The sequence below is a fragment of the Numenius arquata genome, chromosome 16 (genome assembly GCF_964106895.1).
Source record: "Numenius arquata chromosome 16, bNumArq3.hap1.1, whole genome shotgun sequence".
In the NCBI taxonomy this organism is placed as follows: domain Eukaryota; kingdom Metazoa; phylum Chordata; class Aves; order Charadriiformes; family Scolopacidae; genus Numenius; species Numenius arquata.
In genome coordinates, this window is record NC_133591.1 from 17,487,151 (window position 1) to 17,557,819 (window position 70,669).

Below are 70,669 nucleotides of genomic sequence, written 5' to 3' on the forward strand. Positions count from 1 at the left end.
TCCATCCATCCATCCATCCATCCCTCCGGGTGTCCTTCCATCCCTCCAGGTGTCCGTCCATCATCCTTGGTGTCCTTCTCTCCGTACTGGTGTCCATCTATTTGATAAAACCAGGTGTCCATGTGTCCCTCCAGATGTCCATCTGTCCCTCCAGGTGGCGATCCATCCATCTCTCCAGGCGTCTATGGCTCTCACCACATGTCCGTCTCTCCCTCCACATCTCCATCCATCCCACCAGGTGTCCATCCATCATTCCAGGTATCCATCTGGCCCAGCTGGTGTCCATCTGTCCCACGAGATGTCCATCTGTCCAACGAGTTTTCCATCTTTCCCTCTAGGTTTCCATGTGTCCCACCAGTTTTCCGTCCGTCAAACCAGGTGTCCGTAAGTCCCTCCGTCCATCTCTCCAGGTGTCGATGCGTGTCACCACGTATCCATCTCAGCCTCCAGATGTCCATCTCTCCTAGCTGGTTTCCACCTTTCTCTAGAGCCAGGTGTCCATCTGTCCCACCAGATGTGTCCAACAAGGTGTCCCTCTGTCCCTCCAGGTGTCCATCCATCACTCCAGGTGTCGATCTGTCCCAAGCGGTTTCCATCTATTTGATACAACCAGGTGTCCGTTTGTCCCACGAGATGTCCATCTGTCCAAGGCGGTGTCCATCTGTCCTTCCAGCTCGTCTATCCATCACTCCAGGTGTCCCTTTTTCCAACGAGGTGTCCATTTGTCACTCCAGGTGTCCATTTGTCACTCCAGATGTCCATGTGTCCCTCCAGTTGTCCATCCGTCAAAGCAGGTGTCCGTCTGTTCTCTCCACGTGTCCATCCATCCATCCATCCATCCATCCATCCATCCATCCCTCCGGGTGTCCTTCCATCCCTCCAGGTGTCCGTCCATCATCCTTGGTGTCCTTCTCTCCGTACTGGTGTCCATCTATTTGATAAAACCAGGTGTCCATGTGTCCCTCCAGATCTCCATCTGTCCCTCCAGGTGGCGATCCATCCATCTCTCCAGGCGTCTATGGCTCTCACCACATGTCCGTCTCTCCCTCCACATCTCCATCCATCCCACCAGGTGTCCATCCATCATTCCAGGTATCCATCTGGCCCAGCTGGTGTCCATCTGTCCCACGAGATGTCCATCTGTCCAACGAGTTTTCCATCTTTCCCTCTAGGTTTCCATGTGTCACACCAGTTTTCCGTCCGTCAAACCAGGTGTCCGTAAGTCCCTCCGTCCATCTCTCCAGGTGTCGATGCGTGTCACCACGTATCCATCTCAGCCTCCAGATGTCCATCTCTCCTAGCTGGTTTCCACCTTTCTCTAGAGCCAGGTGTCCATCTGTCCCACCAGATGTGTCCAACAAGGTGTCCCTCTGTCCCTCCAGGTGTCCATCCATCACTCCAGGTGTCGATCTGTCCCAAGCGGTTTCCATCTATTTGATACAACCAGGTGCCCGTTTGTCCCACGAGATGTCCATCTGTCCAAGGCGGTGTCCATCTGTCCTTCCAGCTCGTCTATCCATCACTCCAGGTGTCCCTTTTTCCAACGAGGTGTCCATTTGTCACTCCAGATGTCCATGTGTCCCTCCAGTTGTCCATCCGTCAAAGCAGGTGTCCGTCTGTTCTCTCCACGTGTCCATCCATCCATCCATCCATCCATCCATCCATCCATCCCTCCGGGTGTCCTTCCATCCCTCCAGGTGTCCGTCCATCATCCTTGGTGTCCTTCTCTCCGTACTGGTGTCCATCTATTTGATAAAGCCAGGTGTCCATGTGTCCCTCCAGATGTCCATCTGTCCCTCCAAGTGGCGATCCATCCATCTCTCCAGGCGTCTATGGCTCTCACCACATGTCCGTCTCTCCCTCCACATCTCCATCCATCCCACCAGGTGTCCATCCATCATTCCAGGTATCCATCTGGCCCAGCTGGTGTCCATCTGTCCCACGAGATGTCCATCTGTCCAACGAGTTTTCCATCTTTCCCTCTAGGTTTCCATGTGTCCCACCAGTTTTCCGTCCGTCAAACCAGGTGTCCGTAAGTCCCTCCGTCCATCTCTCCAGGTGTCGATGCATGTCACCACGTATCCATCTCAGCCTCCAGATGTCCATCTCTCCTAGCTGGTTTCCACCTTTCTCTAGAGCCAGGTGTCCATCTGTCCCACCAGATGTGTCCAACAAGGTGTCCCTCTGTCCCTCCAGGTGTCCATCCATCACTCCAGGTGTCGATCTGTCCCAAGCGGTTTCCATCTATTTGATACAACCAGGTGTCCGTTTGTCCCACGAGATGTCCATCTGTCCAAGGCGGTGTCCATCTGTCCTTCCAGCTCGTCTATCCATCACTCCAGGTGTCCCTTTTTCCAACGAGGTGTCCATTTGTCACTCCAGATGTCCATGTGTCCCTCCAGTTGTCCATCCGTCAAAGCAGGTGTCCGTCTGTTCTCTCCATGTGTCCATCCATCCATCCATCCATCCCTCCGGGTGTCCTTCCATCCCTCCAGGTGTCCGTCCATCATCCTTGGTGTCCTTCTCTCCGTACTGGTGTCCATCTATTTGATAAAACCAGGTGTCCATGTGTCCCTCCAGATCTCCATCTGTCCCTCCAGGTGGCGATCCATCCATCTCTCCAGGCGTCTATGGCTCTCACCACATGTCCGTCTCTCCCTCCACATCTCCATCCATCCCACCAGGTGTCCATCCATCATTCCAGGTATCCATCTGGCCCAGCTGGTGTCCATCTGTCCCACGAGATATCCATCTGTCCAACGAGTTTTCCATCTTTCCCTCTAGGTTTCCATGTGTCCCACCAGTTTTCCGTCCGTCAAACCAGGTGTCCGTAAGTCCCTCCGTCCATCTCTCCAGGTGTCGATGCGTGTCACCACGTATCCATCTCAGCCTCCAGATGTCCATCTCTCCTAGCTGGTTTCCACCTTTCTCTAGAGCCAGGTGTCCATCTGTCCCACCAGATGTGTCCAACAAGGTGTCCCTCTGTCCCTCCAGGTGTCCATCCATCACTCCAGGTGTCGATCTGTCCCAAGTGGTTTCCATCTATTTGATACAACCAGGTGTCCGTTTGTCCCACGAGATGTCCATCTGTCCAAGGCGGTGTCCATCTGTCCTAGGCGGTGTCCATCTGTCCTTCCAGCTCGTCTATCCATCACTCCAGGTGTCCCTTTTTCCAACGAGGTGTCCATTTGTCACTCCAGATGTCCATGTGTCCCTCCAGTTGTCCATCCGTCAAAGCAGGTGTCCGTCTGTTCTCTCCACGTGTCCATCCATTCATCCATCCCTCCAGGTGTCCATCCATCACTCCAGGTGTCCATTCATTACTGCAGGTGTCCATTTGTCCCACGAGACGTCCATCTGTCCAACGAGGTATCTATCTGACCCAGCAGGTTTCCATGTGTTTCTCCACTTGTCCATCCTTCAAACCAGGGGTCCCTCTCACCCTCCAGGTGTCCATCTGTCCCTCCACCTGTCCATCCATCCATCACTGCTGGTGTCCATCTGTCCCAAGTGGCTTCCATCTATTTGATACCACCAGGTGTCCATTTGTCCCACGAGATGTCCATCTCTCCAACACGGTGTCCATCTCTCCCTCCTGGTGTCCATGTGTCCCAGCAATTGTCCAACCTTCAAACCAATTGTCCGTCTGTCCCTCCATGTGTCCGTCCATCCATCTCTCCAGGTGGCCATGTCTCTCACGATGTGTCCATCTCTTCCTCCAGGTGTCCCTCTGTCCCACGAGATATCCATCTGTCCATTGAGGTTTCCAGTTGTCCCTCCAGGTTTCCATGTGTCTCTCCAGTTGTCCATCCTTAAAACCAGGTGTCTGTCTGTCCCTCCACATACCCATCCATCTCTCCGGATGTCCATCCATTTCTCCAGGGGTCCATGTCTATCAGCACATGTCCACCTGTCCCTCCAGGTGTCCATCCATCATCCTTGGTGTCCTTCTCTCCCTACTGGTGTCCATCTATTTGATAAAACCAGGTGTCCATGTGTCCCTCCAGATCTCCATCTGTCCCTCCAGGTGTCGATCCATCCATCTCTCCAGGCGTCTGTGGCTCTCTCCACATGTCCATCTCTCCCTCCACATCTCCATCCATCCCACCAGGTGTCCATCCATCATTCCAGGTATCCATCTGGCCCAGCTGGTGTCCATCTGTCCCACGAGATGTCCATCTGTCCAAACGAGGTGTCCGTTTTTCCCTCCAGCTGTCCGTATTTCCCTCCAGTTCTCTATCCGTTAAACAGGTGTTCGTCTGTCCCTCCACGTGTCCATCCATCCATCCATCCACCCACCCAACTCTCCAGGTGTCCATGTGTCTCGCCATGTTTCCATCTATCCCTCCAGGAGTCCCTCTGTCCCACCAGGTGTCCGTCCCTCACTCCATGTGTCCCTCTGTCCCAACCGATATCCTTCGATCTTGACAACCAGATGTCCATCTGTACAACGAGTTTTCCATCTTTCCCTCTAGGTTTCCATGTGTCCCACCAGTTTTCCGTCCGTCAAGCCAGGTGTCCGTAAGTCCCTCCGTCCATCTCTCCAGGTGTCGATGCGTGTCACCACGTATCCATCTCAGCCTCCAGATGTCCATCTCTCCTAGCTGGTTTCCACCTTTCTCTAGAGCCAGGTGTCCATCTGTCCCACCAGATGTGTCCAACAAGGTGTCCCTCTGTCCCTCCAGGTGTCCATCCATCACTCCAGGTGTCGATCTGTCCCAAGCGGTTTCCATCTATTTGATACAACCAGGTGTCCGTTTGTCCCACGAGATGTCCATCTGTCCAAGGCGGTGTCCATCTGTCCTTCCAGCTCGTCTATCCATCACTCCAGGTGTCCCTTTTTCCAACGAGGTGTCCATTTGTCACTCCAGATGTCCATGTGTCCCTCCAGTTGTCCATCTGTCAAAGCAGGTGTCCGTCTGTTCTCTCCACGTGTCCATCCATCCATCCATCCATCCATCCATCCATCCCTCCGGGTGTCCATCCATCACTCCAGGTGTCCATTCATTACTGCAGGTGTCCATTTGTCCCACGAGACGTCCATCTGTCCAACGAGGTATCTATCTGACCCAGCAGGTTTCCATGTGTTTCTCCACTTGTCCATCCTTCAAACCAGGGGTCCCTCTCACCCTCCAGGTGTCCATCTGTCCCTCCACCTGTCCATCCATCCATCACTGCTGGTGTCCATCTGTCCCAAGTGGCTTCCATCTATTTGATACCACCAGGTGTCCATTTGTCCCACGAGATGTCCATCTCTCCAACACGGTGTCCATCTCTCCCTCCTGGTGTCCATGCGTCCCAGCAATTGTCCAACCTTCAAACCAGGTGTCCGTCTGTCCCTCCATGTGTCCGTCCATCCATCTCTCCAGGTGGCCATGTCTCTCACGATGTGTCCATCTCTTCCTCCAGGTGTCCCTCTGTCCCACGAGATATTCATCTGTCCATTGAGGTTTCCAGTTGTCCCTCCAGGTTTCCATGTGTCTCTCCAGTTGTCCATCCTTAAAACCAGGTGTCTGTCTGTCCCTCCACATACCCATCCATCTCTCCGGATGTCCATCCATTTCTCCAGGGGTCCATGTCTATCAGCACATGTCCACCTGTCCCTCCAGGTGTCCATCCATCATCCTTGGTGTCCTTCTCTCCCTACTGGTGTCCATCTATTTGATAAAACCAGGTGTCCATGTGTCCCTCCAGATCTCCATCTGTCCCTCCAGGTGTCGATCCATCCATCTCTCCAGGCGTCTGTGGCTCTCTCCACATGTCCATCTCTCCCTCCACATCTCCATCCATCCCACCAGGTGTCGATCCATCATTCCAGGTATCCATCTGGCCCAGCTGGTGTCCATCTGTCCCACGAGATGTCCATCTGTCCAAACGAGGTGTCCGTTTTTCCCTCCAGCTGTCCGTATTTCCCTCCAGTTCTCTATCCGTTAAACAGGTGTTCGTCTGTCCCTCCACGTGTCCATCCATCCATCCATCCACCCACCCAACTCTCCAGGTGTCCATGTGTCTCGCCATGTTTCCATCTATCCCTCCAGGAGTCCCTCTGTCCCACCAGGTGTCCGTCCCTCACTCCATGTGTCCCTCTGTCCCAACCGATATCCTTCGATCTTTACAACCAGATGTCCATCTGTACAACGAGTTTTCCATCTTTCCCTCTAGGTTTCCATGTGTCCCACCAGTTTTCCGTCCGTCAAGCCAGGTGTCCGTAAGTCCCTCCGTCCATCTCTCCAGGTGTCGATGCGTGTCACCACGTATCCATCTCAGCCTCCAGATGTCCATCTCTCCTAGCTGGTTTCCACCTTTCTCTAGAGCCAGGTGTCCATCTGTCCCACCAGATGTGTCCAACAAGGTGTCCCTCTGTCCCTCCAGGTGTCCATCCATCACTCCAGGTGTCGATCTGTCCCAAGCGGTTTCCATCTATTTGATACAACCAGGTGCCCGTTTGTCCCACGAGATGTCCATCTGTCCAAGGCGGTGTCCATCTGTCCTTCCAGCTCGTCTATCCATCACTCCAGGTGTCCCTTTTTCCAACGAGGTGTCCATTTGTCACTCCAGATGTCCATGTGTCCCTCCAGTTGTCCATCCGTCAAAGCAGGTGTCCGTCTGTTCTCTCCACGTGTCCATCCATCCATCCATCCATCCATCCCTCCGGGTGTCCTTCCATCCCTCCAGGTGTCCGTCCATCATCCTTGGTGTCCTTCTCTCCGTACTGGTGTCCATCTATTTGATAAAACCAGGTGTCCATGTGTCCCTCCAGATGTCCATCTGTCCCTCCAGGTGTCGATCCATCCATCTCTCCAGGCGTCTATGGCTCTCACCACATGTCCGTCTCTCCCTCCACATCTCCATCCATCCCACCAGGTGTCCATCCATCATTCCAGGTATCCATCTGGCCCAGCTGGTGTCCATCTGTCCCACGAGATGTCCATCTGTCCAACGAGTTTTCCATCTTTCCCTCTAGGTTTCCATGTGTCCCACCAGTTTTCCGTCCGTCAAACCAGGTGTCCGTAAGTCCCTCCGTCCATCTCTCCAGGTGTCGATGCGTGTCACCACGTATCCATCTCAGCCTCCAGATGTCCATCTCTCCTAGCTGGTTTCCACCTTTCTCTAGAGCCAGGTGTCCATCTGTCCCACCAGATGTGTCCAACAAGGTGTCCCTCTGTCCCTCCAGGTGTCCATCCATCACTCCAGGTGTCGATCTGTCCCAAGCGGTTTCCATCTATTTGATACAACCAGGTGTCCGTTTGTCCCACGAGATGTCCATCTGTCCAAGGCGGTGTCCATCTGTCCTTCCAGCTCGTCTATCCATCACTCCAGGTGTCCCTTTTTCCAACGAGGTGTCCATTTGTCACTCCAGATGTCCATGTGTCCCTCCAGTTGTCCATCTGTCAAAGCAGGTGTCCGTCTGTTCTCTCCACGTGTCCATCCATTCATCCATCCCTCCAGGTGTCCATCCATCACTCCAGGTGTCCATTCATTACTGCAGGTGTCCATTTGTCCCACGAGACGTCCATCTGTCCAACGAGGTATCTATCTGACCCAGCAGGTTTCCATGTGTTTCTCCACTTGTCCATCCTTCAAACCAGGGGTCCCTCTCACCCTCCAGGTGTCCATCTGTCCCTCCACCTGTCCATCCATCCATCACTGCTGGTGTCCATCTGTCCCAAGTGGCTTCCATCTATTTGATACCACCAGGTGTCCATTTGTCCCACGAGATGTCCATCTCTCCAACACGGTGTCCATCTCTCCCTCCTGGTGTCCATGCGTCCCAGCAATTGTCCAACCTTCAAACCAGGTGTCCGTCTGTCCCTCCATGTGTCCGTCCATCCATCTCTCCAGGTGGCCATGTCTCTCACGATGTGTCCATCTCTTCCTCCAGGTGTCCCTCTGTCCCACGAGATATCCATCTGTCCATTGAGGTTTCCAGTTGTCCCTCCAGGTTTCCATGTGTCTCTCCAGTTGTCCATCCTTAAAACCAGGTGTCTGTCTGTCCCTCCACATACCCATCCATCTCTCCGGATGTCCATCCATTTCTCCAGGGGTCCATGTCTATCAGCACGTGTCCACCTGTCCCTCCAGGTGTCCATCCATCATCCTTGGTGTCCTTCTCTCCCTACTGGTGTCCATCTATTTGATAAAACCAGGTGTCCATGTGTCCCTCCAGATCTCCATCTGTCCCTCCAGGTGGCGATCCATCCATCTCTCCAGGCGTCTGTGGCTCTCTCCACATGTCCGTCTCTCCCTCCACATCTCCATCCATCCCACCAGGTGTCCATCCATCATTCCAGGTATCCATCTGGCCCAGCTGGTGTCCATCTGTCCCACGAGATGTCCATCTGTCCAAACGAGGTGTCCGTTTTTCCCTCCAGCTGTCCGTATTTCCCTCCAGTTCTCTATCCGTTAAACAGGTGTTCGTCTGTCCCTCCACGTGTCCATCCATCCATCCATCCACCCACCCAACTCTCCAGGTGTCCATGTGTCTCGCCATGTTTCCATCTATCCCTCCAGGAGTCCCTCTGTCCCACCAGGTGTCCGTCCCTCACTCCATGTGTCCCTCTGTCCCAACCGATATCCTTCGATCTTTACAACCAGATGTCCATCTGTACAACGAGTTTTCCATCTTTCCCTCTAGGTTTCCATGTGTCCCACCAGTTTTCCATCCGTCAAGCCAGGTGTCCGTAAGTCCCTCCGTCCATCTCTCCAGGTGTCGATGCGTGTCACCACGTATCCATCTCAGCCTCCAGATGTCCATCTCTCCTAGCTGGTTTCCACCTTTCTCTAGAGCCAGGTGTCCATCTGTCCCACCAGATGTGTCCAACAAGGTGTCCCTCTGTCCCTTCAGGTGTCCATCCATCACTCCAGGTGTCGATCTGTCCCAAGCGGTTTCCATCTATTTGATACAACCAGGTGCCCGTTTGTCCCACGAGATGTCCATCTGTCCAAGGCGGTGTCCATCTGTCCTTCCAGCTCGTCTATCCATCACTCCAGGTGTCCCTTTTTCCAACGAGGTGTCCATTTGTCACTCCAGATGTCCATGTGTCCCTCCAGTTGTCCATCCGTCAAAGCAGGTGTCCGTCTGTTCTCTCCACGTGTCCATCCATCCATCCATCCCTCCGGGTGTCCATCCATCCCTCCAGGTGTCCGTCCATCATCCTTGGTGTCCTTCTCTCCGTACTGGTGTCCATCTATTTGATAAAACCAGGTGTCCATGTGTCCCTCCAGATGTCCATCTGTCCCTCCAGGTGGCGATCCATCCATCTCTCCAGGCGTCTATGGCTCTCACCACATGTCCGTCTCTCCCTCCACATCTCCATCCATCCCACCAGGTGTCCATCCATCATTCCAGGTATCCATCTGGCCCAGCTGGTGTCCATCTGTCCCACGAGATATCCATCTGTCCAACGAGTTTTCCATCTTTCCCTCTAGGTTTCCATGTGTCCCACCAGTTTTCCGTCCGTCAAACCAGGTGTCCGTAAGTCCCTCCGTCCATCTCTCCAGGTGTCGATGCGTGTCACCACGTATCCATCTCAGCCTCCAGATGTCCATCTCTCCTAGCTGGTTTCCACCTTTCTCTAGAGCCAGGTGTCCATCTGTCCCACCAGATGTGTCCAACAAGGTGTCCCTCTGTCCCTCCAGGTGTCCATCCATCACTCCAGGTGTCGATCTGTCCCAAGCGGTTTCCATCTATTTGATACAACCAGGTGCCCGTTTGTCCCACGAGATGTCCATCTGTCCAAGGCGGTGTCCATCTGTCCTTCCAGCTCGTCTATCCATCACTCCAGGTGTCCCTTTTTCCAACGAGGTGTCCATTTGTCACTCCAGATGTCCATGTGTCCCTCCAGTTGTCCATCCGTCAAAGCAGGTGTCCGTCTGTTCTCTCCACGTGTCCATCCATCCATCCATCCATCCATCCATCCATCCATCCCTCCGGGTGTCCTTCCATCCCTCCAGGTGTCCGTCCATCATCCTTGGCGTCCTTCTCTCCGTACTGGTGTCCATCTATTTGATAAAGCCAGGTGTCCATGTGTCCCTCCAGATGTCCATCTGTCCCTCCAGGTGGCGATCCATCCATCTCTCCAGGCGTCTATGGCTCTCACCACATGTCCGTCTCTCCCTCCACATCTCCATCCATCCCACCAGGTGTCCATCCATCATTCCAGGTATCCATCTGGCCCAGCTGGTGTCCATCTGTCCCACGAGATATCCATCTGTCCAACGAGTTTTCCATCTTTCCCTCTAGGTTTCCATGTGTCCCACCAGTTTTCCGTCCGTCAAACCAGGTGTCCGTAAGTCCCTCCGTCCATCTCTCCAGGTGTCGATGCGTGTCACCACGTATCCATCTCAGCCTCCAGATGTCCATCTCTCCTAGCTGGTTTCCACCTTTCTCTAGAGCCAGGTGTCCATCTGTCCCACCAGATGTGTCCAACAAGGTGTCCCTCTGTCCCTCCAGGTGTCCATCCATCACTCCAGGTGTCGATCTGTCCCAAGCGGTTTCCATCTATTTGATACAACCAGGTGCCCGTTTGTCCCACGAGATGTCCATCTGTCCAAGGCGGTGTCCATCTGTCCTTCCAGCTCGTCTATCCATCACTCCAGGTGTCCCTTTTTCCAACGAGGTGTCCATTTGTCACTCCAGATGTCCATGTGTCCCTCCAGTTGTCCATCCGTCAAAGCAGGTGTCCGTCTGTTCTCTCCACGTGTCCATCCATCCATCCATCCATCCCTCCGGGTGTCCTTCCATCCCTCCAGGTGTCCGTCCATCATCCTTGGTGTCCTTCTCTCCGTACTGGTGTCCATCTATTTGATAAAGCCAGGTGTCCATGTGTCCCTCCAGATGTCCATCTGTCCCTCCAGGTGGCGATCCATCCATCTCTCCAGGCGTCTATGGCTCTCACCACATGTCCGTCTCTCCCTCCACATCTCCATCCATCCCACCAGGTGTCCATCCATCATTCCAGGTATCCATCTGGCCCAGCTGGTGTCCATCTGTCCCACGAGATGTCCATCTGTCCAACGAGTTTTCCATCTTTCCCTCTAGGTTTCCATGTGTCCCACCAGTTTTCCGTCCGTCAAACCAGGTGTCCGTAAGTCCCTCCGTCCATCTCTCCAGGTGTCGATGCGTGTCACCACGTATCCATCTCAGCCTCCAGATGTCCATCTCTCCTAGCTGGTTTCCACCTTTCTCTAGAGCCAGGTGTCCATCTGTCCCACCAGATGTGTCCAACAAGGTGTCCCTCTGTCCCTCCAGGTGTCCATCCATCACTCCAGGTGTCGATCTGTCCCAAGCGGTTTCCATCTATTTGATACAACCAGGTGTCCGTTTGTCCCACGAGATGTCCATCTGTCCAAGGCGGTGTCCATCTGTCCTTCCAGCTCGTCTATCCATCACTCCAGGTGTCCCTTTTTCCAACGAGGTGTCCATTTGTCACTCCAGATGTCCATGTGTCCCTCCAGTTGTCCATCCGTCAAAGCAGGTGTCCGTCTGTTCTCTCCACGTGTCCATCCATCCATCCATCCATCCATCCCTCCGGGTGTCCATCCATCCCTCCAGGTGTCCATCCATCATCCTTGGTGTCCTTCTCTCCGTACTGGTGTCCATCTATTTGATAAAACCAGGTGTCCATGTATCCCTCCAGATGTCCATCTGTCCCTCCAGGTGGCGATCCATCCATCTCTCCAGGCGTCTATGGCTCTCACCACATGTCCGTCTCTCCCTCCACATCTCCATCCATCCCACCAGGTGTCCATCCATCATTCCAGGTATCCATCTGGCCCAGCTGGTGTCCATCTGTCCCACGAGATGTCCATCTGTCCAACGAGTTTTCCATCTTTCCCTCTAGGTTTCCATGTGTCCCACCAGTTTTCCGTCCGTCAAACCAGGTGTCCGTAAGTCCCTCCGTCCTTCTCTCCAGGTGTCGATGCGTGTCACCACGTATCCATCTCAGCCTCCAGATGTCCATCTCTCCTAGCTGGTTTCCACCTTTCTCTAGAGCCAGGTGTCCATCTGTCCCACCAGATGTGTCCCTCTGTCCCTCCAGGTGTCCATCCATCACTCCAGGTGTCGATCTGTCCCAAGCGGTTTCCATCTATTTGATACAACCAGGTGCCCGTTTGTCCCACGAGATGTCCATCTGTCCAAGGCGGTGTCCATCTGTCCTTCCAGCTCGTCTATCCATCACTCCAGGTGTCCCTTTTTCCAACGAGGTGTCCATTTGTCACTCCAGATGTCCATGTGTCCCTCCAGTTGTCCATCCGTCAAAGCAGGTGTCCGTCTGTTCTCTCCACGTGTCCATCCATCCATCCATCCATCCATCCCTCCGGGTGTCCTTCCATCTCTCCAGGTGTCCGTCCATCATCCTTAGTGTCCTTCTCTCCCTACTGGTGTCCATCTATTTGATAAAGCCAGGTGTCCATGTGTCCCTCCAGATGTCCATCTGTCCCTCCAGGTGGCGATCCATCCATCTCTCCAGGCGTCTATGGCTCTCACCACATGTCCGTCTCTCCCTCCACATCTCCATCCATCCCACCAGGTGTCCATCCATCATTCCAGGTATCCATCTGGCCCAGCTGGTGTCCATCTGTCCCACGAGATGTCCATCTGTCCAACGAGTTTTCCATCTTTCCCTCTAGGTTTCCATGTGTCCCACCAGTTTTCCGTCCGTCAAACCAGGTGTCCGTAAGTCCCTCCGTCCATCTCTCCAGGTGTCGATGCGTGTCACCACGTATCCATCTCAGCCTCCAGATGTCCATCTCTCCTAGCTGGTTTCCACCTTTCTCTAGAGCCAGGTGTCCATCTGTCCCACCAGATGTGTCCAACAAGGTGTCCCTCTGTCCCTCCAGGTGTCCATCCATCACTCCAGGTGTCGATCTGTCCCAAGCGGTTTCCATCTATTTGATACAACCAGGTGTCCGTTTGTCCCACGAGATGTCCATCTGTCCAAGGCGGTGTCCATCTGTCCTTCCAGCTCGTCTATCCATCACTCCAGGTGTCCCTTTTTCCAACGAGGTGTCCATTTGTCACTCCAGATGTCCATGTGTCCCTCCAGTTGTCCATCCATCAAAGCAGGTGTCCGTCTGTTCTCTCCACGTGTCCATCCATCCATCCATCCATCCCTCCGGGTGTCCATCCATCCCTCCAGGTGTCCATCCATCATCCTTGGTGTCCTTCTCTCCCTACTGGTGTCCATCTATTTGATAAAACCAGGTGTCCATGTATCCCTCCAGATGTCCATCTGTCCCTCCTGGTGGCGATCCATCCATCTCTCCAGGCGTCTATGGCTCTCACCACATGTCCGTCTCTCCCTCCACATCTCCATCCATCCCACCAGGTGTCCATCCATCATTCCAGGTATCCATCTGGCCCAGCTGGTGTCCATCTGTCCCACGAGATGTCCATCTGTCCAACGAGTTTTCCATCTTTCCCTCTAGGTTTCCATGTGTCCCACCAGTTTTCCGTCCGTCAAACCAGGTGTCCGTAAGTCCCTCCGTCCTTCTCTCCAGGTGTCGATGCGTGTCACCACGTATCCATCTCAGCCTCCAGATGTCCATCTCTCCTAGCTGGTTTCCACCTTTCTCTAGAGCCAGGTGTCCATCTGTCCCACCAGATGTGTCCCTCTGTCCCTCCAGGTGTCCATCCATCACTCCAGGTGTCGATCTGTCCCAAGCGGTTTCCATCTATTTGATACAACCAGGTGCCCGTTTGTCCCACGAGATGTCCATCTGTCCAAGGCGGTGTCCATCTGTCCTTCCAGCTCGTCTATCCATCACTCCAGGTGTCCCTTTTTCCAACGAGGTGTCCATTTGTCACTCCAGATGTCCATGTGTCCCTCCAGTTGTCCATCCGTCAAAGCAGGTGTCCGTCTGTTCTCTCCACGTGTCCATCCATCCATCCATCCATCCATCCCTCCGGGTGTCCTTCCATCTCTCCAGGTGTCCGTCCATCATCCTTAGTGTCCTTCTCTCCGTACTGGTGTCCATCTATTTGATAAAGCCAGGTGTCCATGTGTCCCTCCAGATGTCCATCTGTCCCTCCAGGTGGCGATCCATCCATCTCTCCAGGCGTCTATGGCTCTCACCACATGTCCGTCTCTCCCTCCACATCTCCATCCATCCCACCAGGTGTCCATCCATCATTCCAGGTATCCATCTGGCCCAGCTGGTGTCCATCTGTCCCACGAGATGTCCATCTGTCCAACGAGTTTTCCATCTTTCCCTCTAGGTTTCCATGTGTCCCACCAGTTTTCCGTCCGTCAAACCAGGTGTCCGTAAGTCCCTCCGTCCATCTCTCCAGGTGTCGATGCGTGTCACCACGTATCCATCTCAGCCTCCAGATGTCCATCTCTCCTAGCTGGTTTCCACCTTTCTCTAGAGCCAGGTGTCCATCTGTCCCACCAGATGTGTCCAACAAGGTGTCCCTCTGTCCCTCCAGGTGTCCATCCATCACTCCAGGTGTCGATCTGTCCCAAGCGGTTTCCATCTATTTGATACAACCAGGTGTCCGTTTGTCCCACGAGATGTCCATCTGTCCAAGGCGGTGTCCATCTGTCCTTCCAGCTCGTCTATCCATCACTCCAGGTGTCCCTTTTTCCAACGAGGTGTCCATTTGTCACTCCAGATGTCCATGTGTCCCTCCAGTTGTCCATCTGTCAAAGCAGGTGTCCATCTGTTCTCTCCACGTGTCCATCCATCCATCCATCCATCCATCCATCCATCCATCCATCCCTCCGGGTGTCCATCCATCACTCCAGGTGTCCATTCATTACTGCAGGTGTCCATTTGTCCCACGAGATGTCCATCTGTCCCACGAGATATCCATCTTTCCCTCTAGGTTTCCATGTGTCCCACCAGTTTTCCGTCCGTCAAACCAGGTGTCCGTAAGTCCCTCCGTCCATCTCTCCAGGTGTCGATGCGTGTCACCACGTATCCATCTCAGCCTCCAGATGTCCATCTCTCCTAGCTGGTTTCCACCTTTCTCTAGAGCCAGGTGTCCATCTGTCCCACCAGATGTGTCCCTCTGTCCCTCCAGGTGTCCATCCATCACTCCAGGTGTCGATCTGTCCCAAGCGGTTTCCATCTATTTAATACAACCAGGTGTCCGTTTGTCCCACGAGATGTCCATCTGTCCAAGGCGGTGTCCATCTGTCCTTCCAGCTCGTCTATCCATCACTCCAGGTGTCCCTTTTTCCAACGAGGTGTCCATTTGTCACTCCAGATGTCCATGTGTCCCTCCAGTTGTCCATCCGTCAAAGCAGGTGTCCGTCTGTTCTCTCCACGTGTCCATCCATCCATCCATCCATCCATCCCTCCGGGTGTCCTTCCATCCCTCCAGGTGTCCGTCCATCATCCTTGGTGTCCTTCTCTCCGTACTGGTGTCCATCTATTTGATAAAGCCAGGTGTCCATGTGTCCCTCCAGATGTCCATCTGTCCCTCCAGGTGGCGATCCATCCATCTCTCCAGGCGTCTATGGCTCTCACCACATGTCCGTCTCTCCCTCCACATCTCCATCCATCCCACCAGGTGTCCATCCATCATTCCAGGTATCCATCTGGCCCAGCTGGTGTCCATCTGTCCCACGAGATATCCATCTGTCCAACGAGTTTTCCATCTTTCCCTCTAGGTTTCCATGTGTCCCACCAGTTTTCCGTCCGTCAAACCAGGTGTCCGTAAGTCCCTCCGTCCATCTCTCCAGGTGTCGATGCGTGTCACCACGTATCCATCTCAGCCTCCAGATGTCCATCTCTCCTAGCTGGTTTCCACCTTTCTCTAGAGCCAGGTGTCCATCTGTCCCACCAGATGTGTCCAACAAGGTGTCCCTCTGTCCCTCCAGGTGTCCATCCATCACTCCAGGTGTCGATCTGTCCCAAGCGGTTTCCATCTATTTGATACAACCAGGTGTCCGTTTGTCCCACGAGATGTCCATCTGTCCAAGGCGGTGTCCATCTGTCCTTCCAGCTCGTCTATCCATCACTCCAGGTGTCCCTTTTTCCAACGAGGTGTCCATTTGTCACTCCAGATGTCCATGTGTCCCTCCAGTTGTCCATCCGTCAAAGCAGGTGTCCATCTGTTCTCTCCACGTGTCCATCCATCCATCCATCCCTCCGGGTTTCCATCCATCACTCCAGGTGTCCATTCATTACTGCAGGTGTCCATTTGTCCCACGAGATGTCCATCTGTCCCACGAGATATCCATCTTTCCCTCTAGGTTTCCATGTGTCCCACCAGTTTTCCGTCCGTCAAACCAGGTGTCCGTAAGTCCCTCCGTCCATCTCTCCAGGTGTCGATGCGTGTCACCACGTATCCATCTCAGCCTCCAGATGTCCATCTCTCCTAGCTGGTTTCCACCTTTCTCTAGAGCCAGGTGTCCATCTGTCCCACCAGATGTGTCCAACAAGGTGTCCCTCTGTCCCTCCAGGTGTCCATCCATCACTCCAGGTGTCGATCTGTCCCAAGCGGTTTCCATCTATTTGATACAACCAGGTGTCCGTTTGTCCCACGAGATGTCCATCTGTCCAAGGCGGTGTCCATCTGTCCTTCCAGCTCGTCTATCCATCACTCCAGGTGTCCCTTTTTCCAACGAGGTGTCCATTTGTCACTCCAGATGTCCATGTGTCCCTCCAGTTGTCCATCCGTCAAAGCAGGTGTCCGTCTGTTCTCTCCACGTGTCCATCCATCCATCCATCCATCCATCCCTCCGGGTGTCCATCCATCCCTCCAGGTGTCCATCCATCATCCTTGGTGTCCTTCTCTCCGTACTGGTGTCCATCTATTTGATAAAACCAGGTGTCCATGTATCCCTCCAGATGTCCATCTGTCCCTCCAGGTGGCGATCCATCCATCTCTCCAGGCGTCTATGGCTCTCACCACATGTCCGTCTCTCCCTCCACATCTCCATCCATCCCACCAGGTGTCCATCCATCATTCCAGGTATCCATCTGGCCCAGCTGGTGTCCATCTGTCCCACGAGATGTCCATCTGTCCAACGAGTTTTCCATCTTTCCCTCTAGGTTTCCATGTGTCCCACCAGTTTTCCGTCCGTCAAACCAGGTGTCCGTAAGTCCCTCCGTCCATCTCTCCAGGTGTCGATGCGTGTCACCACGTATCCATCTCAGCCTCCAGATGTCCATCTCTCCTAGCTGGTTTCCACCTTTCTCTAGAGCCAGGTGTCCATCTGTCCCACCAGATGTGTCCAACAAGGTGTCCCTCTGTCCCTTCAGGTGTCCATCCATCACTCCAGGTGTCGATCTGTCCCAAGCGGTTTCCATCTATTTGATACAACCAGGTGCCCGTTTGTCCCACGAGATGTCCATCTGTCCAAGGCGGTGTCCATCTGTCCTTCCAGCTCGTCTATCCATCACTCCAGGTGTCCCTTTTTCCAACGAGGTGTCCATTTGTCACTCCAGATGTCCATGTGTCCCTCCAGTTGTCCATCCGTCAAAGCAGGTGTCCGTCTGTTCTCTCCACGTGTCCATCCATCCATCCATCCCTCCGGGTGTCCATCCATCCCTCCAGGTGTCCGTCCATCATCCTTGGTGTCCTTCTCTCCCTACTGGTGTCCATCTATTTGATAAAACCAGGTGTCCATGTGTCCCTCCAGATGTCCATCTGTCCCTCCTGGTGGCGATCCATCCATCTCTCCAGGCGTCTATGGCTCTCACCACATGTCCGTCTCTCCCTCCACATCTCCATCCATCCCACCAGGTGTCCATCCATCATTCCAGGTATCCATCTGGCCCAGCTGGTGTCCATCTGTCCCACGAGATGTCCATCTGTCCAACGAGTTTTCCATCTTTCCCTCTAGGTTTCCATGTGTCCCACCAGTTTTCCGTCCGTCAAACCAGGTGTCCGTAAGTCCCTCCGTCCATCTCTCCAGGTGTCGATGCGTGTCACCACGTATCCATCTCAGCCTCCAGATGTCCATCTCTCCTAGCTGGTTTCCACCTTTCTCTAGAGCCAGGTGTCCATCTGTCCCACCAGATGTGTCCAACAAGGTGTCCCTCTGTCCCTCCAGGTGTCCATCCATCACTCCAGGTGTCGATCTGTCCCAAGCGGTTTCCATCTATTTGATACAACCAGGTGTCCGTTTGTCCCACGAGATGTCCATCTGTCCAAGGCGGTGTCCATCTGTCCTTCCAGCTCGTCTATCCATCACTCCAGGTGTCCCTTTTTCCAACGAGGTGTCCATTTGTCACTCCAGATGTCCATGTGTCCCTCCAGTTGTCCATCTGTCAAAGCAGGTGTCCATCTGTTCTCTCCACGTGTCCATCCATCCATCCATCCATCCATCCATCCATCCATCCCTCCGGGTGTCCATCCATCACTCCAGGTGTCCATTCATTACTGCAGGTGTCCATTTGTCCCACGAGATGTCCATCTGTCCAACGAGTTTTCCATCTTTCCCTCTAGGTTTCCATGTGTCCCACCAGTTTTCCGTCCGTCAAACCAGGTGTCCGTAAGTCCCTCCGTCCATCTCTCCAGGTGTCGATGCGTGTCACCACGTATCCATCTCAGCCTCCAGATGTCCATCTCTCCTAGCTGGTTTCCACCTTTCTCTAGAGCCAGGTGTCCATCTGTCCCACCAGATGTGTCCCTCTGTCCCTCCAGGTGTCCATCCATCACTCCAGGTGTCGATCTGTCCCAAGCGGTTTCCATCTATTTGATACAACCAGGTGTCCGTTTGTCCCACGAGATGTCCATCTGTCCAAGGCGGTGTCCATCTGTCCTTCCAGCTCGTCTATCCATCACTCCAGGTGTCCCTTTTTCCAACGAGGTGTCCATTTGTCACTCCAGGTGTCCATTTGTCACTCCAGATGTCCATGTGTCCCTCCAGTTGTCCATCCGTCAAAGCAGGTGTCCGTCTGTTCTCTCCACGTGTCCATCCATCCATCCATCCCTCCGGGTGTCCATCCATCCCTCCAGGTGTCCGTCCATCATCCTTGGTGTCCTTCTCTCCGTACTGGTGTCCATCTATTTGATAAAACCAGGTGTCCATGTGTCCCTCCAGATGTCCATCTGTCCCTCCAGGTGGCGATCCATCCATCTCTCCAGGCGTCTATGGCTCTCACCACATGTCCGTCTCTCCCTCCACATCTCCATCCATCCCACCAGGTGTCCATCCATCATTCCAGGTATCCATCTGGCCCAGCTGGTGTCCATCTGTCCCACGAGATATCCATCTGTCCAACGAGTTTTCCATCTTTCCCTCTAGGTTTCCATGTGTCCCACCAGTTTTCCGTCCGTCAAACCAGGTGTCCGTAAGTCCCTCCGTCCATCTCTCCAGGTGTCGATGCGTGTCACCACGTATCCATCTCAGCCTCCAGATGTCCATCTCTCCTAGCTGGTTTCCACCTTTCTCTAGAGCCAGGTGTCCATCTGTCCCACCAGATGTGTCCAACAAGGTGTCCCTCTGTCCCTCCAGGTGTCCATCCATCACTCCAGGTGTCGATCTGTCCCAAGCGGTTTCCATCTATTTGATACAACCAGGTGTCCGTTTGTCCCACGAGATGTCCATCTGTCCAAGGCGGTGTCCATCTGTCCTTCCAGCTCGTCTATCCATCACTCCAGGTGTCCCTTTTTCCAACGAGGTGTCCATTTGTCACTCCAGATGTCCATGTGTCCCTCCAGTTGTCCATCTGTCAAAGCAGGTGTCCATCTGTTCTCTCCACGTGTCCATCCATCCATCCATCCATCCATCCATCCATCCATCCATCCCTCCGGGTGTCCATCCATCACTCCAGGTGTCCATTCATTACTGCAGGTGTCCATTTGTCCCACGAGATGTCCATCTGTCCAACGAGTTTTCCATCTTTCCCTCTAGGTTTCCATGTGTCCCACCAGTTTTCCGTCCGTCAAACCAGGTGTCCGTAAGTCCCTCCGTCCATCTCTCCAGGTGTCGATGCGTGTCACCACGTATCCATCTCAGCCTCCAGATGTCCATCTCTCCTAGCTGGTTTCCACCTTTCTCTAGAGCCAGGTGTCCATCTGTCCCACCAGATGTGTCCCTCTGTCCCTCCAGGTGTCCATCCATCACTCCAGGTGTCGATCTGTCCCAAGCGGTTTCCATCTATTTGATACAACCAGGTGTCCGTTTGTCCCACGAGATGTCCATCTGTCCAAGGCGGTGTCCATCTGTCCTTCCAGCTCGTCTATCCATCACTCCAGGTGTCCCTTTTTCCAACGAGGTGTCCATTTGTCACTCCAGGTGTCCATTTGTCACTCCAGATGTCCATGTGTCCCTCCAGTTGTCCATCCGTCAAAGCAGGTGTCCGTCTGTTCTCTCCACGTGTCCATCCATCCATCCATCCCTCCGGGTGTCCATCCATCCCTCCAGGTGTCCGTCCATCATCCTTGGTGTCCTTCTCTCCGTACTGGTGTCCATCTATTTGATAAAGCCAGGTGTCCATGTGTCCCTCCAGATGTCCATCTGTCCCTCCAGGTGGCGATCCATCCATCTCTCCAGGCGTCTATGGCTCTCACCACATGTCCGTCTCTCCCTCCACATCTCCATCCATCCCACCAGGTGTCCATCCATCATTCCAGGTATCCATCTGGCCCAGCTGGTGTCCATCTGTCCCACGAGATGTCCATCTGTCCAACGAGTTTTCCATCTTTCCCTCTAGGTTTCCATGTGTCCCACCAGTTTTCCGTCCGTCAAACCAGGTGTCCGTAAGTCCCTCCGTCCATCTCTCCAGGTGTCGATGCGTGTCACCACGTATCCATCTCAGCCTCCAGATGTCCATCTCTCCTAGCTGGTTTCCACCTTTCTCTAGAGCCAGGTGTCCATCTGTCCCACCAGATGTGTCCAACAAGGTGTCCCTCTGTCCCTCCAGGTGTCCATCCATCACTCCAGGTGTCGATCTGTCCCAAGCGGTTTCCATCTATTTGATACAACCAGGTGCCCGTTTGTCCCACGAGATGTCCATCTGTCCAAGGCGGTGTCCATCTGTCCTTCCAGCTCGTCTATCCATCACTCCAGGTGTCCCTTTTTCCAACGAGGTGTCCATTTGTCACTCCAGATGTCCATGTGTCCCTCCAGTTGTCCATCCGTCAAAGCAGGTGTCCGTCTGTTCTCTCCACGTGTCCATCCATTCATCCATCCCTCCAGGTGTCCATCCATCACTCCAGGTGTCCATTCATTACTGCAGGTGTCCATTTGTCCCACGAGACGTCCATCTGTCCAACGAGGTATCTATCTGACCCAGCAGGTTTCCATGTGTTTCTCCACTTGTCCATCCTTCAAACCAGGGGTCCCTCTCACCCTCCAGGTGTCCATCTGTCCCTCCACCTGTCCATCCATCCATCACTGCTGGTGTCCATCTGTCCCAAGTGGCTTCCATCTATTTGATACCACCAGGTGTCCATTTGTCCCACGAGATGTCCATCTCTCCAACACGGTGTCCATCTCTCCCTCCAGGTGTCCATGCGTCCCAGCAATTGTCCAACCTTCAAACCAGGTGTCCGTCTGTCCCTCCATGTGTCCGTCCATCCATCTCTCCAGGTGGCCATGTCTCTCACGATGTGTCCATCTCTTCCTCCAGGTGTCCCTCTGTCCCACGAGATATCCATCTGTCCATTGAGGTTTCCAGTTGTCCCTCCAGGTTTCCATGTGTCTCTCCAGTTGTCCATCCTTAAAACCAGGTGTCTGTCTGTCCCTCCACATACCCATCCATCTCTCCGGATGTCCATCCATTTCTCCAGGGGTCCATGTCTATCAGCACGTGTCCACCTGTCCCTCCAGGTGTCCATCCATCATCCTTGGTGTCCTTCTCTCCCTACTGGTGTCCATCTATTTGATAAAACCAGGTGTCCATGTGTCCCTCCAGATGTCCATCTGTCCCTCCAGGTGTCGATCCATCCATCTCTCCAGGCGTCTGTGGCTCTCTCCACATGTCCATCTCTCCCTCCACATCTCCATCCATCCCACCAGGTGTCCATCCATCATTCCAGGTATCCATCTGGCCCAGCTGGTGTCCATCTGTCCCACGAGATGTCCATCTGTCCAAACGAGGTGTCCGTTTTTCCCTCCAGCTGTCCGTATTTCCCTCCAGTTCTCTATCCGTTAAACAGGTGTTCGTCTGTCCCTCCACGTGTCCATCCATCCATCCATCCACCCACCCAACTCTCCAGGTGTCCATGTGTCTCGCCATGTTTCCATCTATCCCTCCAGGAGTCCCTCTGTCCCACCAGGTGTCCGTCCCTCACTCCATGTGTCCCTCTGTCCCAACCGATATCCTTCGATCTTTACAACCAGATGTCCATCTGTACAACGAGTTTTCCATCTTTCCCTCTAGGTTTCCATGTGTCCCACCAGTTTTCCGTCCGTCAAGCCAGGTGTCCGTAAGTCCCTCCGTCCATCTCTCCAGGTGTCGATGCGTGTCACCACGTATCCATCTCAGCCTCCAGATGTCCATCTCTCCTAGCTGGTTTCCACCTTTCTCTAGAGCCAGGTGTCCATCTGTCCCACCAGATGTGTCCAACAAGGTGTCCCTCTGTCCCTCCAGGTGTCCATCCATCACTCCAGGTGTCGATCTGTCCCAAGCGGTTTCCATCTATTTGATACAACCAGGTGTCCGTTTGTCCCACGAGATGTCCATCTGTCCAAGGCGGTGTCCATCTGTCCTTCCAGCTCGTCTATCCATCACTCCAGGTGTCCCTTTTTCCAACGAGGTGTCCATTTGTCACTCCAGATGTCCATGTGTCCCTCCAGTTGTCCATCCGTCAAAGCAGGTGTCCGTCTGTTCTCTCCACGTGTCCATCCATCCATCAATCCCTCCGGGTGTCCATCCATCCCTCCAGGTGTCCGTCCATCATCCTTGGTGTCCTTCTCTCCGTACTGGTGTCCATCTATTTGATAAAGCCAGGTGTCCATGTATCCCTCCAGATCTCCATCTGTCCCTCCAGGTGGCGATCCATCCATCTCTCCAGGCGTCTATGGCTCTCACCACATGTCCGTCTCTCCCTCCACATCTCCATCCATCCCACCAGGTGTCCATCCATCATTCCAGGTATCCATCTGGCCCAGCTGGTGTCCATCTGTCCCACGAGATATCCATCTGTCCAACGAGTTTTCCATCTTTCCCTCTAGGTTTCCATGTGTCCCACCAGTTTTCCGTCCGTCAAACCAGGTGTCCGTAAGTCCCTCCGTCCATCTCTCCAGGTGTCGATGCGTGTCACCACGTATCCATCTCAGCCTCCAGATGTCCATCTCTCCTAGCTGGTTTCCACCTTTCTCTAGAGCCAGGTGTCCATCTGTCCCACCAGATGTGTCCCTCTGTCCCTCCAGGTGTCCATCCATCACTCCAGGTGTCGATCTGTCCCAAGCGGTTTCCATCTATTTGATACAACCAGGTGTCCGTTTGTCCCACGAGATGTCCATCTGTCCAAGGCGGTGTCCATCTGTCCTTCCAGCTCGTCTATCCATCACTCCAGGTGTCCCTTTTTCCAACGAGGTGTCCATTTGTCACTCCAGGTGTCCATTTGTCACTCCAGATGTCCATGTGTCCCTCCAGTTGTCCATCCGTCAAAGCAGGTGTCCGTCTGTTCTCTCCACGTGTCCATCCATCCATCCATCCCTCCGGGTGTCCATCCATCCCTCCAGGTGTCCGTCCATCATCCTTGGTGTCCTTCTCTCCGTACTGGTGTCCATCTATTTGATAAAGCCAGGTGTCCATGTGTCCCTCCAGATGTCCATCTGTCCCTCCAGGTGGCGATCCATCCATCTCTCCAGGCGTCTATGGCTCTCACCACATGTCCGTCTCTCCCTCCACATCTCCATCCATCCCACCAGGTGTCCATCCATCATTCCAGGTATCCATCTGGCCCAGCTGGTGTCCATCTGTCCCACGAGATATCCATCTGTCCAACGAGTTTTCCATCTTTCCCTCTAGGTTTCCATGTGTCCCACCAGTTTTCCGTCCGTCAAACCAGGTGTCCGTAAGTCCCTCCGTCCATCTCTCCAGGTGTCGATGCGTGTCACCACGTATCCATCTCAGCCTCCAGATGTCCATCTCTCCTAGCTGGTTTCCACCTTTCTCTAGAGCCAGGTGTCCATCTGTCCCACCAGATGTGTCCAACAAGGTGTCCCTCTGTCCCTCCAGGTGTCCATCCATCACTCCAGGTGTCGATCTGTCCCAAGCGGTTTCCATCTATTTGATACAACCAGGTGCCCGTTTGTCCCACGAGATGTCCATCTGTCCAAGGCGGTGTCCATCTGTCCTTCCAGCTCGTCTATCCATCACTCCAGGTGTCCCTTTTTCCAACGAGGTGTCCATTTGTCACTCCAGATGTCCATGTGTCCCTCCAGTTGTCCATCCGTCAAAGCAGGTGTCCGTCTGTTCTCTCCACGTGTCCATCCATTCATCCATCCCTCCAGGTGTCCATCCATCACTCCAGGTGTCCATTCATTACTGCAGGTGTCCATTTGTCCCACGAGACGTCCATCTGTCCAACGAGGTATCTATCTGACCCAGCAGGTTTCCATGTGTTTCTCCACTTGTCCATCCTTCAAACCAGGGGTCCCTCTCACCCTCCAGGTGTCCATCTGTCCCTCCACCTGTCCATCCATCCATCACTGCTGGTGTCCATCTGTCCCAAGTGGCTTCCATCTATTTGATACCACCAGGTGTCCATTTGTCCCACGAGATGTCCATCTCTCCAACACGGTGTCCATCTCTCCCTCCTGGTGTCCATGCGTCCCAGCAATTGTCCAACCTTCAAACCAGGTGTCCGTCTGTCCCTCCATGTGTCCGTCCATCCATCTCTCCAGGTGGCCATGTCTCTCACGATGTGTCCATCTCTTCCTCCAGGTGTCCCTCTGTCCCACGAGATATCCATCTGTCCATTGAGGTTTCCAGTTGTCCCTCCAGGTTTCCATGTGTCTCTCCAGTTGTCCATCCTTAAAACCAGGTGTCTGTCTGTCCCTCCACATACCCATCCATCTCTCCGGATGTCCATCCATTTCTCCAGGGGTCCATGTCTATCAGCACGTGTCCACCTGTCCCTCCAGGTGTCCATCCATCATCCTTGGTGTCCTTCTCTCCCTACTGGTGTCCATCTATTTGATAAAACCAGGTGTCCATGTGTCCCTCCAGATGTCCATCTGTCCCTCCAGGTGTCGATCCATCCATCTCTCCAGGCGTCTGTGGCTCTCTCCACATGTCCATCTCTCCCTCCACATCTCCATCCATCCCACCAGGTGTCCATCCATCATTCCAGGTATCCATCTGGCCCAGCTGGTGTCCATCTGTCCCACGAGATGTCCATCTGTCCAAACGAGGTGTCCGTTTTTCCCTCCAGCTGTCCGTATTTCCCTCCAGTTCTCTATCCGTTAAACAGGTGTTCGTCTGTCCCTCCACGTGTCCATCCATCCATCCATCCACCCACCCAACTCTCCAGGTGTCCATGTGTCTCGCCATGTTTCCATCTATCCCTCCAGGAGTCCCTCTGTCCCACCAGGTGTCCGTCCCTCACTCCATGTGTCCCTCTGTCCCAACCGATATCCTTCGATCTTTACAACCAGATGTCCATCTGTCCAACGAGTTTTCCATCTTTCCCTCTAGGTTTCCATGTGTCCCACCAGTTTTCCGTCCGTCAAGCCAGGTGTCCGTAAGTCCCTCCGTCCATCTCTCCAGGTGTCGATGCGTGTCACCACGTATCCATCTCAGCCTCCAGATGTCCATCTCTCCTAGCTGGTTTCCACCTTTCTCTAGAGCCAGGTGTCCATCTGTCCCACCAGATGTGTCCAACAAGGTGTCCCTCTGTCCCTCCAGGTGTCCATCCATCACTCCAGGTGTCGATCTGTCCCAAGCGGTTTCCATCTATTTGATACAACCAGGTGCCCGTTTGTCCCACGAGATGTCCATCTGTCCAAGGCGGTGTCCATCTGTCCTTCCAGCTCGTCTATCCATCACTCCAGGTGTCCCTTTTTCCAACGAGGTGTCCATTTGTCACTCCAGATGTCCGTGTGTCCCTCCAGTTGTCCATCCGTCAAAGCAGGTGTCCGTCTGTTCTCTCCACGTGTCCATCCATCCATCCATCCATCCCTCCAGGTGTCCATCCATCACTCCAGGTGTCCATTCATTACTGCAGGTGTCCATTTGTCCCACGAGACGTCCATCTGTCCAACGAGGTATCTATCTGACCCAGCAGGTTTCCATGTGTTTCTCCACTTGTCCATCCTTCAAACCAGGGGTCCCTCTCACCCTCCAGGTGTCCATCTGTCCCTCCACCTGTCCATCCATCCATCACTGCTGGTGTCCATCTGTCCCAAGTGGCTTCCATCTATTTGATACCACCAGGTGTCCATTTGTCCCACGAGATGTCCATCTCTCCAACACGGTGTCCATCTCTCCCTCCTGGTGTCCATGCGTCCCAGCAATTGTCCAACCTTCAAACCAATTGTCCGTCTGTCCCTCCATGTGTCCGTCCATCCATCTCTCCAGGTGGCCATGTCTCTCACAATGTGTCCATCTCTTCCTCCAGGTGTCCCTCTGTCCCACGAGATATCCATCTGTCCATTGAGGTTTCCAGTTGTCCCTCCAGGTTTCCATGTGTCTCTCCAGTTGTCCATCCTTAAAACCAGGTGTCTGTCTGTCCCTCCACATACCCATCCATCTCTCCGGATGTCCATCCATTTCTCCAGGGGTCCATGTCTATCAGCACGTGTCCACCTGTCCCTCCAGGTGTCCATCCATCATCCTTGGTGTCCTTCTCTCCCTACTGGTGTCCATCTATTTGATAAAACCAGGTGTCCATGTGTCCCTCCAGATGTCCATCTGTCCCTCCAGGTGTCGATCCATCCATCTCTCTAGGCGTCTATGGCTCTCACCACATGTCCGTCTCTCCCTCCACATCTCCATCCATCCCACCAGGTGTCCATCCATCATTCCAGGTATCCATCTGGCCCAGCTGGTGTCCATCTGTCCCACGAGATGTCCATCTGTCCCACTACTTGTACATCCATCCATCCATCTCTCCAGGTGTCCATGTCCCTCACCTTTTGTCCATCACTCCCTCCATGTGCCCGTCCGTCCCTCCAGGTCTCCATCCATCGTTGCAGGTGTCCATCTGTCCCAACCGGTGTCCAGCTATCTGTAGAACAAGGTGTCCATCAGTCCGTCCCACAGAGTAGCCATACCTTTGTTCCTCCAAGTGGGCTTTTGTCTTACCAGCTTCCCATCTGTTCCACAAGATGCCCGTCTCTTCCACAAGATGTCCATCTGTCCAGTGTAGTGTCCGTCTGTTTCTCCAAGTGTCCATCCAGCCCTCCACGTGCCCATCCATCACTGCAGGTGCCGATGGGTCCCGACTGGTGTCCATCTATGTGTACAACCAGTTGTCCATAATTCCATCTCACAGAGTATCCATACCTTTGTTCCTCCAAGTGTACTTTTGTCTCACCAGCTGCCCATCTGTCCCAGGGGATGTCCATCTGTCCAACGGGGTGTGCACCTGTCCCTCCAGGTATCCTTGTGTCCCTCCACTTGTCCATTCATTAAACCATGTGTCTGTCTGTCTGTCCTGTCATGTGTCCATCCTTGCATCTGTCCAGGTGTCCGTGTCTTTCCCATTTGTCCATTTATCCTTCCAGGTGTCCATTCATATCACCAGCTGTCCATCCATCACTCCAGGTGTCCATGGTTCCCAACCGGTGTCCATCTATCTGTAAAACCAAGTATCCATCATTCCGTCCCACAGAGTAGCCATACCTTTGTTCCTCCAAGTGTACTTTTGTCTTACCAGCTGCCCATCTGTTCCACGAGATGTCCATCTGTCCAACGGGGTGTGCATCTGGCCCTTCAGGTGTCCACGTGTCCCACCAGTTGTCTATCCGTCTAACCACGTGTCCCTCTGTTCCTCCATGTTTCCATCCATCCATCCCTCCAGGTGTCCATCTGTCCCAACTGCTGTCCATTTATTTGAGACAATCTGGTGTTGATCTGTCCAATGAGGTGTCCATCTGTCCCACCACTTGTACATTCATCCATCCATCTCTCCAGGTGTCCATGTCCCTCACCTTTTGTCCATCACTCCCTCCATGTGCCCGTCCGTCCCTCCAGGCGTCCATCCATCGTTGCAGGTGTCCATCTATCCCAACCGGTGTCCAGCTATCTGTAGAACAAGGTGTCCATCAATCCATCCCACAGAGTAGCCATACCTTTGTTCCTCCAAGTGGGCTTTTGTCTTACCAGCTGCCCATCTGTTCCACAAGATGCCCATCTCTTCCACAAGATGTCCATCTGTCCAGTGTGGTGTCCGTCTGTTTCTCCAAGTGTCCATCCGGCCCTCCACGTGTCCATCCATCACTGCAGGTGCCGATGGGTCCCGACTGGTGTCCATCTATGTGTACAACCAGTTGTCCATAATTCCGTCTCGCAAAGTATCCATACCTTTGTTCCTCCAAGTGTACTTTTGTCTCACCAGATGTCCATCTGTCCCAGGGGATGTCCATCTGTCCAACAGGGTGTGCACCTGTCCCTCCAGGTGTCCTTGTGTCCCTCCACTTGTCCATTCATCAAACCATGTGTCTGTCTGTCTGTCCCACCACGTGACCATCCATCCATCACTCCAGGTGTCCATGGTTCCCAACCGGCGTCCAGCTATCGGTACAACCAAGTATCCATCATTCCGTCTCACAGAGTATCCATGCCTTTGTTCCTCCAAGTGTACTTTTGTCTCACCAGATATCCATCTGTCCCAGGGGATGTCCATCTGTCCAACGGGGTGTGCACCTGTCCTTCCAGGTGTCCTTGTGTCCCTCCACTTGTCCATTCATCAAACCATGTGTCTGTCTGTCTGTCCTGTAACGTGTCCATCCATCCGTCTCTCCAGGTGTCCGTGTCTCTCCCATTTGTCCATTTATCCTTCCAGGTGTCCATTCATATCACCAGCTGTCCATCCATCACTCCAGGTGTCCATGGTTCCCAACCGGTGTCCATCTATCTGTAGAACCAAGTATCCATCATTCCGTCTCACAGAGTATCCATGCCTTTGTTCCTCCAAGTGTACTTTTGTCTCACCAGCTGCCCATCTGTTCCACGAGATGTCCATCTGTCCAACGGGGTGTGCATCTGGCCCTTCAGGTGTCCACGTGTCCCACCAGTTGTCCATCCATCAAACCACCTGTCTGTCTGTTCCTCCATGTTTCCATCCATCCATCCATCCCTCCAGGTGTCCATCTGTCCCAACCGGTGTCCAACTATCTGTAGAACAAGGTGTCCATCAGTCCGTCCCACACAGTAGCCATACCTTTGTTCCTCCAAGTGGGCTTTTGTCTTACCAGCTGCCCATCTGTTCCACGAGATGCCCATCTCTTCCACAAGATGTCCATCTGTCCAGTGTAGTGTCCGTCTGTTCCTCCAATTTTCCATCCATCCCTCCACGTGTCCATCCATCACTGCAGGTGTCGATGGGTCCCGACTGGTGTCCATCTATGTGTACAACCAGTTGTCCATAATTCCGTCTCGCAAAGTATCCATACCTTTGTTCCTCCAAGTGTACTTTTGTCTCACCAGATGTCCATCTGTCCAACGGGGTGTGCACCTGTCCCTCCAGGTGTCCTTGTGTCCCTCCACTTGTCCATTCATCAAACCATGTGTCTGTCTGTCTGTCCCGCCATGTGTCCATCCATCCATCACTCCAGGTGTCCATGGTTCCCAACCGGTGTCCATCTATCTGTAGAACCAAGTATCCATCATTCCGTCCCACAGAGTAGCCATACCTTTGTTCCTCCAAGTGTGCTTTTGTCTCACCAGCTGCCCATCTGTTCCACGAGATGTCCATCTGTCCAACGGGGTGTGCATCTGGCCCTTCAGGTGTTCACGTGTCCCACCAGTTGTCCATCCGTCAAACCACGTGTCCATCTGTTTCTAAATATTTCCATCCATCCATCCCTCCAGGTGTCCATCTGTCCCAACCGGTGTCCATTTATTTGAGACAATCTGGTGTTGATCTGTCCCACGGGGTGTCCATCTGTCCCGCCATGTGTCCATCCATCCATCTCTTTGTTCTTCCAAGTGTGCTTTTTTCCCTTCCTATGTCCATCCATCCTTTCCTCCAGGTACTCATCTATCCAGCCAGGTGTCCATCTTTTCCTCCGGGTGTCCATCATGGGACATTCCATCCCACCAGGTTTTCTATCCATCCTTTTCTTTAGCTGTCTCACCAGGAGTCCAACCATCAGTCCAACCAAGTATCCATGTTTCTCTCCAGGTCTCCATGCAATTGTCCTACCAAGTGTTCATGCATCTGTCCCACCGTGTTCCCAATTGTCCGATCCGTTGTCCATCCGTCCCACAAGGTGTCCATTCGTCGTAGCAGGTGTTACTCCTTCCACCAGGTGTTCAATCGTCCATTCATCCAGTTGTCCATGTGCCGTTACGATTCCTTTGGCATATAGGGCAAAAGGGGCTCAGATGGGCCAGCTGGCGCCAGCCCAGCCCTGGGCATACAAGGCAAAAGGGCCCAGGTGCCCTTTCTAGTTTTATCCCAGCCCTGGGGACATGGTGTTCACCTGTGCTCTAAGGAGGAGTTGGGCATGTTTCCACCAGCCAAAGCAAGCCCCAGCCAGCGTTTTTTCCCAGCTCTTGGCAAGGCTGTTCCCAGCCTCCTGAGCTTCCTCCAGCGTCACAGGGGAATCCAAGCTGAATGAAGGCCTGTCAAAGGCCCTGGGGCACTCTGGAGGGCATCTTTGATCTGGAGGCTGCAGGTGGCTTGGAGAGGATGTCAGGGACTCCACAGGCCCTCCCATGCCTGTGCTATGAGCAGCGCTTGGAGGCCGGGGAGCAGAGGCACTTGGGATGGCACTTGGTGGGAACTTCCCTCCAGCACAAAGTTAGTGGGCTTTGAGACTGACCTGTAAGGTCTTTGGCCAAGCCATCCCAAATAGCCATGCCTGCCTGAGCTCCAGCCACCCCTCACAGCAGGGGAAATGCATCATGCCCCAGGGAGCCTCACCGGCACACAGCTGGGAGCTCCCTTGTCCACTGTCCTGCTACCACTTACTGCCATGGAAACCACTTACAGGACCATGGAATCATGGAATTGTCAGAGTTGGAAGGCATCTCTAGAGATCGTCTAGTCCAACTCCCCTGCTACAGCAGGGTTGCCTAGAGCACATTACTCAGGAATGTATCCAGGTGGGTCTTGAAAAATCTCCAGAGAAGAGGACTCCACAACCTCCCTGGGCAGCCTGTTCCAGGGCTCTGCCACCCTCACCTTAAAGAAGTTTTTTCTCATATTTGAATGGAACTTCCCATATTCCAGCTTGTGCCCGCTGCCCCTTGTCCTGTCACTGGGAACCACTGAAAAGAGTCCGGCTCCCTCCTCCTTCAACCCACCCTTTACATACTTGTAAGCATTAATAAGGTCTCCCCTCAGCCTTCTCTTCTCCAGGCTAAAGAGTCCCAGCTCTCTCAGCCTTTCCTCAGAAGGGAGATGCTCTAAGCCCTCAATCATCTTTGTTGCCCCACGCTGGGCTCTCTCCAGTAGTTCTCTGTCTCTCTTGAACGGGATGCAGTATTCCAGTTGTGGCCTCACCAGTGCAGAGTAGAGGGGAAGAATGACCTCCCTCGACCTACTGGCCACACACTTCCCTATGCAGCCCAGGATTCCATTGGCCCTCTTGGCCACAAGGGCACATTGCTGGCTCATGGATAATTTACTATCTACCAGGACACCCAGATCCTTCTCCTCAGAACTGCTTTCCAGGAGGTTCACACCCCCCCGGGTGCAGGGAACCTACACTTGCCCTTGTTGAACCTCATTGTGTTCTTCTCTGCCCAGCTCTCCAGCCTGTCCAGGTCACACTGGATGGTGCCACAGCCCTCTGGAGTGTCGTCCAGCCCTCCCAGTTTGGTATCATCAGCAAACTTGCTGAGGATACACTCTGTCCCCTCGCCCAGGTCATTGATGAATATGTTGAACAATACTGGACCGAGTATTGACCCCTGGGGGACACCGCTGGTTACAGGCCTCCAACTCGACCCTGCTCCATTAATTACAACCCTCTGAGTTCTGTCACACAGCCAGCTCTCAGTCCACCTCACTACCCCCTCATCTAGCCCACACTTTCCTCAGTTTCCTAATGAGGATATTATGGGAGACAGTGTCAAAAGCCTTGCTGAAGTCAAGGTAGATGACATCTGCTGCTCTCCCCTCAGCCAGCCATCCAGTTATAACATCACAGAAGGCTACCAGATTGGTCAAGCATGATTTACCCTTGGTAAGTCTGTGTTGACCATTTCCAATAACTTCCTGTTCTTCAACGTGTTTGGAGATGACATCCAGAACGAGTTGCTCCATTACCTTCCCAGGGACGGAGGTGAGACTAACCGGCCTGTAGTTCCCTGGGTCCTCCTTCTTGCCCTTTTTGAAGACTGTAGTGATATTTGCCTTCCTCCAGTCCTCAGGCACCTCTCCTGTTCTCCATGACCTTTCAAAGAGGATGGAGAGTAGCTCAGCAATGACATCTGCCAGTTCTCTCAGCGCTCATGGGTGCATCCCATCAGAGCCCATGGAATTATGGATGTCCAGTTTGGCCAAGTGGTCTCTAACCTGGTCCTCCTCTACAGAGGGAAAATCTTCCTCTCTCCAGACCTTCCCCTTTGTCTCCAAGGTCTGGGATTCAAGAGGGACAGCTTTAGCAGTGAAGACCGAAGCAAAGAAGGCATTCAGTAACTCCACCTTCTCTGTGTCTTCCACCACTAAGGCGCCCACCTCATTCATCTGTGGGCCTACATTTTCCCTAGTCTTCCTTTTTCTATTGATATATTGAAAGGACCTCTTCTTGTTATCTTTAACTGTAGTGGCCAAGTTGAGTTCTGCTTGAGCTTTGTCCCCTCTAATGTTTCCCCTGCATAGCTTCACTACATCTTGGTATTCCTCATAAGTTGCCAACCCCCTTTTCCAAAGACCGTAAACTTTCCTTTTATTCCTGAGGTCCAGCCAACACTCTCTATTTAGCCAGGCTGGTCTTCTTCCCCATCGGCTCGTTTTTTGAGACCTGGGGATAGCCTTCTCCTCTGCTTTTAAGAGTTCCTCCTTGAAGTATGACCAGCCTTCCTGGGCACCTATGCCCTTCAGGACTGTCTCCCATGGGACACTCTCAGCCATGCTCCTAAACAGGCCAAAGTCTGGCCTTCAGAAGTCCAAGGTGGCAGTTCTGCTTCTCCAAGAATTGAAAACTCTATGATTTCATGATCACTCTGCCCAAGACGACCTCCAACGTTTACATCACCCACAAGACCTCTCTGTTAAGAAGCAGCAGGTCCAGTAGGGTGCTTTCCCTGGTTGGGTCCCTCACCAGCTGTGTTAGGAAGTTGTCTTCCACACACTCCAGGAACCTCCGGGACTGTTCCCTCTCTGCTGTGTTTCCAGCAGACATCTGGGAAGTTGAAGTCCCCCACAAGAACAAGGGCGAGTGATAGCGAGACCTCTGCCAGCTGCCGGAATATTTCATCAACCTCTACATCCTGGTTGGGGGGGGGCGGTAAAACAAACTCCTACCATGATGTCTGCCTTATTGGCCTTCCCCTTGATTCTTACCCATAAACACTCAACACTGTCATTCACACTGTTAAGTTCTAGGCAACCAAATCTAGGCAATCTGTCCCTAACATAGAGGGCCACCCCACCGCCTCTCCTTCCTTGCCTATCCCTTCTGAAAAGTTGGTATCCATCAATCGCAGCACTCCAGTTGTGTGAGTCTTCCCACCGTGTTTCTGTGATGGCAACTATATCATAGTTTTCCTGCTGTGCAATGGCCTCCAGCGCATCCCGTTTGTTGCCCATGCTGTATGCATTTGTGTAGATGCACTTCAGCTGGGCTAATTGTCCTGCCACTTTTTTGGGAGGACAAGCCCTAATTCCCACCTGACCGCGCTCAGACCCTTCTGTAGTTGCCAACCTATCAATACCCCTCACGTCTTCGCTACCACATGGATCACCATCCCCCACCTGCACTGAGACAACAGACTGCAAGACCTTGCTAGTACTTTTACCCACAAGCACTGGCGTGCTGCTCCCGGGCTCCACTTCAGTAATCCTGGTTTCATCCCCATCCCTCTTCAAACCTAGTTTAAAGCTCTTTCAACAAGCCCTGCTAACTCTTGTCCCAGGATCCATTGGCAAACAACGTCCAAAGCACAGCGTGGGGAGCCCTGCCTTTCTTCTCCTCAGGAGCCCAGTCCCTCTCTGGCAGCAGGGCGGATTCCACCCCAGGGAATCTCCCCCACAGCCTCGCCACCCACACCAAGGCCTTTCTTTTCACACCCCGACATGCCGAGGCTCCAGACTCCTCCACCCTTTCTCCCTGTGCCGCAGCGAAGGGCTGACACCTCCCAGGCTTTGGATCTCGGAGTTGCCCATTCTCAGCTCACACTTGCCAGGCTGAAGCAGAACAAGCCACCCACGTCTGGTACTCGCTGGAGTCAGTGGTGCTTCCAGCACCCTACGCTCCCTTTCCTGGGGCAGGGAGTGATTCCCCACCATGGTCGGCAGAGGTTATCACCCTCAGGGAGAGCTCCCCTGCCTCCAACTCACCTCACCAGATCCCTGGGGATGCTGAACACTCCAAGGTCCTTGCAGACTTTCTCCACCACAGCTGAAGCGTTCAGCTCGTCCAGATGAACATAGGTGATTTTCTGGGACATCGTGCTGCGTCTGCTGCGGCTTTGTGAAAACTCTCTGTTCTCACATAGGCCGGGGCTAAGCTCATGACCATGAAGAGGGAGACGTTTTGGAGCACAGCTGACATGACTCCAGGAGGTAAGGTTGATGAAATGGGCATTGTCAATGACAAAGATGCCAAATTCTCCTCCAAGGGTCTGAAAAAAGCAGGTGGTCGCTGGATGAATGGGACTACAAGCTGTTGCCAAGCAGGGGCCGGCCCTAGAAACGGGGGAGAAAGAGTCTTCTGTGTTCGCCCATGTGGCCACCTCCAGATGCGGAGGGCAGAGCTGTCCCTTGGGAGGAGGAGGCAGCAGCAGCGACTGCCCCAGGAGGCCCAAAGGCACGAGTGCGAACTGGTGGGGGGAAGAGGGAGGAGGTGGTTCCTCTCTGGCCCCTGAAGCAGCCAGGCCCCACCTTTCGGGGCAATCACAGAACAAGGGGAAGATGGCACGCACATTCCCCTTCCGGGCGGTGGCTCAGTGGGTCTTGTACGAGCTTGCATAAAGCATCTTGGCATTCTGACCAAGACATTGGACCCAAGCCCGTAACCTGAAGACACACAGAATGAAATCACTGCCACTGGCCTCCCCAGAAGTCCCAGGGGACAGAGCCTGCCCTCCACCGCCACTTCCCAGGAAAGGGGAGAAGCAGCCCACCTGGCTGGCTGGGACAGCAGTGCCTCCTCAGAAGCACCGGAGCTGGGCAGCCATTATCTAAGCATCCCCAGGTGTCAACTGCAGCTCTGTGGCCCACAGGACATTGCTGGTGGGGCTAAAACCCTTCCGGTGCCTCCCGACCCCTCCAGCCAAGCAAGCCCAGCCCACAGTTACCCCTGAGATGGGAGGACAAGAGCTTCAGCTGCCTGCCCACTTTCCCAGCTACAGCTCTCTCCACATTCAGCTCCTCAGCCTTCTGACACCTCCCTCCTTCACGCCCAGGTCCAGCTCCTCAGAATGGCTCCAGAGGCCATCCCATCCACCCACCTTCACAGCTCTTTTGCCTGCAAGATGCTTGGTCCTGAGCCGGTGCTGCTCACAGAGCTCCCAGGCGGTAGCTGAGAGGACAATTTCACCTGCATCTGCAAGCTGTTCAGCCCCAAGAACTTCAGCCAGGCCTGGGCCAAAAATGCAGAAGCACTGCCACCTCCTGTCTCCGAAAATCGGGAGACTCACGGTTCCTGCAGAGATCCCTGGTGAGAGGGAGAGGGAGAAGCAGAACTGTCACAGGGAACATTTTGAACTCTACAGCCCCCAGCATCTCAGCTGCTCAGAAGCCAATCTGAAGCCCAGCAGGGAGACAGGCATCACAAAGGGGTAGAGCAACCTCCGTCCTACTTGGGGGGCACCAACACAGCTCCCTGAAATGGGCGTTTAAATACAGACAAACAAAGTCAACATTGAGAATGTGTTGAGAGTGCCAGGCATCTTACCCAGCTGCCTGCCCCAGAAGCCCAGCAAACCAGCGGCCTCGACCACCACCTGCTCCGTTTCCATGCAGGCAGGTTGGAGCTGTCTGCAGGAGAAAACCCAACAGCCTGCAAAAGCTCTTCTCGCAGGTGTAAGTCAAGCAGTTCCCCTTTGCTCTTTGTGAAAGGCAGAGGAGAATCCAGCAGGGGAAAGGATGCAAAGCTGCAGAAGAAACAAAAGAAGAAGAAACAAAAGGATAATGACCTCCCGCAGACATCTGTGCTAAAGCAGACATTCAAAGATCCTAAGGCTCGATCCGACACCCGCTCTCTGCCTTTAAGCTTCCTCTGCATCTGCGGACGTGCACAAACCCAGCAGTCTCAGTCTCCCATCCCCACTCCAGCTACAGTTGGACCCTTGAACGCTCACCAGAGATGCTTCCCTTTGATACTAGCCCCGGTGGGCATCCCCACATTCCTGCCTGGTGAGAAGCTCCCTGTGGCACGGGAGAGTACCACGGATCTGCTCTGGCTTCTCTCCCAGGCTCACAGTGGCCACTGCCCTGGTACTTGCACAGCAGGCAGGGAGGCAGGGCCTCCAGATGCCACCAAACCTCGGAAAGGTGGAGGCTGGAAGGGACCTCTGGGGTCCATCTGGACCAACCCTGCTGCTCCAGCCAGGCTGCACAGAGCCAGCTGCCCAGGACAATGGCTGATCGTTCCTGAATAGCTCTAAGTAAGAAGGGAGACTCCACAACCTCCCTGGGCAACCTCTGCCAGCGCTGAGTTGCCCTCACAATCAAAAAGTGTTTCCTGACCTACAGAGGGAACCTCCTGTGTTTCAGTGTGGGCCTGCGGCGTGGCCTCTGGTCCTGACACTGGGCACCACTGGGAAGAACCTGGCCCTGTCGTCTTTGCACCTTCCCTTCAGGTTGTAGACACATTCCTAAATTGTCCCCCCCCGAGCCTTCTCTAGCCCAACCAGTCTCGGCTCTTTCAGCCTTTCCTCAGAGCACAGATGCTCCACATCCTTCATCTTCTTTGAGGACTCTCTTGTCTTGCTTTAATAGTGCTGCCAAAAGGGTGGCCACAATGTGCTCATGGTCAAGGTTTCCTCTGTGGAAAGGGGCTCGTGAGGGTCTCTCTCACACACACGCAGGTCAGAGCCAGCACCCTCAGGTCACTTGCTGGATGCCCTCAGCCTGCGCTGGGCCCTGACGCAGCACGGAGCCGGCTGCCCACGCCAGAGGCACCCAGGGGGCTGCTGAGAAAGCAGGTGCCTCCTCGCCCACGGTGGGGAGCAGAAAGGACCTGCACTGGTCCTGACCCACCAGCAGACCCTGGCTGCTCTCGCTGTTCCTCACAGAAAGCCCCAGCCCTGCCATGGAGGCAGGACCAGGCTGCCCAGCGTGTCTGCCTCCACCATCACAGCCCAATGCCAGACAGTCCTGCAGCACAGCTCTTACCCCCCAAAAATATCACACAGGTACTCATTGAGGGTTTGTGCAAGCTCGTTAGCGCCTCTGTCCATGCCACTCTTCTGGATTCATTTCTCGGTCAATGCCATGAAACCTGTAACAGGGACACGCAGAAATCAGGAAATGCCCATGTGGGCTAAGGGATCTGGCAGCACTTTCCACCCTGCCAGGCCCGAGAGCCTGCTGGGGACACCATCCCATGCCCGGCTCAGTGCTGGCCGCAGCAGGGGTTGATTGCCCAAGACAACCCACCCCCTCTCTCTGTGGGCATCCCAGCAGAAGACCTCAGCAGTGACAAGATGGCCACTCTGTCTGAGGGGCTTCAAAGGGCCTAGTGTGGCCCAAGGTGGCTCGTGTCCGTGGCTGCTCCTCCCTGCCTCCCCCGCCTGAGATATCCGCAAAGAGCAGCACTCCATGGACAGTCGGGGTGGCGTTGTTGCTCCTGAGGGAGCCGTCAGCAAGCAGCGAGGGGAGGAAAGCTGCTGCTTTCTCCAGGTCTGAGTGGCGATAGTTCCTCTCCCAGGCAGAAGCCGTCGTCAGTGCCCTGTGGCATACGGGGTACCTCAGGAGAAGATGGTCGTGCCCAGCTGGGAGGAGGACGAGGACCTCACCGCACAGTGCCAACTGCACACTGAGCCCAGTGCCCCACCACCGGGCGGTGGCCTCCTCTGTGAGTCATCGCTTACTCGCCGGCTGACCTCACGTGTCACAATTGGCTCACAGTGACATCCTCCGTGTGTCACTGCCTGCTGAGCAGCTGCTGCCGTCCCCCAGGCTCCCTCCTTGGTGCAGAGCCCCTGAGGTGGGGGCAGCCAGCACCACCCCCCTGCTCTGAGGACAGCGCCCATAGGAGGCTCATGCTCAACCTGTCGCTGCCTTGGCAGCTGCCTCCCCTGCTCCCAGGGACCAGCCACCTGCGGCACAGAGAGCTCTTTGCTGGTGCTGGGCCTTTCCCCGGCAGCGACACGGCCCGTGGCCATCGTCCCTGCAGGCTGGCTCCCTTCTGGCCCCCTGGCTGGCTCCCCCAGCCCCCGGCTGCCCCACCGGCACAGGGGTGCCCTCCAGCTCTCCCGTCCCTCCATCCGCACAGCGCCCAGGCAGACGGCTGCCTCTGGCAGAGACAGCAGCTCCGGCGCTGCCCCGTTCCCTGGGCTGTGCCAGAGCTCCAGTGCCTGGGGCCAGGCCTCTCCTCCCTGACGGCAGCCAGAGTGTGCTTGCATGTTCCTGCATATGTGTGTGTATCTATCTATCTATCTATCTATCTGTATTGATTGTCCTGATGTGGGGTGGAGCAGAGCCAGCTGTCTCTTCAGTGAGGGGCTCTTGCTTTTACTTGTTCCCCCTTAACGTCAGCGGCAGAAGTCACACTGACTTCAGCAGGGATTTCACTGTTACAATACATTTCTTTGTCAGTGTGGCAGCTCTTATTGCTCTAGATGCCATAAGGCCTCGTTCTTCATACAGCCCCAGACCACACACCATTTTAAGCATAAAAGACTGCCTTTCCTAGCATAAAAAACATCACCCATTAGTTCCTTTTAATGTGTTTTTTTTTTTTTCTACTGCTGGCAGCCAACATCTATCCACACTCACCTGAGGAGGTACAAATGACAGGCAGGAGAAGACACAGGACAGCAGTGGGACGGTGGAGCATCGCTGAGCTGTGGCAGACCCACCTCACCTGCAGGTTCCCGCTGCCCCTCAAATCACAGTCAGCTTTGCACGTGCAGCCGCCTTGGCCAAAGCGCACTGTTCTTTCTTCTTCAGCGTAACACAAGCCTAAAGTCTTGCAATGCTGTCTCAGCTCCTGCCTATAGGACATGGTTTTTGGTTTGTCTCAAATCGTAAGTACACTTGAAGAGCCCATTCTCATCAGGATTTCATCAGATGAAATAAATGGGTGCTCTACTTCACATTTCCGAGGAGCTACTTGGAGAGAAACAAAGAACTTACTCAGATGCACCTTTGCAAGCGTATGGAAATGTTAAGCTACTGGTTGTCACCAGCGCATTCTATAAATTTGACATAACACACAATAGTAAGATTGCAGCATTTCGTAAAATCTGCAAGTATGTCGTTCAAAATATTTACAGGACGTACGTTTAAAACTGCCAGGAACAGGAAGGCTAGGTCTCAATATTTTATTTGCACGGGTTTTTTTGTAATTCTGACATTTTAAAGCAATGTATAACTTCAAGATGAACTGATGTCATAAAGTTGGCCAAGTAAGGAACAAACTTAAATAAACTCAGTTACTAGATACCGAGCATCTGACTCTTGCTGTAAAATGCATAAAAAGCACCTAAACCCAGTATTTATGTTGGACGCTAGAGATTCAGTCATCAGGCTTTACAGTGATTGCTATCACTTTATTTTTAGCTGCTCTCTATTATATATCCTCCACTGAGTACTTGTTTTCCCCAGGTAGCTGGAATTCCAAGATTCTTGGTCATCAATCAAATCCTGCAGAATGATAGGAAAAAAGAATAGGACTCTGAGGCAGCTGATACAGATCTGATTTCCTGCAGTTCTCACATAAACATTTTGTGTATCTGTAAACAACAGATAAACCGACTTTAGAGAAGTGGAAGTAGAGAAGCAAGAGAAGTAGAAGTTCAGAACTGCAGCTGTGGTCTCGCAGTGGGATCTCTCTGTGTGAGATCACGGCGAGTGGAGCCTCACTCATAAAACCTGTGCAGCGAAAGGATACAAGAGAATTGTCAGTAAAGGTACAACACTGAGCTAATCTCTGTAATGGTGGAGCCGGGAATTCACAGAATCTTCTAGGTTGGAAGGGACCTTCAAGATCATCTTGTCCAACCATCAACCTAAGTGACAAAAATAAACACCCACAAAACAACAAAATGCAACACCATCACTAAACCATGTCTCCCAGCACCACGTCAAACTGTCTTTTGAACACTTCCAGGGATGGTGCCTCAACCACCTCCCTGGGCAACGCATTCCAATGTCTGATAACCCTTTCAGTGAAAAAATTTTTCCTAATATCCAGCCTGAACCTCCCCTGGCACAACTTGAGGCCGTTTCCTCTAGTCCTGTCATCCATGACTTGGGAGAAGAGATGGACCCCCCGCCTCTCTGCACCCTCCTTTCAGGTAGTTGTAGAGAGCAATAAGGTCTCCCCTCGGCCTCCTTTTCTCCAGGCTGAATAACCCTAGTTCCCTCAGCCTCTCCTCATAAGACTTGTGCTCCAGCCCCCTCACCAGCCTTGTTGCTCTTCTCTGGACCCGCTCCAGCACCTCGACATCTTTTTTGTGGTAGGGGGCCCAAAACTGGACACAGTACTCGAGGTGGGGTCTCACCAGTGCCGAGTACAGGGGGACGATCACCTCCCAAGTCCTACTCGCCACACTGTTCCTGATACAGGCCAGGATGCTGTTGGCCTTCTTGGCCACCTGGGCACACTGCTGCCTCATGTTCAGCCGGCTGTCCACCAATACCCCCAGGTCCTTTTCTGCCAGGCAGCTCTCCAGCCACTCTGCCCCCAGCCTGTAGCGCTGCCTGGGATTGTTGTGACCCAAGTGGAGGACGCGGCACTTCGCCTTGTTGAACCTCATCCCGTTGGTCTCAGCCCATCAGTCCAACCTGTCCAGATCCCTCTGCAAAGCCTTTCTACCCTCCAGCAGGTCGACACTGCCACCCAACTTAGTGTCGTCTGCGAATTCATTTAATATGGCTCACATTTTTAAAAGTGCACTTTGTGAATACTCCTTAGAGATTTAAATAATTTCTAAGATGTCCATCATGATAAAATAGCCTTTCCCTTTTTTTTTTTGTAACTGTGAACGGGGGATTTGGTTCATGCTTATCCATTTATCTAATAACCATAAATGTGAGCCAAATATAATTTGCTACAAATCCTTGATATAAAGCTTTTTTGGTAATTATATCAACTAGTCATCTTATTCTAACTTTCTCGTCTTCTCTTGTTTTATGTATGCTGTCCCTGTAGGGTCATGTTCAATGAGCTCTGGCCTAGGATAATTTTGCTTCTTCTTATAACTATCCCACTGCATAGTAATTGCTTTCAAAATTTTGATGCAAAAAATTAAATGGTTTTAAGAATTCATTCCTGCCTAACACAAATTTTTGAATTGATAAAAATAACCTTGTCACAATATACGCTTGAGTTTTAAATGTGAGCTCGATGTTTAAAGGCAATGCAAGTTACTTTGGTAGACTTTTACTGCCCAGGCAGTGTACATAGTTGTATTTATTAGAGATTTATATCTTGTTGTACGTCCTGCTTCCAGCTGTTTGAGTCCAGACTGTGTTTGCCAAAACCAGTTAACTGGCTACCCCTGAAGCATAGATTTTCCCAAAGACGTAGATTTCTCAGTTTCCACCACTAAATGCTTAGCGATAAGTTATTTCTCAACAACTCCCTATGCACAAGTGTGCTCCAACACCATCCGAAATCTTCTGGCTGTTCTGGCAGCAAACATTCTTTAAACACCCCCGGTGGAGCAGATGATAAAACGGCTGATGCCTGGGGTGGATGTTGGGCTGATGGTGGTTTGGAGTTCTGGATTTTGGGGACGAGGTAAATGAGAACGGAGAGGACGATCTACCCAGTGAGGCACCCAGGACTAGTCACCCACCCCCATGCCTCAGGACCTCATCAACTAAGAAAAAAAGAAAGGTGATTGTAATAGGTGACTCCCTTCTGGGTGGAACAGAGGGCCCAATCTGTAGACCAGACCCGTCCCACAGGGGAGTCACCTGCCTCCCGGGGGCCAGGATTAAGGATATACAGAGGGAAATTCACTCCCTGGTTCAGCCCTCAGATTATTACCCACTACTGATATTTCAAGTGGGCAATGATGAGGTAGCCACCAGAAGCCTAAAGGCAATGAAAAGGGACTTCAGAGTGCTGGGACGACTGGTCAAGGGATCAGGAGCACAAGTGGTGTTCTCTTCTATCCCACCAGTCACAGGGATGGATGGGGGCATAAATAGGAAGAATCAAAAGATCAACTCATGGCTGAAAGACTGGTGTCAACGGCAGGACATTGGATTCTTTGATCACGAGCAGATCTACAGGTCACCAGGCATGCTGGCAGCAGGTGGGGGAAGCCTAACCCAAAGGGGAAAAAGGATATTGGGACAAGAATTAGCAGGGCTCATTGAGAGAGGTTTAAACTAGATTTGAAGGGGGACGGGGCTGGAACCAGGGTTACTAAAGTGGTGCCCGGGAGTAGCGTGCCAGTGCTAGTAAGTAAAGGTGTCAGCACAGCCTTGCAGCCTGTTGCGGCAGTTGATGTGGGAGAGAAAGACACGTGTGGCAGTGAAGACATGAGTAGTGATAAGATGGTAACTGCAGAAATGTCTGCACACGGACAGGTGGGAATTAGTGCTTGCCCTCCCAGCAAAATAGTGGGACGATTAGCCCAGCTGAAGTGTATCTCCATGAATGCACGCAGCATGGGTAACAAACAGGAGGAGCTGGAGGCCATCGTACAGCAAGAAAACTATGATCTAGTTGCCATCACAGAAACGTGGTGGGAGGACTCGCATAACTGGAGCGCTGTGATTGATGGTTACCAACTTTTCAGAAGGGACAGGCAAGGAAAGAGAGGTGGTGGGGTGGCCCTTTATGTTAAGAGCAGTATTGTATGCCTCCAACTTAGCAATACGCACGATGACAGCGTTGAGTGTCTATGGATAAGAATTAAGGGGAAGACCAATAAGGCAGACATCGTGGTGGGGATTTGTTATAGACCCCCAAACCAGGATATAAAGGCAGATGAAATATTCTATAAGCAGCTGGCAGAGGCCTCACGATCACTCTCCCTTGTACTCATGGGGGACTTCAACTTCCCAGATATCTGCTGGAAATATAACATAGCAGAGAGGCAACAGTCCTGGAGATTCTTGGAGTGCATGGAAGACAACTTCCTAACGCAGCTGGTGAGGGAACCGACTAGGGAAAGTGCCCTACTGGACCTGCTGATAGTTAACTCAGAAGGTCTTGCGGGGGATGTAAACGTTGGAGGTCGTCTTGGACAGAATGATCGTGAAATGATACAATTTTCAATTCTTGCTGAAGCAAGGAGGGGGGCCAGCAAAACTGCCACCTTGGACTTCCGAAGGGCAGACTTTGGCCTCTTCAGGAGCATGGTTGAAAGTGTCCCTTGGGAGACAGTCCTGAAGGGCAAAGGTGCCCAGGAAGGCTGGTCGTACTTCAAGGAGGCACTCTTAAAAGCCCAGGAAAGAACCATACCCAAATCCCAAAAAACAAGCAGGAAGGGAAGAAGACCAGCCTGGCTAAATAGAGAGCTTTGGCTGGAGCTCAGGAACAAAAAGAAGGTTTATGATCTTTGGAAAAGGGGCCTGGCAAGCAAGGAGAAATACCAGGAAGCGGAGAAAATATGCAGGGGGAAAAATAGAAGGGCCAAGGCCCAAGCTGAGCTCATCTTGGCCACTACAGTTAAGAATAACAAAAAGGGGTTTTTTCGATGTGTAAACAGTAAAAGGAAGATTAGGGATAATGTGGGCCCACTGATGAATGAGGTGGGCACCCTAGTGATGGAAGACACGGAGAAAGCAGAGTTGCTGAATGCCTTCTTTTCTTCAGTCTTCACTGCTAAGGCTGTCCCTCATGAATCTCTGGCCTTGGACGCAAGGGGGAGGGTATGGAGAGAGGAAGTTTTTCCTCCAGTAGAGGAGGACCAGGTTCGGGACCACTTGGCCAAACTGGACATTCATAAGTCCATGGGCCCTGATGGGATGCACCCACGAGTGCTGAGAGAGCTGGCAGATGTTATCGCTGGGCCACTCTCTATCATCTTTGAAAGGTCATGGAGAACAGGAGAGGTGCCTGAAGACTGGAGGAAGGCCAACATCACTCCAGTCTTCAAAAAGGGCAAGAAGGAGGACCCTGGGAACTACAGACCAGTCAGTCTCACCTCCATCCCTGGGAAGGTAATGGAGAGACTCATTCTAGATGTCATCTCCAAACAAGTTGAAGAACGGGGGGTTATTGGAAGTGGGCAACATGGGTTTACCAAGGGTAAATCACGTTTGACCAATCTGATATAGCTTTCTATGATGCTATAACTAGTTGGTTGGATGAGGGGAGGGCAGCAGGTGTCATCTACCTTGACTTCAGCAAGGCTTTTGACACAGTCTCCCATAACATCCTCATTGGGAAACTAAGGAAGTGTGGGCTGGATGAGGGGACAGTGAGGTGGATTGAGAACTGGCTGTGTGACAGGACCCAAAGGGTAATGATTAATGGAGCAGGTTCAAGCTGGAGGCCTGTAACCAGCGGTGTCCCCCAGGGGTCAATACTCGGTCCAGTCCTGTTCAACATATTCATCAGCGACCTGGACAAGGGGACAGAGTGTATCCTCAGCAAGTTTGCTGATGATACCAAACTGGGAGGGGTGGCTGACACCCCGGAGGGCCGTGCTGCCATCCAGCGAGACCTGGACAGGCTGGAGAGCTGGGCAAGGAAGAACCTCATGAGGTCCAACAGGAAAAAGTGTAGGGTCCTGCACCTGGGGAAGAAGAATGTCAGGCACCAACACAGGTTAGGTGTGGACCTGCTGGAGTCAAGTTCTGAAGAGAAAGATCTGGGGGTCCTGGTAGACAGCAAAATGACAATGAGCAAGCAGTGTGCTCTTGTGGCCAGGAAGGCCAATGGAATCCTGGGCTGCATAGGGAAGAGTGTGGCCAGTAGGTCGAGGGAAGTCATTCTTCCCCTCTACTCTGCACTGGTGAGGCCACAACTGGAATACTGCATCCAGTTCTGGGCTCCCCAATTCAAGAGGGATAGGGAACTACTGGAAAGAGTTCAGCGAAGGGCAACAAGGATGGTTCAAGGATTGGAGCATCTCCCTTATGAAGAAAGGCTGAGAGAGCTGGGACTCTTTAGTCTGGAGAAGAGAAGGCTGAGGGGAGACCTTATCAATGCTTATAAGTATCTGAAGGGTGGGTTGAAGGAGGAGGGAGCCAGACTATTTTCAGTGGTTGCCAGTGACAGGACGAGGGGCAACGGGCACAAGTTGGAACATAGGAGGTTCCACTCAAATATGAGAAAAAACTTCTTCACGGTGAGGGTGCCAGAGCCCTGGAACAGGCTGCCCAGGGAGGGTGTGGAGTCCCCTTCTTTGGAGATTTTCAAGACCCGCCTGGATGCAGTCCTGAGTAACGTGCTCTGACATGCCCTGGGCAATCCTGCTGTAGCAGGGGAGTTGGACTAGATGATCTTTATGGTCCCTTCCAACTCTAAAAATTCAGTGAAATGTTCCCACACTTCCCGTTTCCTGGGAAAGAAGTTTTGAGCTCAAGCAACAACAAGGGAGACTTCAGCGAGGCACAAGGAGGGCAAAAAAGCTTCATCTAAGAGCACCCCCACGTTATAGCAGGCTCCTTGATGGTGACCTGAGTGCAGAATGGGGCTTCAGACGTTGGAACTGCAGGTTGTCTCTGCCAGTCCTGCATCAGTCGTCACTTGGAGATGCTGTCATAGCAGAAAACTTAGCTTCACAGGTGACTAGTGAGCATGTTCCTCTGGGGAGAATGAAAATTTGCATTTCAGTCCCTTCTCTAGTAAATAAATGATTGTCTAAAATAGACACTACATAAAGAACATGATGTCTTTCAATCAGAATATGGGCAATTGTCCCTACAACAAAGATAATTTACCATTTTGACTGTCTTGGAAACAATTTCCAGGCATGTTCTACCATAAGCTAAGAAGACTTATTCTCCATGCCTACTCCCTTTTAACCCAGAATCACAATTTATTATTTGGGGACTGTCCAGTGACCCCGACCGGAACTTCTCTTTTAGCCAAAAAAAAAGACGCATGGCAGATAGAAATCTTTTCCCTCAACCACTCTGCTGAATTGCAAATGAAAACTAATTCCACTTAAAATATGGAAAGATTCGTGATCAATGTTCTTCTACTTGTAGAACGCCCAAGAGAGAATAAGCAGTGTAAAGCATATTGTGGAATTTGTCCCCCTACTACATTGTCATTTCTTTTGGTCAAAATCCTCCAGGAATCAAGTAGGCACCACCTTAGTGCTGACTGACCTGAGTTCTGACTGGCCACAGTCTCACGGGATTGGCACAAAGGAGGCACAATCTGGTGTGAAAGAGCACGTTTCCTCAAAGGACTGGTCATCTCAAATGCATGTCTCGATCCGTCTCATCCGCATTAATCTACAACCAGTGCAGTGTCGTTGTTGTTGAGACGGACAAACGACACGGACAGCAATCTTCAGCAGTTCAAGCAGTAACAGTCCCCCTTTATTAGCACACGTATATTCTTATATATTCTTTCTTAACACATGTGTTCTTTTACTATTGGTTACATATTGTTATAACAATATATCATTGGTTGTCTCTTGCAAAACATCAAAACTACTCCTTATCTTGTCAGTCCCCAGCTGGTACCTAAAAGTTGTTTTACTTCTCAGGATGTTTTCTACTCCCTTCTTTCTCAAGGATATACTTTAATCTCTGCAAGGTCAACTCCTGACTCCATTCCCACAATCAAGGGTTCCACGGACCCGCCGCAGTCCCCCACAATTCCCCCTTTTTGTATTTGTGCCAAAAATATCGCCCTCATTGTCCGCTGCAGGGCCCTTTGCAGCAAAGAGATGACATATGGCAACATTAATAGCACAACTACAACAATCAGTAAAATAACTAATCCCGTTCTTACTACTGACAACAACCATCCTGACAGTCCCCATCCACTAAACAATCTGTTCAACCAATCCCATCCATTGTCAACTTGCAGCTTTTGTACTCTTTCCTTTAATAACTGTATGCTTTTATGAATTGATTCAGAGTGATCTGACAAGTTCATGCAATACATTCCATCAATATCCTCACATCCATGTCCTTGAGCTAATAACAAAAAATCTATTGCCGCTCTATTTTATAACATAGCATGCCTAACTGAGTCTACATCTAATAGTAAATTGCTTAATGCCGCAGAGGTTGCATTCATTTGCTTTGCTAGCCAGCATCCTAACTTATTCAAGGTACTTAATACTTTGGCAGCAGCCGCTCCTGGTACAAACATGGAGGCTGCCCATATTTCACCCTTATTCCAAAAAGTGACTTGGTCATCACAGTCTTCATTGTAAGCATGGAGGCTCCTCTTAGCTTTTTTTATAATAGCGATGTTGGTAAATCATGGATGTATTAGGAGTTAACAATGTTAAGCGTCCCAAACTGCATGGTCCTCCTTTTATGTGAGAAGGTATGGCTCCCCAGGCTCGATCTCCACATATCAGGAATATCCCCGGGGGTAGCGCCAAAAGGACATTTGAGGATCAAGAAATATTTGGGGAGGTAAAGTTACACCATACACTTGAATTTCTGTAAATTGTCATACTTGAATTTACCACCCATGCCAGGGATTGATTCTTTCCTGTATAATTGAAATACAGACAATAGTCCATTTTTATAGATCCCAAAAGTTCAAGCTCTTGAGGTTCCAAAGGCACTTTAGGCAAATAAGGCACCCATGCGTCCCATGTATTAACCAACGACTCGTTCTGAAAAGTTACCCGTGCTTCATGCGGTACCGGCCACTTGTCCACTGGAACACCAATGAGACACGTAATAAATGGATTCTCTGGTGATGTAGTGGCCAGACATATGGAATCTTGGCCAGTCATGTTGGCTAGAGTGATCCATACGTTGGTCCTTGTCTGCATTGGCATCCAAAATGCGTTGACTACAGCACACATCATGAGGAAGATAACACAGGCTTCACATTCCGTGCCGGCATCCATTGCGGCCCGTGATCTGTGGAAACACAAGCATAACCTCTTCCCCAGGTTAATAGATTATACGGACCCATCCATTGACCCGTATGTAGATCCCGCACTAACACCTTTGCCCCTGGCTCCACCCCCTCCTGAGTTACCAGGGAATTGAAATGGCGAAGGATGGGTGGTGTTGGGGTCGGAGAATCATCAGAAACCTGTAAAAAATTTAAAACATATGTAGCTTTAGCCAATCGTGCATCAGGTGGTTCACCCAGCATTCCCCCTTTTTGTTTTTGGAGGAAGCGCTTGAGTGTACCGTGGGCTCGTTCTACAATGCTTTGTCCTGTGGGAGAATGGGGAATTCCAGTAACATGGGATATCCCCCAAAGCTGCAAAAATAATGCAACTTTCTGAGACACGTAAGCCGGGCCATTGTCTGTCTTAACTTGTTGGGGAACACCTAAAATGGGAAATGCACGTTGCCAATGGCGGATGACATCACGTGCAGATTCCCCAGTATGAGCAGTGGCAACAAGAGCTGATGAAAAAGTATCTATAGAGACATGCACGTATTTCAGACGCCCAAATTCGGGTACATGCGTAACATCAGTCTGCCAGATCTGCAAGGCACGGAGGCCACGAGGGTTGGTGCCATAGTAAATAGGGACATGATGGTCCTGACAATCAGGGCATGCAGCAACAATGGCACGTGCCTCAGAATTGGAAATATGAAATTGACGTTTCAGGGCCCGATAACCCTGATGGGAAAAGCGATGTGAAGCTATTGCCTGTTGTTTAATGTCGGGAACAGGTCCTAATGCCACTGCGGACACCAAAGCATCTGCTTTTGCATTTCCTTCCACTATAAAACCCGGTAACGTAGTGTGACTTTTAATATGCATGACATAATATTCATAGTGACGTTTCTGAATTTCTAACCATAATAGCTTCAGAACCCCAAACAGCGTTTCATTAGACACATGCCCTAAAACAGCTTTATCCAATCGTTGTACCAGTCCAGCCACATAAGCAGAATCCGTTATGATGTTTACTGGGCCAGGGAAGTTTTGAAACACCATGGCCATCGCCCTAAGTTCAACCACTTGTGGTGAGCCTTCTTGATGTTCGATTTTATGCTGCCATTGTGGTCCATCTTTCCAAACGATGGCTGCTTTTCCGGTTTTCCCTGATCCATCCGTAAACACCGTGGGTCCCTCTACTGGATCCAATTGACTCAATTGTTTCTGACCAAATCTCACCTGACTTCCTAGTTTGACCAATGGATGTGAGGGCAAATGATAACTTATTTACCCTGTATAGTTCATCATGGCTGCTTGTAAAGCAGAGCTGTTGGCCATGCACCATTCAAAATAATCACTCTGCACTGGGAGTACAATTTTTTCCGGGTCTCTCGCCATTAATTCCATACAGCGTGTCCTGATTTTTATAATTACTTGAGCCACCAGCTCAAAAAGGCCAGGGGCTGTCTTTTTTGTTTTATTTGGCAAGAAAACCCATTCCAAAACATGTAGAGAATCATCCCACTTCTCATGCCATTGTGCAATCATGGCAAAGGGTACCAACTGATCAATCAAAATGATTGCCTGGACAGGCACTGTCAATTCAATTCTCCATACGTGTTTGCTACTAATTGTTCACTCAATGTCTGCAATTGCTTTTTGTGCACCTACCGTCAAGGTGCATGGGGCAGAAATATCTGTGTCTCCTTGCAGTAGTTCAAATAACGGTTGCAATTTAGAAGAAGGAATCCCCAAGTAGGGTCGAATCCAATTAATCATCCCTGCTAATTTTTGCACGTCATTTAATGTTTTCACTTCCACTTGCAATTGTATGGGTTGTGGCATCACCATTTGAGTTAAGACTTTCATACCTAAATAGAGCCATGGTTGCTGCCGTTGCACCTTTTCAGGCGCAACAATTAGTCCATATCGGCACAGAGATTCCCGTGTTTTGTTCTCCATCTCAATTAACTCCTGTGGAGTTGCTGCAGCTAACAGAATGTCATCCATATAATGATAGCAATAACCTGATGGGAACAAAGCACATACTGGACTCAATGCCTTTGCCATGAACCACTGGCAAATTGTGGGTGAGTTTTTCATACCTTGCGGTAACACCTTCCAATGATATCTTTTTGCAGGTTCCATATTGTTTATGGATGGTACAGTAAAGGCAAATTTCTCCATATCTTGATCTGCTAAAGGAATCGTAAAGAAACAATCTTTCAAGTCCATTACAACAATTTCCCATTGCATCGGAATCATGGTGGGAGAGGGTAATCCAGGTTGTAAAGCTCCCATGGTTGCTATAACCTCATTAATCTTCCTCAGATCATGTAACAATCTCCATTTTCCAGATTTTTTCTTTATAACAAACACGGGGGTATTCCAAGGGCTGTGTGAGACCTCTATGTGTCCTGCAGCTAGTTGTTCTGCTACGAGAGACTGCAGGGCAGTGAGTTTTTCTTGACTGAGGGGCCACTGATCGACCCACACTGGTCTTTCAGTTAACCATCTTAATGCCAGAGTGGGTCGAGAAATGCCCTGCAATACAGTGACCCCTACTGAAAATCCGTTGTTATCCGTACTCCCCATTGTCCTAAACAATCCCTTCCCCACAAATTTAATGGGGCCGAGGTCACATAAGGTCTCACCGTAGCCCTTTGACCTTCAGAATTAACAATCGTAATCGGTTTGGCTGATATTAGGCTATTTGCAACTCCTCCAAGTCCTGCCACCCCCAAGGTGTTTGAGGCCAAAGGCCAAGTATTCGGCCATTCGCGCAGTGAGATGATAGTCACATCCGCCCCTGTATCGAGTAACCCAGTCAGTTTCACCTGATCGGGGGTAACACTGTTCATCATGAGTGTACAGATCATTCGCGGCCGTTTCTCCGACACTGTCTGAGTCCAGAAAACAAGTGGTTTTCCTGTTGATCCAAATCCGCCATCACCGCGAACAACCTGTTCAGTCCTGGGGACACAACTCATAAATGGCACAAGTTGAGCTAAATGTGTTCCTTTTTCTATTGTTACCGGTGGGGTTGCTGTAGATACCATAGCACAAATTTGTCCTGTAAAATCGGCGTCAATAACTCCAACATGCACCATGAGTCCTTGTAGGGTGGTACTTGATCTTCCTATTAGTAAAGCACTCAGTCCCCTACCAATCGGTCCCCAGGCATCTAAAGGCACTTTGTGCACCCCTTGAGTTATAGTCACTGTGTGGGCGGTGGATACATCCATCCCGGCTGATCCACTGGTTTTCCCTGATAGCTTGTCACAGAGGGTTGCATCTGCACTGACCCTAGAAATGGGTTGCCAGGATTGTAGGGCATTTGTGTACGGGGCATTTGTGTCTGCACGCGCCCCTTCGCGCTCTTCTTTCCGTTTCCCGGCTGTAATGGTTGGCCATTAAGGTGATATTTAGAGTGACATTGCTTAGCAACATATCCAACCCTTCCACACCTATAGCAATTCATTTCTGCTGTGTCCCCCGCCATATTGACTTTTCCCAAGCCAGTTCCTCCCATTTTTTTCTTGGGGCATTCAGCTTTTACATGACCTGTTTGACCACAGCCATAGCATTTTTGGCCCTGTACTCGCATGGCTGCCATTGCAGCAGCGAGTGCAGTCATTTTATGCTCCACAGATCCAACCTTGGCACAAGCAGTAATCATTGCCTCTAAGGTTGGGTCTCCTGGTAATGCCTCAATTATTTTTTGACAGTCCACATTAGCATTGTCGCGAGCCAATTGTTTCACTAACATTTCACGGAGGCACGCATCAAACACTTGACGTTCAACAGCAGCTTGTAATTTTTCAACAAAGGAGAGAAATGGTTCTCGAGTGCCTTGTTTAATGGTGGTATATTTTTGTTTTGGTTCTGCCAATTCTGCAGTGCGAATTATTGCATCGATGCCTATATTTTTCACTTGTTCAAGCACCAAGGGGGGCCATTGCGCTTGATGCTGTGGGTTATTGAATTGCCCAGCACTCATTAAAACATCAGCACCATTGCCATAGCGAGGATCACCCTGTGGAAACTGCAGATTTGCTACGGCCTGAGCCTCAGCCCTTTGCTGCCAAATATTTCGAAACACCGCAAGCTGCACAGGTTGAAAAATGATCTGAGCAATATGACTAATATCATAAGGGGTCATAGCTTCCATTGACAATAATCGTATCAGTTGCATTACTGCAGGGGAGTTGGGGCCATACTAGGCAGTGGCCTTTTGTAAATCCTGAATCACCTTCCAGGAATAAGTAGCATGCTCATGAGGCTCCCCTGCAGCTGGGTCATGATACACCACGGGAAATGCTGCAGGCCCAGCAGTCTCAACATTCAAAGGTTCATCAGTGGTGAGGGGAACGGATATATTCTCTGATAAATCCCAGTCACCCAACTCCATAGCTTTAGCTTTGACCTTTTTCCAGAATCGCACAGGATTTCGCAGTCTAACCGTAATCGAGGCTGGAGGTAAATCCCAAGTACGAGGGTATTTTGGTCTACACTCTGCCCCCCCTTGCTCGGAAGGTTTTACTGGCACAGGGGTGTGCAAAGGGGGACCCGGATTCTCAGGGACTACCTCCTCAAGCTCATTTTGCCCTGTCATAGGATCATCCTGATCAACATTAACGTCCGAATCCTCTGGCAGAGGTGGATACAAAAAGGGGTTAAGCGACGGCCGCGCTTTTTGCTCTTCCGCAATCGGCACTGGCGGAGCAGAGGGTTGCACACACTCTCCTGACTTAAATACAGGGAGTCCCTCCTGCGGCCACACATATCCCGAATCTGCCGCTTGTTTATGCGAGTCTCTTGCCGCTTCTATCTGTTCTCGGGGCAGCACATACTTATACTTTTTTCCTTCGGAAAGCCGCAGCCCCCCCCCCCCAACAGCACCCCCCCATCTTCTTTCTTGGTAACAGGGGGTTTTAGGACCGGGGGTTTTGGGACCGCAGATGGCTCCGCCCCTCCTTTTAAGTCCGGCCTGAAAGGATCAGGCGACTCATTTTTTCCCGCAGTCTCCGCTTGTTCCCTCTGCTCTTTAAACCCTTTCAAAGTCTCTAGTAGCAAACGCCACGTTGTTAGTAGTTCAGTCGCTTCTTTGGAGCCTCTCGTAGCACCATCGAACAATTTATCACCCAAGTCTTTCCACTGTGATACACTAAACGCTGTGACAGTGGTAACTTCAATGCCTTGTCTTTTGCCCCAGAGCAGCATTTTCCGTAAAGTCAACTCGGGGAGGTCCACGCCTCGCCGTTTCAAAAGCAACTGCCACATAGAGAGTATGATACCCTCTTCTTTGGACAAGTTCCCTCCCATGTTCCCAGTAGCTCACCTCTCCAGGTGTCTTATTCACGATCCGGATCAATCAGCAGCTCTCCCCGCCGCTCTCAGCTATACTGGGCTCCGTCTCCACGGCTATCTCCAGCCGTCTTTTTTCCTATGCAGAATCACGTCGGGGTCACCAGATGTCGTTGTTGTTGAGATGGACAAACGACACGGACAGCAATCTTCAGCAGTTCAAGCAGTAACAGTCCCCCTTTATTAGCACACGTATATTCTTATATATTCTTTCTTAACACATGTGTTCTTTTACTATTGGTTACATATTGTTATAACAATATATCATTGGTTGTCTCTTGCAAAACATCAAAACTACTCCTTATCTTGTCAGTCCCCAGCTGGTACCTAAAAGTTGTTTTACTTCTCAGGATGTTTTCTACTCCCTTCTTTCTCAAGGATATACTTTAATCTCTGCAAGGTCAACTCCTGACTCCATTCCCACAATCAAGGGTTCCACGGACCCGCCGCAGTCCCCCACAGTGCAGCCCTTTGTGACGGGATTCTTCAGACAGTGAAGGGGCCACAGGGGATCTTCAGAGGATCATTCAGCCCAAGGCAGGCCAGAAAAAGTTTCTGCGGCCACAAAACTAGATTTTCTCAGTCCAGTTCAGCTTGTCTACATTCTTTCTGGATCCATCTGTTCTACCACATCTAATCACCTCCATTTCAGTTCATTAGAGTGGGATTCCACAGACAGGAAATAGAACTGGATCGAGAGCAGCCCTGAGGGACAAGGACTTGGGGGTGTTGGTGGGTGAGAAGCTCAACATGAGCTCGCAATGTGCGCTGGCAGCCCAGAAAGCCCCCTGTACCCTGTGCTGTATCCCCAGCAGCGTGGCCAGCAGGGTGAGGTGGGGGGGGTGGGGGGTGGGGTGGAGGGATTCTGCCCCTCTGCTCCGCTCCGGGGAGACCCCCCTGCGGTGCTGCCTCCAGCTCTGGGGCCACCAACATCAGAATGACATGGACCTGTTGGAGTGGGGCCAGAGGAGGCCACAGAGATGCTGCGAGGACTGGAGCCCCTCTGCTGTGAGGAAAGGCTGAGAGAGTTGGGGGGCTTTAGCCTGCAGAAGAGAAGGCTCCGGGGAGACCTTAGAGCCCCTTCCAGTCCCTAAAGGGGCTCCAGGAAACCTGGGGAGGGATTCTAGGTCAGCGAGGGGAGCCATAGGACGAGGGTGAGGGGTTTTACACTGAAGGAGGGGAGATTGAGATGAGATCTCAGGAAGAAACTCTTTCCTGCGAGCGTGGTGAGACCCTGGCCCAGGTTGCCCAGAGAAGCTGTGGCTGCCCCATCCCCCGAGGGGTTCAAGGCCAGGTTGGAGGGGGCTTTGAGCAACCTGGTCTGGTGGGAGGTGCCCCTGGCCAGGGAAGGGGTTTGGAACTAGATGGTCTCCAAGGTCCCTTCCAACTCAAACCATGCTGTGCTTGTATAACGGAGGACACTTTTGGATAACCGATTGCCCAAAAACAGCCAAAAGAAGTGTCGAGAGGTTGGGCACTTGCGTTACGTTCTGCCTTATTGACCAACACTGAGCGTTGGAAATGACAGGCACATTATCTTGTGTCTAGGCAGGTTTTGTAGGTGGCTTAATGGTGACCCAATGGGGTCACCCCTAGAGGCCTGTAGAGTACCGCAGGAGCCAGTAGTGTTCTGTAGGGGCCCGTACGGTTCCTTCCATAGGGGCTGGCAGTGTTCCGTAGGGGCCTCTAGGGTTGTGTAAGTGCCCGCAGGAGTCTGTAGGAGTCTGTGGGATTCTGTAAGGTTCCGGAGGGTTCTGCAGGGTTCTGTAGGGGCCCGTAGAGTTCCGTAGTGGCTGGTAAAGTTCCGTAGGGCCCTGTGGGGTTCTGTATGGACCTGTAGGGTTCCGTAGGGGCCTGCAGGGTTCTGTAAGTGTCCGCAGGTGTCTGTAGGGTTCCGTAGGGGTCTGTAGGGTTCCGTAGGCACCTGCAGTGTTCTGTAGGAGCCCATAGGGTTTTAGTGAGGTTCCGTTGTGTTGCTAAGGGTCTTGTAGAGTGCTGTCGGGTCCTGGAGTATTCTGTAGGGTTCCAGAGGGGCTCGTAGGGTTCCGTTGAAATCTGTAGGCTTCCCTACGGGACCGTAGAGTCCCGTAGATTTCCGTAGGGGCCTGTAGGGTTGTGTAAGTGCCCGCAGGGGTTGGTAGGATCTTGTAGGGTTCCATAAGTTTCCAGAGGGTTGTGTAGGGTTCCGTAGGGGCCGGTGGTGTTCCCTAAGGGGCCTGTAGAGTCTCGTACGGTTCCATAGGGGCCTGTGGTGTTCCCTAAGGGGCCTGTAGAGTCTCGTACAGTTCCGTAGGGTCCTGTAGGTTTCTATAAGCGCCCGCAGAGGTCTGAAGGGGCCCGTACTGTTCTGTAAGGATCCATAGGGCTCCGTAGAGCTTCGTAGGTTCCCTAGAGGCCTGTAGAGTACCGCAGGAGCCAGTAGTGCTCTGTAGGGCCCCGTAGGGTTCCTTCCATAGGGGCTGGCAGTGTTCCGTAGGGGCCTCTAGGGTTGTGTAAGTGCCCGCAGGAGTCTGTAGGAATCCGTGGGATTCTGTAAGGTTCCGGAGGGTTCTGCAGGGTTCCGTAGGGGCCCGTAGAGTTCTGTAGTGGCTGGTAAAGTTCCCTAGGGCCCTGTACCGTTCCGTAACTGCCTGCAAGGGTCTTTAGGCTTCCGTAGGGGCTGGTAGGGTTCCATAAAGTTCCGTGGGTTCCTGCAGAGTTCTGCAAGTGCCCGCAAGGGCCTGTAGGGGCGCACAGTGTTTCTGTCAGGTTCCGTAGAGTTCCGTAGGGGCCATAGGTTTCCGTAGTGGCTGGTAGTATTCCGTAGGGGTCTGTAGGGTTCCGTAGGCACCTGCAGTGTTCTGTAGGAGCCCATAGGGTTTTAGTGAGGTTCCGTTGTGTTGCTAAGGGTCTTGTAGAGTGCTGTCGGGTCCTGGAGTATTCTGTAGGGTTCCAGAGGGGCTCGTAGGGTTCCGTGGAAATCTGTAGGGTTCCCTAGGGGCCTGTAGAGTCCTGTAGATTTCCGTAGGGGCCTGTAGGGTTGTGTAAGTGCCCGCAGGGGTTGGTAGGATCTTGTAGGGTTCCATAAGTTTCCAGAGGGTTGTGTAGGGTTCCGTAGGGGCCGGTGGTGTTCCCTACGGGCCTGTAGAGTCTCGTACGGTTCCATAGGGGCCTGTGGTGTTCCCTAAGGGGCCTGTAGAGTCTCGTACAGTTCCGTAGGGTCCTGTAGGTTTCTATAAGCGCCCGCAGAGGTCTGAAGGGGCCCGTACTGTTCCGTAAGGATCCATAGGGCTCCGTAGAGCTTCGTAGGTTCCCTAGAGGCCTGTAGAGTACCGCAGGAGCCAGTAGTGCTCTGTAGGGCCCCGTAGGGTTCCTTCCATAGGGGCTGGCAGTGTTCCGTAGGGGCCTCTAGGGTTGTGTAAGTGCCCGCAGGAGTCTGTAGGAGTCTGTGGGATTCTGTAAGGTTCCGGAGGGTTCTGCAGGGTTCCGTAGGGGCCCGTAGAGTTCTGTAGTGGCTGGTAAAGTTCCCTAGGGCCCTGTACCGTTCCGTAACTGCCTGCAAGGGTCTTTAGGCTTCCGTAGGGGCTGGAAGGGTTCCATAAAGTTCCGTGGGTTCCTGCAGAGTTCTGCAAGTGCCCGCAAGGGCCTGTAGGGGCGCACAGTGTTTCTGTCAGGTTCCGTAGAGTTCCGTAGGGGCCATAGGTTTCCGTAGTGGCTGGTAGTATTCCGTAGGGGTCTGTAGGGTTCCATAGGCACCTGCAGTGTTCTGTAGGAGCCCATAGGGTTTTAGTGAGGTTCCGTTGTGTTGCTAAGGGTCTTGTAGAGTGCTGTCGAGTCCTGGAGTATTCTGTAGGGTTCCAGAGAGGCTCGTAGGGTTCCGTCAAAATCTGTAGGGTTCCCTAGGGGCCCGTAGAGTCCCGTAGATTTCCGTAGGGGTCTGTAGGGTTGTGTAAGTGCCCGCAGGGATTGGTAGGAGCTTGTAGGGTTCCATAAGTTTCCAGGGGGTTGTGTAGGGTTCCGTAGGGGCCGGTGGTGTTCCCTAGGGGCCTGTAGAGTCTCGTACAGTTCCGTAGGGTCCTGTAGGTTTCCATAAGCGCCCGCAGAGGTCTGAAGGGGCCCGTACTGCTCCGTAAGGATCCATAGGGCTCCGTAGAGCTTCGTAGGTTTCCTAGAGGCCTGTAGAGTACCGCAGGAGCCAGTAGTGTTCTGTAGGGGCCCGTAGGGTTCCTTCCGTAGGGGCTTGCAGTGTTCCGTAGGGGCCTCTAGGGTTGTGTAAGTGCCTGCAGGAGTCTGTAGGAGTCTGTGGGATTCTGTAAGGTTCCGGAGGGTTCTGCAGGGTTCCGTAGGGGCCCGTAGAGTTCCGTAGTGGCTGGTAAAGTTCTGTAGGGCCCTGTTCCGTTCTGTAACTGCCTGCAAGGGTCTTTAGGCTTCCGTAGGGGCTGGTAGGGTTCCATAAAGTTCCGTGGGTTCCTGCAGAGTTCTGCAAGTGCCCGCAAGGGCCTGTAGGGGCGCACAGTGTTTCTGTCAGGTTCCGTAGAGTTCCGTAGGGGCCATAGGTTTCCGTAGTGGCTGGTAGTATTCCGTAGGGGTCTGTAGGGTTCCATAGGCACCTGCAGTGTTCTGTAGGAGCCCATAGGGTTTTAGTGAGGTTCCGTTGTGTTGCTAAGGGTCTTGTAGAGTGCTGTCGGGTCCTGGAGTATTCTGTAGGGTTCCAGAGGGGCTCGTAGGGTTCCGTGGAAATCTGTAGGGTTCCCTAGGGGCCTGCAGAGTCCCGTAGATTTCCGTAGGGGTCTGTAGGGTTGTGTAAGTGGCCGCAGGGGTTGGTAGGAGCTTGTAGGGTGCCATATGTTTCCAGAGGGTTGTGTAGGGTTCCGTAGGGGCCTGTGGTGTTCCCTAGGGCCCTGTAGAGTCTCGTACGGTTCCGTAGGGGCCTGTGGTGTTCCCTAAGGGCCTGTAGAGTCTCGTACAGTTCCGTAGGGTCCTGTAGGTTTCCATAAGCGCCCGCAGAGGTCTGAAGGGGCCCGTACTGTTCCGTAAGGATCCATAGGGCTCCGTAGAGCTTCGTAGGTTCCCTAGAGGCCTGTAGAGTACCGCAGGAGCCAGTAGTGTTCTGTAGGGGCCCGTAGGGTTCCTTCCATAGGGGCTGGCAGTGTTCCGTAGGGGCCTCTAGGGTTGAGTAAGTGCCCGCAGGAGTCTGTAGGAATCCGTGGGATTCTGTAAGGTTCTGGAGGGTTCTGCAGGGTTCCGTAGGGGCCCGTAGAGTTCCGTAGTGGCTGGTAAAGTTCTGTAGGGCCCTGTTCCGTTCTGTAACTGCCTGCAAGGGTCTTTAGGCTTCCGTAGGGGCTGGTAGGGTTCCATAAAGTTCCGTGGGTTCCTGCAGAGTTCTGCAAGTGCCCGCAAGGGCCTGTAGGGGCGCACAGTGTTTCTGTCAGGTTCCGTAGAGTTCCGTAGGGGCCATAGGTTTCCGTAGTGGCTGGTAGTATTCCGTAGGGGTCTGTAGGGTTCCGTAGGCACCTGCAGTGTTCTGACGGAGCCCATAGGGTTTTAGTGAGGTTCCGTTGTGTTGCTAAGGGTCTTGTAGAGTGCTGTCGGGTCCTGGAGTATTCTGTAGGGTTCCAGAGGGGCTCGTAGGGTTCCGTCGAAATCTGTAGGGTTCCCTAGGGGCCTGTAGAGTCCCGTAGATTTCCGTAGGGGTCTGTAGGGTTGTGTAAGTGGCCGCAGGGGTTGGTAGGAGCTTGTAGGGTGCCATATGTTTCCAGAGGGTTGTGTAGGGTTCCGTAGGGGCCTGTGGTGTTCCCTAGGGGCCTGTAGAGTCTCGTACGGTTCCGTAGGGGCCTGTGGTGTTCCCTAGGGGCCTGTAGAGTCTCGTACAGTTCCGTAGGGTCCTGTAGGTTTCCATAAGCGCCCGCAGAGGTCTGAAGGGGCCCGTACTGCTCCGTAAGGATCCATAGGGCTCCGTAGAGCTTCGTAGGTTTCCTAGAGGCCTGTAGAGTACCGCAGGAGCCAGTAGTGTTCTGTAGGGGCCCGTAGGGTTCCTTCCGTAGGGGCTGGCAGTGTTCCGTAGGGGCCTCTAGGGTTGTGTAAGTGCCTGCAGGAGTCTGTAGGAGTCTGTGGGATTCTGTAAGGTTCCAGAGGGTTCTGCAGGGTTCCGTAGGGGCCCGTAGAGTTCCGTAGTAGCTGGTAAAGTTCCGTAGGGCCCTGTGGTGTTCTGCATGGACCTGTAGGGTTCCGTAGGGGCCTGCAGGGTTCTGTAAGTGCCCGCAGGTGTCTGTAGGGTTCCGTAGGGGTCTGTAGGGTTCCGTAGGCACCTGCAGTGTTCTGTAGGAGCCCATAGGTTTTTAGTGAGGTTCCGTTGTGTTGCTAAGGGTCTTGTAGAGTGCTGTCGGGTCCTGGAGTATTCTGTAGGGTTCCAGAGGGGCTCGTAGGGTTCCGTCGAAATCTGTAGGGTTCCCTAGGGGCCTGTAGAGTCCCGTAGATTTCCGTAGGGGTCTGTAGGGTTGTGTAAGTGGCCGCAGGGGTTGGTAGGAGCTTGTAGGGTTCCATAAGTTTCCAGAGGGTTGTGTAGGGTTCCGTAGGGGCCTGTGGTGTTCCCTAGGGGCTTGTAGAGTCTCGTACAGTTCCGTAGGGTCCTGTAGGTTTCCATAAGCGCCCGCAGAGGTCTGAAGGGGCCCGTACTGTTCCGTAAGGATCCATAGGGCTCCGTAGAGCTTCGTACGTTCCCTAGAGGCCTGTAGAGTACCGCAGGAGCCAGTAGTGCTTTGTAGGGCCCCGTAGGGTTCCTTCCATAGGGGCTGGCAGTGTTCCGTAGGGGCCTGTAGGGTTGTGTAAGTGCCCGCAGGAGTCTGTAGGAGTCTGTGGGATTCTGTAAGGTTCTGGAGGGTTCTGCAGGGTTCCGTAGGGGCCCGTAGAGTTCTGTAGTGGCTGGTAAAGTTCCGTAGGGCCCTGTGGGGTTCTGTATGGACCTGTAGGGTTCCGTAGGGGCCTGCAGGGTTCTGTAAGTGTCCGCAGGTGTCTGTAGGGTTCCGTAGGGGTCTGTAGGGTTCCGTAGGCACCTGCAGTGTTCTGTAGGAGCCCATAGGGTTTTAGTGAGGTTCCGTTGTGTTGCTAAGGGTCTTGTAGAGTGCTGTCGGGTCCTGGAGTATTTTGTAGGGTTCCAGAGGGGCTCGTAGGGTTCCGTTGAAATCTGTAGGCTTCCCTAGGGGCCCGTAGAGTCCCATAGATTTCCGTAGGGGCCTGTAGGGTTGTGTAAGTGTCCACAGGGGTTGGTAGGAGCTCGTAGGGTGCCATATGTTTCCAGAGGGTTGTGTAGGGTTCCGTAGGGGCCTGTGGTGTTCCCTAGGGGCCTATAGAGTCTCGTACGGTTCCGTAGGGGCCTGTGGTGTTCCCTAGGGGCTTGTAGAGTCTCGTACAGTTCCGTAGGGTCCTGTAGGTTTCCATAAGCGCCCGCAGAGGTCTGAAGGGGCCCGTACTGTTCCGTAAGGATCCATAGGGCTCCGTAGAGCTTCGTAGGTTCCCTAGAGGCCTGTAGAGTACCGCAGGAGCCAGTAGTGTTCTGTAGGGGCCCGTAGGGTTCCTTCCATAGGGGCTGGCAGTGTTCCGTAGGGGCCTCTAGGGTTGAGTAAGTGCCCGCAGGAGTCTGTAGGAATCCGTGGGATTCTATAAGGTTCTGGAGGGTTCTGCAGGGTTCCGTAGGGGCCCGTAGAGTTCCGTAGTGGCTGGTAAAGTTCTGTAGGGCCCTGTTCCGTTCTGTAACTGCCTGCAAGGGTCTTTAGGCTTCCGTAGGGGCTGGTAGGGTTCCATAAAGTTCCGTGGGTTCCTGCAGAGTTCTGCAAGTGCCCGCAAGGGCCTGTAGGGGCGCACAGTGTTTCTGTCAGGTTCCGTAGAGTTCCGTAGGGGCCATAGGTTTCCGTAGTGGCTGGTAGTATTCCGTAGGGGTCTGTAGGGTTCCGTAGGCACCTGCAGTGTTCTGACGGAGCCCATAGGGTTTTAGTGAGGTTCCGTTGTGTTGCTAAGGGTCTTGTAGAGTGCTGTCGGGTCCTGGAGTATTCTGTAGGGTTCCAGAGGGGCTCGTAGGGTTCCGTCGAAATCTGTAGGGTTCCCTAGGGGCCTGTAGAGTCCCGTAGATTTCCGTAGGGGTCTGTAGGGTTGTGTAAGTGGCCGCAGGGGTTGGTAGGAGCTTGTAGGGTGCCATATGTTTCCAGAGGGTTGTGTAGGGTTCCGTAGGGGCCTGTGGTGTTCCCTAGGGGCCTGTAGAGTCTCGTACGGTTCCGTAGGGGCCTGTGGTGTTCCCTAGGGGCCTGTAGAGTCTCGTACAGTTCCGTAGGGTCCTGTAGGTTTCCATAAGCGCCCGCAGAGGTCTGAAGGGGCCCGTACTGTTCCGTAAGGATCCATAGGGCTCCGTAGAGCTTCGTAGGTTCCCTAGAGGCCTGTAGAGTACCGCAGGAGCCAGTAGTGTTCTATAGGGGTCTGTAAGGTTCCTTCCATAGGGGCTGGCAGTGTTCCGTAGGGGCCATAGGTTTCCGTAGTGGCTGGTAGTATCCCGTAGGGGTCTGTAGGGTTCCGTAGGCACCTGCAGTGTTCTGTAGGAGCCCATAGGGTTTTAGTGAGGTTCCGTTGTGTTGCTAAGGGTCTTGTAGAGTGCTGTCGGGTCCTGGAGTATTCTGTAGGGTTTCAGAGGGGCTGGTAGGGTTCCGTCGAAATCTGTAGGGTTCCCTAGGGGCCTGTAGAGTCCCGTAGATTTCCGTAGGGGTCTGTAGGGTTGTGTAAGTGGCCGCAGGGGTTGGTAGGAGCTTGTAGGGTTCCATAAGTTTCCAGAGGGTTGTGTAGGGTTCCGTAGGGGCCTGTGGTGTTCCCTAGGGGCCTGTAGAGTCTCGTACAGTTCCGTAGGGTCCTGTAGGTTTCCATAAGCGCCCGCAGAGGTCTGAAGGGGCCCGTACTGCTCCGTAAGGATCCATAGGGCTCCGTAGAGCTTCGTAGGTTTCCTAGAGGCCTGTAGAGTACCGCAGGAGCCAGTAGTGTTCTGTAGGGGCCCGTAGGGTTCCTTCCGTAGGGGCTGGCAGTGTTCCGTAGGGGCCTCTAGGGTTGTGTAAGTGCCTGCAGGAGTCTGTAGGAGTCTGTGGGATTCTGTAAGGTTCCAGAGGGTTCTGCAGGGTTCCGTAGGGGCCCGTAGAGTTCCGTAGTAGCTGGTAAAGTTCCGTAGGGCCCTGTGGTGTTCTGCATGGACCTGTAGGGTTCCGTAGGGGCCTGCAGGGTTCTGTAAGTGCCCGCAGGTGTCTGTAGGGTTCCGTAGGGGTCTGTAGGGTTCCGTAGGCACCTGCAGTGTTCTGTAGGAGCCCATAGGTTTTTAGTGAGGTTCCGTTGTGTTGCTAAGGGTCTTGTAGAGTGCTGTCGGGTCCTGGAGTATTCTGTAGGGTTCCAGAGGGGCTCGTAGGGTTCCGTCGAAATCTGTAGGGTTCCCTAGGGGCCTGTAGAGTCCCGTAGATTTCCGTAGGGGTCTGTAGGGTTGTGTAAGTGGCCGCAGGGGTTGGTAGGAGCTTGTAGGGTTCCATAAGTTTCCAGAGGGTTGTGTAGGGTTCCGTAGGGGCCTGTGGTGTTCCCTAGGGGCTTGTAGAGTCTCGTACAGTTCCGTAGGGTCCTGTAGGTTTCCATAAGCGCCCGCAGAGGTCTGAAGGGGCCCGTACTGTTCCGTAAGGATCCATAGGGCTCCGTAGAGCTTCGTACGTTCCCTAGAGGCCTGTAGAGTACCGCAGGAGCCAGTAGTGCTTTGTAGGGCCCCGTAGGGTTCCTTCCATAGGGGCTGGCAGTGTTCCGTAGGGGCCTGTAGGGTTGTGTAAGTGCCCGCAGGAGTCTGTAGGAGTCTGTGGGATTCTGTAAGGTTCTGGAGGGTTCTGCAGGGTTCCGTAGGGGCCCGTAGAGTTCTGTAGTGGCTGGTAAAGTTCCGTAGGGCCCTGTGGGGTTCTGTATGGACCTGTAGGGTTCCGTAGGGGCCTGCAGGGTTCTGTAAGTGTCCGCAGGTGTCTGTAGGGTTCCGTAGGGGTCTGTAGGGTTCCGTAGGCACCTGCAGTGTTCTGTAGGAGCCCATAGGGTTTTAGTGAGGTTCCGTTGTGTTGCTAAGGGTCTTGTAGAGTGCTGTCGGGTCCTGGAGTATTTTGTAGGGTTCCAGAGGGGCTCGTAGGGTTCCGTTGAAATCTGTAGGCTTCCCTAGGGGCCCGTAGAGTCCCATAGATTTCCGTAGGGGCCTGTAGGGTTGTGTAAGTGTCCACAGGGGTTGGTAGGAGCTCGTAGGGTGCCATATGTTTCCAGAGGGTTGTGTAGGGTTCCGTAGGGGCCTGTGGTGTTCCCTAGGGGCCTATAGAGTCTCGTACGGTTCCGTAGGGGCCTGTGGTGTTCCCTAGGGGCTTGTAGAGTCTCGTACAGTTCCGTAGGGTCCTGTAGGTTTCCATAAGCGCCCGCAGAGGTCTGAAGGGGCCCGTACTGTTCCGTAAGGATCCATAGGGCTCCGTAGAGCTTCGTAGGTTCCCTAGAGGCCTGTAGAGTACCGCAGGAGCCAGTAGTGTTCTGTAGGGGCCCGTAGGGTTCCTTCCATAGGGGCTGGCAGTGTTCCGTAGGGGCCTCTAGGGTTGAGTAAGTGCCCGCAGGAGTCTGTAGGAATCCGTGGGATTCTATAAGGTTCTGGAGGGTTCTGCAGGGTTCCGTAGGGGCCCGTAGAGTTCCGTAGTGGCTGGTAAAGTTCTGTAGGGCCCTGTTCCGTTCTGTAACTGCCTGCAAGGGTCTTTAGGCTTCCGTAGGGGCTGGTAGGGTTCCATAAAGTTCCGTGGGTTCCTGCAGAGTTCTGCAAGTGCCCGCAAGGGCCTGTAGGGGCGCACAGTGTTTCTGTCAGGTTCCGTAGAGTTCCGTAGGGGCCATAGGTTTCCGTAGTGGCTGGTAGTATTCCGTAGGGGTCTGTAGGGTTCCGTAGGCACCTGCAGTGTTCTGTAGGAGCCCATAGGGTTTTAGTGAGGTTCCGTTGTGTTGCTAAGGGTCTTGTAGAGTGCTGTCGGGTCCTGGAGTATTCTGTAGGGTTCCAGAGGGGCTCGTAGGGTTCCGTCGAAATCTGTAGGGTTCCCTAGGGGCCTGTAGAGTCCCGTAGATTTCCGTAGGGGTCTGTAGGGTTGTGTAAGTGGCCGCAGGGGTTGGTAGGAGCTTGTAGGGTGCCATATGTTTCCAGAGGGTTGTGTAGGGTTCCGTAGGGGCCTGTGGTGTTCCCTAGGGGCCTGTAGAGTCTCGTACGGTTCCGTAGGGGCCTGTGGTGTTCCCTAGGGGCCTGTAGAGTCTCGTACAGTTCCGTAGGGTCCTGTAGGTTTCCATAAGCGCCCGCAGAGGTCTGAAGGGGCCCGTACTGTTCCGTAAGGATCCATAGGGCTCCGTAGAGCTTCGTAGGTTCCCTAGAGGCCTGTAGAGTACCGCAGGAGCCAGTAGTGTTCTATAGGGGTCTGTAAGGTTCCTTCCATAGGGGCTGGCAGTGTTCCGTAGGGGCCATAGGTTTCCGTAGTGGCTGGTAGTATCCCGTAGGGGTCTGTAGGGTTCCGTAGGCACCTGCAGTGTTCTGTAGGAGCCCATAGGGTTTTAGTGAGGTTCCGTTGTGTTGCTAAGGGTCTTGTAGAGTGCTGTCGGGTCCTGGAGTATTCTGTAGGGTTTCAGAGGGGCTGGTAGGGTTCCGTCGAAATCTGTAGGGTTCCCTAGGGGCCTGTAGAGTCCCGTAGATTTCCGTAGGGGTCTGTAGGGTTGTGTAAGTGGCCGCAGGGGTTGGTAGGAGCTTGTAGGGTTCCATAAGTTTCCAGAGGGTTGTGTAGGGTTCCGTAGGGGCCTGTGGTGTTCCCTAGGGGCCTGTAGAGTCTCGTACAGTTCCGTAGGGTCCTGTAGGTTTCCATAAGCGCCCGCAGAGGTCTGAAGGGGCCCGTACTGCTCCGTAAGGATCCATAGGGCTCCGTAGAGCTTCGTAGGTTTCCTAGAGGCCTGTAGAGTACCGCAGGAGCCAGTAGTGTTCTGTAGGGGCCCGTAGGGTTCCTTCCGTAGGGGCTGGCAGTGTTCCGTAGGGGCCTCTAGGGTTGTGTAAGTGCCTGCAGGAGTCTGTAGGAGTCTGTGGGATTCTGTAAGGTTCCGGAGGGTTCTGCAGGGTTCCGTAGGGGCCCGTAGAGTTCCGTAGTAGCTGGTAAAGTTCCGTAGGGCCCTGTGGTGTTCTGCATGGACCTGTAGGGTTCCGTAGGGGCCTGCAGGGTTCTGTAAGTGCCCGCAGGTGTCTGTAGGGTTCCGTAGGGGTCTGTAGGGTTCCGTAGGCACCTGCAGTGTTCTGTAGGAGCCCAGAGGTTTTTAGTGAGGTTCCGTTGTGTTGCTAAGGGTCTTGTAGAGTGCTGTCGGGTCCTGGAGTATTCTGTAGGGTTCCAGAGGGGCTCGTAGGGTTCCGTCGAAATCTGTAGGGTTCCCTAGGGGCCCGTAGAGTCCCGTAGATTTCCGTAGGGGTCTGTAGGGTTGTGTAAGTGGCCGCAGGGGTTGGTAGGAGCTTGTAGGGTGCCATATGTTTCCAGAGGGTTGTGTAGGGTTCCGTAGGGGCCTGTGGTGTTCCCTAGGGGCCTATAGAGTCTCGTACGGTTCCATAGGGGCCTGTGTTGTTCCCTAGGGGCTTGTAGAGTCTCGTACAGTTCCGTAGGGTCCTGTAGGTTTCCATAAGCGCCCGCAGAGGTCTGAAGGGGCCCGTACTGTTCCGTAAGGATCCATAGGGCTCCGTAGAGCTTCGTAGGTTCCCTAGAGGCCTGTAGAGTACCGCAGGAGCCAGTAGTGTTCTGTAGGGGCCCGTAGGGTTCCTTCCATAGGGGCTGGCAGTGTTCCGTAGGGGCCTCTAGGGTTGAGTAAGTGCCCGCAGGAGTCTGTAGGAATCCGTGGGATTCTGTAAGGTTCTGGAGGGTTCTGCAGGGTTCCGTAGGGGCCCGTAGAGTTCCGTAGTGGCTGGTAAAGTTCTGTAGGGCCCTGTTCCGTTCTGTAACTGCCTGCAAGGGTCTTTAAGCTTCCGTAGGGGCTGGTAGGGTTCCATAAAGTTCCGTGGGTTCCTGCAGAGTTCTGCAAGTGCCCGCAAGGGCCTGTAGGGGCACACAGTGTTTCTGTCAGGTTCCGTAGAGTTCCGTAGGGGCCATAGGTTTCCGTAGTGGCTGGTAGTATTCCGTAGGGGTCTGTAGGGTTCCGTAGGCACCTGCAGTGTTCTGTAGGAGCCCATAGGGTTTTAGTGAGGTTCCGTTGTGTTGCTAAGGGTCTTGTAGAGTGCTGTCGGGTCCTGGAGTATTCTGTAGGGTTCCAGAGGGGCTCGTAGGGTTCCGTTGAAATCTGTAGGCTTCCCTAGGGGCCTGTAGAGTCCCGTAGATTTCCGTAGGGGCCTGTAGGGTTGTGTAAGTGTCCACAGGGGTTGGTAGGAGCTCGTAGGGTGCCATATGTTTCCAGAGGGTTGTGTAGGGTTCCGTAGGGGCCTGTGGTGTTCCCTAGGGGCCTGTAGAGTCTCGTACGGTTCCGTAGGGGCCTGTGGTGTTCCCTAGGGGCCTGTAGAGTCTCGTACAGTTCCGTAGGGTCCTGTAGGTTTCCATAAGCGTCCGCAGAGGTCTGAAGGGGCCCGTACTGTTCCGTAAGGATCCATAGGGCTCCGTAGAGCTTCGTAGGTTCCCTAGAGGCCTGTAGAGTACCGCAGGAGCCAGTAGTGTTCTATAGGGGTCTGTAAGGTTCCTTCCATAGGGGCTGGCAGTGTTCCGTAGGGGCCATAGGTTTCCGTAGTGGCTGGTAGTATCCCGTAGGGGTCTGTAGGGTTCCGTAGGCACCTGCAGTGTTCTGTAGGAGCCCATAGGGTTTTAGTGAGGTTCCGTTGTGTTGCTAAGGGTCTTGTAGAGTGCTGTCGGGTCCTGGAGTATTCTGTAGGGTTTCAGAGGGGCTGGTAGGGTTCCGTCGAAATCTGTAGGGTTCCCTAGGGGCCTGTAGAGTCCCGTAGATTTCCGTAGGGGTCTGTAGGGTTGTGTAAGTGCCCGCAGGGGTTGGTAGGAGCTTGTAGGGTTCCATAAGTTTCCAGAGGGTTGTGTAGGGTTCCGTAGGGGCCTGTGGTGTTCCCTAGGGGCCTGTAGAGTCTCGTACAGTTCCGTAGGGTCCTGTAGGTTTCCATAAGCGCCCGCAGAGGTCTGAAGGGGCCCGTACTGCTCCGTAAGGATCCATAGGGCTCCGTAGAGCTTCGTAGGTTTCCTAGAGGCCTGTAGAGTACCGCAGGAGCCAGTAGTGTTCTGTAGGGGCCCGTAGGGTTCCTTCCATAGGGGCTGGCAGTGTTCCGTAGGGGCCTCTAGGGTTGTGTAAGTGCCTGCAGGAGTCTGTAGGAGTCTGTGGGATTCTGTAAGGTTCCGGAGGGTTCTGCAGGGTTCCGTAGGGGCCCGTAGAGTTCCGTAGTAGCTGGTAAAGTTCCGTAGGGCCCTGTGGTGTTCTGCATGGACCTGTAGGGTTCCGTAGGGGCCTGCAGGGTTCTGTAAGTGCCCGCAGGTGTCTGTAGGGTTCCGTAGGGGTCTGTAGGGTTCCGTAGGCACCTGCAGTGTTCTGTAGGAGCCCAGAGGTTTTTAGTGAGGTTCCGTTGTGTTGCTAAGGGTCTTGTAGAGTGCTGTCGGGTCCTGGAGTATTCTGTAGGGTTCCAGAGGGGCTCGTAGGGTTCCGTCGAAATCTGTAGTGTTCCCTAGGGGCCTGTAGAGTCCCGTAGATTTCCGTAGGGGTCTGTAGGGTTGTGTAAGTGGCCGCAGGGGTTGGTAGGAGCTTGTAGGGTGCCATATGTTTCCAGAGGGTTGTGTAGGGTTCCGTAGGGGCCTGTGGTGTTTCCTAGGGGCCTATAGAGTCTCGTACGGTTCCATAGGGGCCTGTGGTGTTCCCTAGGGGCTTGTAGAGTCTCGTACAGTTCCGTAGGGTCCTGTAGGTTTCCATAAGCGCCCGCAGAGGTCTGAAGGGGCCCGTACTGTTGCGTAAGGATCCATAGGGCTCCGTAGAGCTTCGTAGGTTCCCTAGAGGCCTGTAGAGTACCGCAGGAGCCAGTAGTGTTCTGTAGGGGCCCGTAGGGTTCCTTCCATAGGGGCTGGCAGTGTTCCGTAGGGGCCTCTAGGGTTGAGTAAGTGCCCGCAGGAGTCTGTAGGAATCCGTGGGATTCTGTAAGGTTCTGGAGGGTTCTGCAGGGTTCCGTAGGGGCCCGTAGAGTTCCGTAGTGGCTGGTAAAGTTCTGTAGGGCCCTGTTCCGTTCTGTAACTGCCTGCAAGGGTCTTTAGGCTTCCGTAGGGGCTGGTAGGGTTCCATAAAGTTCCGTGGGTTCCTGCAGAGTTCTGCAAGTGCCCGCAAGGGCCTGTAGGGGCGCACAGTGTTTCTGTCAGGTTCCGTAGAGTTCCGTAGGGGCCATAGGTTTCCGTAGTGGCTGGTAGTATTCCGTAGGGGTCTGTAGGGTTCCGTAGGCACCTGCAGTGTTCTGTAGGAGCCCATAGGGTTTTAGTGAGGTTCCGTTGTGTTGCTAAGGGTCTTGTAGAGTGCTGTCGGGTCCTGGAGTATTCTGTAGGGTTCCAGAGGGGCTCGTAGGGTTCCGTTGAAATCTGTAGGCTTCCCTAGGGGCCTGTAGAGTCCCGTAGATTTCCGTAGGGGCCTGTAGGGTTGTGTAAGTGTCCACAGGGGTTGGTAGGAGCTCGTAGGGTGCCATATGTTTCCAGAGGGTTGTGTAGGGTTCCGTAGGGGCCTGTGGTGTTCCCTAGGGGCCTGTAGAGTCTCGTACGGTTCCGTAGGGGCCTGTGGTGTTCCCTAGGGGCCTGTAGAGTCTCGTACAGTTCCGTAGGGTCCTGTAGGTTTCCATAAGCGCCCGCAGAGGTCTGAAGGGGCCCGTACTGTTCCGTAAGGATCCATAGGGCTCCGTAGAGCTTCGTAGGTTCCCTAGAGGCCTGTAGAGTACCGCAGGAGCCAGTAGTGTTCTATAGGGGTCTGTAAGGTTCCTTCCATAGGGGCTGGCAGTGTTCCGTAGGGGCCATAGGTTTCCGTAGTGGCTGGTAGTATCCCGTAGGGGTCTGTAGGGTTCCGTAGGCACCTGCAGTGTTCTGTAGGAGCCCATAGGGTTTTAGTGAGGTTCCGTTGTGTTGCTAAGGGTCTTGTAGAGTGCTGTCGGGTCCTGGAGTATTCTGTAGGGTTCCAGAGGGGCTCGTAGGGTTCCGTTGAAATCTGTAGGCTTCCCTAGGGGCCTGTAGAGTCCCGTAGATTTCCGTAGGGGCCTGTAGGGTTGTGTAAGTGTCCACAGGGGTTGGTAGGAGCTCGTAGGGTGCCATATGTTTCCAGAGGGTTGTGTAGGGTTCCGTAGGGGCCTGTGGTGTTCCCTAGGGGCCTGTAGAGTCTCGTACGGTTCCGTAGGGGCCTGTGGTGTTCCCTAGGGGCCTGTAGAGTCTCGTACAGTTCCGTAGGGTCCTGTAGGTTTCCATAAGCGCCCGCAGAGGTCTGAAGGGGCCCGTACTGTTCCGTAAGGATCCATAGGGCTCCGTAGAGCTTCGTAGGTTCCCTAGAGGCCTGTAGAGTACCGCAGGAGCCAGTAGTGTTCTATAGGGGTCTGTAAGGTTCCTTCCATAGGGGCTGGCAGTGTTCCGTAGGGGCCATAGGTTTCCGTAGTGGCTGGTAGTATCCCGTAGGGGTCTGTAGGGTTCCGTAGGCACCTGCAGTGTTCTGTAGGAGCCCATAGGGTTTTAGTGAGGTTCCGTTGTGTTGCTAAGGGTCTTGTAGAGTGCTGTCGGGTCCTGGAGTATTCTGTAGGGTTTCAGAGGGGCTGGTAGGGTTCCGTCGAAATCTGTAGGGTTCCCTAGGGGCCTGTAGAGTCCCGTAGATTTCCGTAGGGGTCTGTAGGGTTGTGTAAGTGCCCGCAGGGGTTGGTAGGAGCTTGTAGGGTTCCATAAGTTTCCAGAGGGTTGTGTAGGGTTCCGTAGGGGCCGGTGGTGTTCCCT